Source organism: Silene latifolia, chromosome 10 (assembly GCF_048544455.1).
Source record: "Silene latifolia isolate original U9 population chromosome 10, ASM4854445v1, whole genome shotgun sequence".
Taxonomy (NCBI): domain Eukaryota; kingdom Viridiplantae; phylum Streptophyta; class Magnoliopsida; order Caryophyllales; family Caryophyllaceae; genus Silene; species Silene latifolia.
In genome coordinates, this window is record NC_133535.1 from 5,297,266 (window position 1) to 5,367,131 (window position 69,866).

Genomic DNA, 69,866 nt, shown 5'->3' on the forward strand with positions numbered 1-69,866 from the left:
ATTAATGGTTTAAATATATATTTTATTAAATATTAATGTACTTCTTGTTTAATAAATGATAATTATTGGTTTAAATATATATTTTATTAAATATTAATGTACTTCTTGTTTAATAAATAATGATCAAAGGGCCATTCTTCGTGTCGGGTCGTCCCAAGCCCGTCGTGCCTAATGCGTGCCGGGCTCCACCGTGCATGGGCCGTGCCGTGCCTAGGCACGGATTTCTGAAGAAAATCGCGTCGGAGCCCGTCTCAAGCCAAGTCGTGCCGTGCCCGTGCTTCCTCTATTTTCTTGCCGGGCCATGGGTCGTGCCTGGCCGTGGGTCGTGCCTGGCCGTGCCGCCCACCGGCCCGCGGCCTTTATGCCAACTCTAATACCGGCACCCCGAAATATCTTCCGTTGCTACTCAAATTTTGCGTGGCCGCTTTATCTAACCGAGGAACTTTCTATGTGATTTGCGGAGAATTTTGTTCCGTCACCCTGGAATCCCGAAAATCCGTGTATTATACACTTCAATTTGAGCCGTTCGGGAGGTCGTACCGGACCCAGTTTCTTTTTCTCCCGGTTTTTCAATCACGCGTCCGAGGTCATTTCAGGAGTTAACCTATTCGATTCAGCCTCAAATAACGAGCATTAAACGAGCATTAATCCATTTTTCACGATTATCCGAGGTTCGACGAATGCTGGTTTATGGCATACCGGCAACCCCAAATGTTTTTCATTGCTACTCCAATTTTGCGTGGCCGCTTTATCTGACCCGAGGAACTTTTTATGTGATTTCCGGAGAATTTTGTTCCGGGACCATGGAATCCCGAAAAACCGTGTATTATACACTTTAATTTGAGCCGTTCGGGAGGTCGTACCGGACCTAGTTTCTTTTTCTCCTGGTTTTTCAATCACGTCCGAGGTCATTTCAGGAGTTAACCTATTCGATTCAGCGTCAAATAACGAGCATTAATCCATTTTTCACGATTATCCGAGATTCGACGAATGCTGGTTTATGGCATACCGGCACCCCCAAATGTCTTCCGTTGGTACTCAAATTTTGCGTGGCCGCTTTATCTGACCCGAGGAACTTTCTATATGATTTTCGGGAATTTTGTTCCGTGACCCTGGAATCCCGAAAAACCGTGTATTATACACTTCAATTTGAGTCGTTCGGGAGGTCGTACCGGACCCAGTTTCTTTTTCTCCCGGTTTTTCAATCACGCGTCTGAGGTCATTTCAGGAGTTAACCTATTCGATTCAGCCTCAAATAACGAGCACTAAACGAGCATTAATCCATTTTTCACGATTATCCGAGGTTCGACGAATGCTGGTTTATGGCATACCGGCACCCCCAAATGTCTTTCATTGCTACTCCAATTTTGCGTGGCCGTTTTATCTGAGCCGAGGAACTTTCTATGTGATTTCCGGAAAATTTTGTTCTGGGACCCTTGAATCCCGAAAACCGTGTATTATACACTTCAATTTGAGCCGTTCGGGAGGTCGTACCGGACCTAGTTTCTTTTTCTCCTGGTTTTTTAATCACGTCCGAGGTCATTTCAGGAGTAAACCTATTCGATTCAGCCTCAAATAACGAGCATTAATCCATTTTTCACGATTATCCGAGATTCGACGAATGCTGGTTTATGGCATACCGACACCCTCAAATTTCTGCCGTTGCTACTCAAATTTTGTTTGGCCGCTTTATCTGACCCGAGGAACTTTCTATGTGATTTCCGGAGAATTTTGTTCCAGGACCCTGTAATCCCGAAAAACCGTGTATTATATACACTTCAATTGGAGCCGTTCGGGAGGTCGTACCGGACCCTGTTTCTTTTTCTCCCGGTTTTTCAATAACGCGTCCGAGGTCATTTCAGGAGTTAACCTATTCGATTCAGCCTCAAATAACGAGTATTAATCCATTTTTCACGATTATCCGAGGTTCGACGAATGCTGGTTTATGGCATACCGGCACCCCCAAATGTCTTCCGTTGCTACTCAACTTTTGCGTGGCCGCTTTATCTGACCTAGGGAATTTTCTATGCGATTTCCGGAGAATTTTGTTCCGGGACCCTGGAATCCCGAAAAACCGTGTAATTATACACTTAAATTTGAGCCGTTCGGGAGGTCGTACCGGACCAAGTTTCTTTTTCTCCCTGTTTTTCAACAACGCATCCGAGGTCAATTAAGGAGTTAACCTATTCGATTCAGTCTCAAATAACGAGCATTAAACAAGCATTAATCCATTTTTCACGATTATCCGAGGGTCGACGAATGCTGGTTTATGGCATACCGGCACCCCCAAATGTCTTCCATTGCTAATCAAATCTTGCGTGGCCGCTTTATCTGACCCGAGGAACTTTCTATGTGATTTCCGGAAAATTTTGTTCCAGGACCCTTGAATCCCGAAAAACCGTGTATTATTACACTTCAATTTGAGACGTTCGGGAGGTCGTACCGGATCTAGTTTCTTTTTCTCCCTGTTTTTCAAGCACGCGTCCGCGGTCATTTCAGGAGTTAACCTATTCGATTCAGCCTCAAATAACGAGCATTAAACAAGCATTAATCCAGTACGACCTAAGATAATCGTGAACAATGGTGAACAATGAATTCACATCATTATTTGGGCCTGAAATGGAATTTTTTATCTCCTATTAATGACCTCGGTCACGAGGTAAGAAAACTTGGAGAGAGAAAAACGCGGTCCAGTAAGACCTACCGAACGGCTCAAATTGAAGTGTATAATGCACGGTTTTCGAGATTGCAGGGTCCTAGAACAAAATTCTCCGGAAATCACACAGAAATTTCCTCGGATCATGTAAAGAAGCCAAACAAAATTAGAGGAGCAGCGGAGGACATTTGGGGTGCCGGTATGCGATAAACCAGCAATCGTTGAACCTTGGATAACCGTGAAAAATTGATTAATACTCGTTATTTGGGGCTAAAATCGAATAGGTTAACTCTTAAAATGACCTTGGACACGTGGAAGAGAAACCGGGAGAAAAAGAAACGTGGTCCGGTATGACCTCCTGAACGGCTCAAATTGATGTTTATAATACACGGTTTTCGAGATTATAGGGTCCCGACACAAAATTTTCCGGTAATAACGCAGAAAGTTCCTCGGATCATGTAAAGAGGCCACACAAAATTTGAGGAGCAGCGGAGGACATTTGGGGTGCCGGTATGCGATAAACCAACAATCGTTGAACCTTGGATAACCGTGAAAAATGGATTAATACTCGTTATTTGGGGCTAAAATCGAATAGGTTAACTCTTAAAATGACCTCGGACACGTGGTAGAGAAACCGGGAGAAAAAGAAACGTGGTCCGGCATGACCTCCCGAACGGCTTAAATTGAAGTGTATAATACACGGTATTCGACGTTATAGGGTCTCGGAACAAAATTCTCCGGAAATCACACAGAAAGTTCCTCGGATCATGTAAAGAGGCCACACAAAATTAGAGGTGGAACGAAAGACATTTGGGGGTGCCCGTATACGATAAACCAGTAATCGTCGAACCTTGGATAATCGTGAAAAATGGATTAATACTCGTTATTTGGGACTGAAATCGAATAGGTTAACTCCTAAAATGGCTTCGGGCACGTGGTAGAGAAACAGGGAGAAAAAGAAACGTGGTCCGGTATAACCTTCTGAACGACTCAAAATGAAGTTTATGATACACGGTTTTCGAGATTACAGGGTCCCGTGTAATACCCACTATGTTTAAGGACCCTTTTGACCGACCCTTTTGATCACGAAAGACCCTAAGAGGGGATAGGTGAGAGGATAAGTGAAGATAAGTGAATTATGCGGTTGGTTGCTCGACCTAGTAGAGACTTCTTGGCCGAGTAGTGAGAACACTCGACCGAGTAAGGCTTACTCGGCCGAGTATGAAAGTACTCGACCGAGTATAGCCGTTGTTGACGTGTCATTATAAAACGCAAGTTCGCAAGTCTTATTTCATTTTCGACGGTTCCATTTCACTCTAACCCTAATTTATCTCTCTCTCACCCATCACCCACATTTCCCTACACTCTCATCTAGCCTACACATTAACCATGGAAGGGGACAGGGTTACACATGAAGGATGCGTGTGAGGATGTCGTCGTTGTTATTGTCGGTCCGCGTCACTAGGTAAGTCACTGTTTTGTTATCGTTTTCAGTGGGCTTTTGGGGTAGTCTTATAATACAATAGGATATGGTTATCGTTTGTTGGACGCGTCTCGGAGTCTTGCTTGGCTAATTTTGGATGCATTTTCATGGTATGGCGATAAGGTAGGGTTTCCCTACTCAGTTCCTGTTTAATTGATTTGAGATTATGTTGTTTGCGTACGATTGTTCGTCTGTTGATCATTGTTGGAGTGTTGGTGTGGTGTTGGTATGGTGTTGTGATGATTGTGGTGGAGTCACTTGCGGGAGTGGCTTCACACCCTAGTTCGACCTTCATGGAACCCGCCACAGGAGGGGATGTGCACATTAAGGGACAGGGATATCGCTCGTTGATGAGCGGGGCTTAGGTGGGAATTGGCTGCGGTCCCCCACTGGCGGCGAGGATTACCTGTTGCGATGGGTAATCTGGCAGGGCTACACACTTCGGTGTGTAGTCGGTTACTGTCTGAGATCGGGAGACCGGAGGAGGATGATTATTATTGATTATCTTTTGTACTTGTCTTGCTTTGGTTATTCAGTAACTGACCCCGTGTTGTGTTTTCAAAACTATGATGATCCATTCGGGGATGCTGAGCAGTTGGTTTAGCAGCTACAGTTGTCTGTTTTCTAATGGGCTTGGAGGGGAATCGAGCCACCACGCTACCAGAGTTGATGTCCCGATGCATGAGCCTAGTAGTTGTCATAGTTATCACTTTGTATCTCGTTACGTTGTTTTGGGTTGTAAAGGCTTAAAGTATTATATCATAAATGTTCTTTTATTGTTTATTTGATCTACTACCTCGGGTAACCGACATGGTAACACCTTCATACACTGGGATCGCCCTTGGTAAGGCATCTTGGTGTACGGGGGTGTTACAAAGTGGTATCAGAGCGAAGATTTTGGAACCTGAACCAATGAAGCAAATGAACATAGGGTGTCAAATTAAAATGAACCTGGTGTATGTGTGTTGAGAGCCCCCTTATGTCGGTTTTGGGTGAGAAGGCGCCCTCATCTCAAAATCCCGTCCCCAATTATGCTTAAGCCAACCACTGTGGAGGGTAGGTAATAGGAGTAGTTCAATGAAGTGTGTGTGTCATATGTATTTGTTGGCTGAAACTTGTGTAGTAATGTATGTCTAATGCTTGTGATATGTCGAGTTGTGGCTGAATCGAATAGGATAACTCCTGAAATGACCTCGGACACGTGATTGAAAAACCGGGAGAAAAATAAACTTGGTCCGGTACGACCTCCTGAACGGCTCAAATTGAAGTGTATAATACACGGTTTTTCGGGATTCCAGGGTCCCGGAACAAAATTCTCCGGAAATCACATAGAAAGTTCCGCGGGTCAGATAAAGCGGCCACGTAAAATTTGAGTAGCAACGGAAGACATTTGGGGGTGCCGCTATACCATAAACGAGCATTCGTCGAAGCTCGGATAATCGTGAAAATGGATTAAAGCTCGTTTAATGCTCGTTATTTGAGGCTTAATCGAATAGGTAAACTCCTGAAATGACCTCGGGCGCGTGATTGAAAAACCGGGAGAAAAAGAAACTGGGTCCAGTACGACCTCCCGAACGGCTCAAATTGAAATGTATAATACACGGTTTTTCGGGATTCCAGGGTCCCGGAACAAAATTCTCCGGAAATCATATCGAAAGTTCCTCGGGTCAGATAATGCGGCCACGAAAATATGAGTAGCAACGGAAGACATTTGGGGGTGCCGGTATGCCATAAACCAGCATTCGTCGAACCTCGGATAATCATGAAAAATGGATTGATGCTCGTTATTTGTGGCTGAATCGAATAGGTTAACTCCTGTAATGACCTCGGACGCGTGATTGAAAAACCGGGAGAAAAATAAACTGAGTCCGGTACGACCTCCCGAACGGCTCAAATTGAAGTGTATAATACACGGTTTTTCGGGATTCCAGGGTCCCGGAACAAAATTCTCCGGAAATCACATAGAAAGTTCCTCGGGTCAGATAAAGCGGCCACGTAAAATTTGAGTAGCAACGGAAGACATTTGGGGGTGCCGATATGCCATAAATCAGCATTCGTCGAAGCTCGGATAATCGTGAAAAATGGATTAATGCTCGTTATTTGAGGCTGAATCGAATAGGTTAACTCCTGAAATTACCTCGGACGCGTGATTGAAAAACCGGGAGAAAAAGAAACTGGGTCCGGTACAACCTCCTGAACGGCTCAAATTGAAGTGTATAATACACGGTTTTTCGGGATTCCAGGGTCCTGGAACAAAATTCTCCGGAAATCACATAGAAAGTTCCTCGGGTCAGATAAAGCGGCCACGTAAAATTTGAGTAGCAACGGAAGACATTTGGGGGTGCCGCTATGCCATAAACGAGCATTCGTCGAAGCTCGGATAATCGTGAAAATGGATTAAAGCTCGTTTAATGCTCGTTATTTGAGGGTTAATCGAATAGGTAAACTCCTGAAATGACCTCGGGCGCGTGATTGAAAAACCGGGAGAAAAAGAAATTGGGTCCAGTACGACCTCCCGAACGGCTCAAATTGAAATGTATAATACACGGTTTTTCGGGATTCCAGGGTCCCGGAACAAAATTCTCCGGAAATCACATCGAAAGTTCCCCGGGTCAGATAATGCGGCCACGAAAATATGAGTAGCAACGGAAGACATTTGGGGGTACCGGTATGCCATAAACCAGCATTCGTCGAAACTCGGATAATTATGAAAAATGGATTAATGCTCGTTTAATACTCGTTATTTGAGGCTGAATCGAATAGGTTAACTCCTGAAATAACCTCAGACGCGTGATTGAAAAACCGGGAGAAAAAAAAACTGGGTCCGGTACGACCACCTGAACGGCTCAAATTTAAGTGTATAATCACTGTTTTTCGGGATTCCAGGGTCCCGGAACAAATATTTTCGGAAATCACATAGAAAGTTCCCCGGGTCAGATAACGCGGCCACGTAAAATTTGAGTAGCAACGGAAGACATTTGGGGGTGCCGGTTTGCCATAAACCAGCATTCGTCGAAGCTCGGATAATCGTGAAAATGGATTAATGCTCGTTTAATACTCGTTATTTGTGGCTGAATCGAATAGGTTAACTCCTTAAATGACCTCGGACGCGTGATTGAAAAACCGGGAGAAAAAGAAACTGGGTCCGGTACGACCTCCCGAACGACTCAAATTGAAGTGTATAATACACGGTTTTTCGGGATTCCAGCCTTCCAGGAACAAAATTCTCCGGAAATCACATAGAAAGTTCCTCGATCAGATAAAGCGGCCACGCAAAATTTGAGTAGCAACGGAAGAAATTTGGGGGTGCCGGTATGCTATAAACCAGCATTCGTCGAACCTCGGATAATCGTGAAAAATGGATTAATGCTCGTTATTTGAGGCTGAATCGAATAGGTTAACTCCTGAAATGATCTTGGAGGCGTGATTAAAAAAACCGGGAGAAAAAGAAACTAGGTCTGGTACGACCTCCCGAACGGCTCAAATTGAAGTATATAATACACGGTTTTTCGGGATTCCAGGGTCCCGCAACAAAATTCTCTGGAAATCACATAGAATGTTCCTCGGGTCAGATAAAGCGGCCACGTAAAATTTGAGTAGCAACGGAAGATATTTGGGGGTGTCGGTATGCCATAAACCAGCTTTCGTCGAACCTCGGATAATCGTGAAAAATAGATTAATGCTCGTTTAATGCTCGTTATTTGAGGCTGAATCGAATAGGTTAACTCCTGAAATTACCCTAGACGCGTGATTGAAAAACCAAGAGAAAAAAAACTTGGTCCGGTACGACCTCCTGAACGGCTCAAATTGAAGTGTATAATACACGGTTTTTCGGGATTCCAGGGTCCCGGAACAAAATTCTCCGGAAATCACATAGAAAGTTCCGCGGGTCAGATAAAGCGGCCACGTAAAATTTGAGTAGCAACGGAAGACATTTGGGGGTGCCGCTATACCATAAACGAGCATTCGTCGAAGCTCGGATAATCGTGAAAATGGATTAAAGCTCGTTTAATGCTCGTTATTTGAGGCTTAATCGAATAGGTAAACTCCTGAAATGACCTCGGGCGCGTGATTGAAAAACCGGGAGAAAAAGAAATTGGGTCTTGTACGACCTCCCAAACCGCTCAAATTGAAATGTATAATACACGGTTTTTCTGGATTCCAGGGTCCCGGAACAAAATTCTCCGGAAATCACATCGAAAGTTCCTCGGGTCAGATAATGCGGCCACGAAAATATGAGTAGCAACGGAAGACATTTGGGGGTGCCGGTATGCCATAAACCAGCATTCGTCGAAGCTCGGATAATCATGAAAAATGGATTAATGCTCGTTTAATACTCGTTATTTGAGGCTGAATCAAATAGGTTAACTCCTGAAATAACCTCAGACGCGTGATTGAAAAACCGGGAGAAAAAAAAACTGGGTCCGGTACGACCACCTGAACGGCTCAAATTGAAGTGTATAATCACGGTTTTTCGGGATTCCAGGGTCCCGGAACAAAATTTTTCGGAAATCACATAGAAAGTTCCTCGGGTCAGATAACGCGGCCACGTAAAATTTGAGTAGCAACGGAAGACATTTGAGGGTGCCGGTATGCCATAAACCAGCATTTGTCGAAGCTCGGATAATCGTGAAAATGGATTAATGCTCGTTTAATGCTCGTTATTTGAGGCTGAATCGAATAGGTTAACTCCTTAAATGACCTCGGACGCGTGATTGAAAAACCGGGAGAAAAAGAAACTGGGTCCGGTACGACCTCCCGAACGACTCAAATTGAAATGCATAATACACGGTTTTTCGGGATTCCAGCCTTTCAGGAACAAAATTCTCCGGAAATCACATAGAAAGTTCCTCGATCAGATAAAGCGGCCACGCAAAATTTGAGTAGCAACGGAAGAAATTTGGGGGTGCCGGTATGCTATAAACCAGCATTCGTCGAACCTCGGATAATCGTGAAAAATGGATTAATGCTCGTTATTTGAGGCTGAATCGAATAGGTTAACTCCTGAAATGACCTCGGAGGCGTGATTGAAAAACCGGGAGAAAAAGAAACTGGGTCCGGTACGACTTCCCGAACGGCTCAAATTGAAGTGTATAATACACGGTTTTTCGGGATTCCAGGGTCCCGCAACAAAATTCCCTGGAAATCACATAGAATGTTCCTCGGTTCAGATAAAGCGGCCACGTAAAATTTGAGTAGCAACTGAAGATATTTGGGGGTGTCGGTATGCCATAAACCAGCATTCGTCGAACCTCGGATAATCGTGAAAAATAGATTAATGCTCGTTTAATGCTCGTTATTTGAGGCTGAATCGAATAGGTTAACTCCTGAAATTACCCTAGACGCGTGATTGAAAAACCAAGAGAAAAAAAACTTGGTCCGGTACGACCTCCTGAACGGCTCAAATTGAAGTGTATAATACACGGTTTTTCGGGATTCCAGGGTCCCGGAAATCACATAGAAAGTTCCGCGGGTCAGATAAAGCGGCCACGTAAAATTTGAGTAGCAACGGAAGACATTTTGGGGTGCCGGTATGCCATAAACGAGCATTCGTCGAAGCTCGGATAATCGTGAAAATGGATTAATGCTCGTTTAATGCTCGTTATTTGAGGCTGAATCGAATAGGTTAACTCTTGAAATGACCTCGGACACGTGATTAAAAAACCGGGAGAAAAAAAACTGGGTCCAGTACGACCTCCCGAACGGCTCAAATACACGGTTTTTCAGGATTCCAGGGTCCTGGAACAAAATTCTCCGGAAATCACATAGAAAGTTCCTCGGATGAGATTAAGCGGCCACGCAAAATTTGAGTAGCAACAGAAGAAATTTGGGGGTGCCGGTATGCTATAAACCAGCATTCGTCGAACCTCGGATAATCGTGAAAAATGGATTAATGCTCGTTATTTGAGGCTGAATCGAATAGGTTAACTCCTGAAATGATCTTGGAGGCGTGATTGAAAAACCGGGAGAAAAAGAAACTAGGTCTGGTACGACCTCCCGAACGGCTCAAATTGAAGTGTATAATACACGGTTTTTCGGGATTCCGGGGTCCCGCAACAAAATTCTCTGGAAATCACATAGAATGTTCCTCGGGTCAGATAAAGCGGCCACGTAAAATTTGAGTAGCAACGGAAGATATTTGGGGGTGTCGGTATGCCATAAACCAGCATTCGTCGAACCTCGGATAATCGTGAAAAATAGATTAATGCTCGTTATTTGAGGCTGAATCGAATAGGTTAACTCCTGAAATTACCCTAGACGCGTGATTGAAAAACCAGGAGAAAAAAAAACTTGGTCCGGTACGACCTCCTGAACGGCTCAAATTGAAGTGTATAATACACGGTTTTTCGGGATTCCAGGGTCCCGGAACAAAATTCTCCGGAAATCACATAGAAAGTTCCGCGGGTCAGATAAAGCGGCCACGTAAAATTTGAGTAGCAACGGAAGACATTTGGGGGTGCCGCTATACCATAAACGAGCATTCGTCGAACCTCGGATAATCGTGAAAAATGGATTAATGCTCGTTATTTGAGGCTGAATCGAATAGGTTAACTCCTGAAATGACCTCGGAGGCGTGATTGAAAAACCGGGAGAAAAAGAAACTGGGTCCGGTGCGACTTCCCGAACGGCTCAAATTGAAGTGTATAATACACGGTTTTCGGGATTCCAGGGTCCCGCAACAAAATTCTCTGGAAATCACATAGAATGTTACTCGGTTCAGATAAAGCGGCCACGTAAAATTTGAGTAGCAACGGAAGATATTTGGGGGTGTCGGTATGCCATAAACCAGCATTCGTCGAACCTCGGATAATCGTGAAAAATAGATTAATGCTCGTTTAATGCTCGTTATTTGAGGCTGAATCGAATAGGTTAACTCCTGAAATTACCCTAGACGCGTGATTGAAAAACCAAGAGAAAAAAAACTTGGTCCGGTACGACCTCCTGAACGGCTCAAATTGAAGTGTATAATACACGGTTTTTCGGGATTCCAGGGTCCCGGAAATCACATAGAAAGTTCCGCGGGTCAGATAAAGCGGCCACGTAAAATTTGAGTAGCAACGGAAGACATTTGGGGGTGCCGGTATGCCATAAACGAGCATTCGTCGAAGCTCGGATAATCGTGAAAATGGATTAATGCTCGTTTAATGCTCGTTATTTGAGGCTGAATCGAATAGGTTAACTCTTGAAATGACCTCGGACACGTGATTAAAAAACCGGGAGAAAAAAAAAACTGGTCCAAGATTTACCTCCCGAACGGCTCAAATACACGGTTTTTCAGGATTCCAGGGTCCTGGAACAAAATTCTCCGGAAATCACATAGAAAGTTCCTCGGATGAGATTAAGCGGCCACGCAAAATTTGAGTAGCAACAGAAGAAATTTGGGGGTGCCGGTATGCCATAAACCAGCATTCGTCAAACCTCGGATAATCGTGAAAAATGGATTAATGCTCGTTATTTGAGGCTGAATTGAATAGGTTAACTCCTGAAATGACCTTGGACGCGTGATTGAAAAACCGGGAGAAAAACAAACTGGGTCCGGAACGACCTCCCGAACGGCTCAAATTGAAGTGTATAATACACGGTTTTTAGGGATTCCAGAGTCCCGGAACAAAATTCTCTGGAAATCACATAGAAAGTTCCTCGGGTCAGATAAAACGGCCACCCAAAATTTGATTAGTAATGGAAGACATTTGGGGGTGTCGGTATGTCATAAACCAGCATTCGTCGAACCTCGGATAATCGTGAAAAATGGATTAATGCTCGTTTAATGCTCGTTATTTGAAGCTGAATCGAATAGCTAAACTCCTGAAATGACCTCAGACGCGTGATTGAAAAACCGGGAGAAAAAGAAACAGGGTCCGGTACGACCTCCTGTACGGCTCAAACTGAAGTGTATAATACACGGTTTTTCGAGATTCCAGGGTCCCGAAACAAATTCTCCGGAAATCACATAGAAAGTTCCTCGGGTCAGATAAAGCGGCCACGAAAAATTTGATTAGCAACGGAAGACATTTGGGGTTGTCGGTATGCCACAAACCAGCATTCGTCGAACCTCGGATAATCGTGAAAAATGGATTAATGCTCGTTTAATGCTCGTTATTTGAGGCTGAAACAAATAGGTTAACTCCTGAAATGACCTCGGATGCGTGATTGTTTTACCGAGAGAAAAAGAAACTGGGTCCGGTACGACCTCCCGAACGGCTCAAATTGAAGTGTATAATACACGGTTTTTTGGGATTCCAGGGTACCGGAACAAAATTCTACGGAAGTCACGTAGAAAGCTCCTCGGGTCAGATAAAGCGGCCACGTAAAATTTGAGTAGCAACGGAAGACATTTGGAGGTGCCGGTATGCCATAAACCAGCATTCGTCGAACCTCGGATAATCGTGAAAAATGAATTAATGCTCGTTATTTGTGGCTGAATCGAATAGGTTAACTCCTGAAATGACCTCGGACGCATGATTGAAAAACCGGGAGAAAAATAAACTTGGTCAGGTACGACCTCCCGAACGGTCAAATTGAAGTGTATAATACACGGTTTTTCGGGATTCCAGGGTCCCGCAACAAAATTCTCCGCAAATCACATAGAAAGTTCCTCTGGTCAGATAAAACGGCCACGCAAAATTTGAGTAGCAACGGAAGACATTTGGAGGTACCGGTATGCCATAAACCAACATTCGTCGAAGCTCGGATAATCGTGAAAAATGGATTAATGCCCGTTTAATGCTCGATTTTGAGGCTCGATCGAATAGGTTAACTCCTGAAATGACCTTGGACGTCGATCCTCAGTAGCTGCACTTTTTTAAATTAATTTGCTTTTGTAATTAGTATAAAATAGGATTCGAACCTGGGTTAACTACCAATATACATGGTCGATTCTTACCACTAAGAAATGAATATGTGAATGCTACTTGAAGATGCAAACATATATTTATACCGTATGGAGAAGTCTTCCTTTTTTTTTTTTTTGCATCTAATTAGAATAAAATGTCTTTATTTTTTATAAGAAAAAAATCAAGTACTTTCTTAAAATTATATTATTTTTTTGTATAAATATAAAATATATCGCTAATAAGGGGCCTATTTCATGAATCTCGCACAGGGCCCCCGAAATCTCAGGGACGACCCTGATTGTTTTGTATTTAAGGAACTAAAAAAGGAAATAAATACTTAATATATGCATTAATTGCATTGATTCATACGTAATTTATTCTGTAATTTCTAAATTAATACCAAATTTGGAAGGGTATTAAATGCTTAAATACAACGTAATTAGGTTGTATTTATCATTTTCCATAAAAAAAAGTCGTTTTCATGTATTGCTTATTACATTATTTGAATATGCAATGTATTTGCATTAATCCACCTGTCCATTAGGGAGTGAGGTCCAGTCTTGTACGACCATTTCCAAGCAAGGTCAATTACTCGGTCATGAGTCTCATGACCTTGTTTGGTCATGGTTAATGACTTAATTAAGCTAATTAATTGGTGACTAAATGTATTAATTTGTGACCAAATACCATAAAAAGGTCAATTTGTGACCATATTTGAACAAAAATGACCACTTTTGTAACCTCTGTGTCCAAATTTTATTGGTGGAATAATTAAAAAATAATAAAATTCATATAAAAAGAAAATGTGGAAAATGATTGGGAATGTTGTAAAGTGGAAAATGATTGAGTTGATGACCTAGGTCGTGACCATCTGCTTGAGAGGTAAAAGTAGGTCAAGATAAATAAAGTGAGATTAATAGTAAAATCGGGTCCCGAACTAATTAGCGTGACCACTAACTACTTGGGGATGGTCTAAGGTGATCTGAGTGTGAGCGTGGCTCACTAATTATTTTTCGAGTGGTTTTGTTTTGACTTTGTTATTTCATCATGGTGAACTTCCCCTATTTATTGAAAAAGTAAATTAAGCTTGAAAATTTTCATGTTCAAATCACTCCTAACCCACAAAATGGGCTTAACATTTGAGAATTTTATATACAAATGTTGGGCCTAGTTTATTATTCCTATACAAATGATATTTCGTATTTGTTTTGCCATTTAAACTTGATTATAAAATAATATATTAATTAAATATTATACACAATATATTTACAATATATACAGAAAATATAATATTTTTTAAGCTACAAAATCTTAATCATATGTATAGAAAATACAAATTGATATTATCACTTACTAATAACAACTTTCCAAGTGTTGCATTTTGTTACGATTGCTCCGGTATAAATAACTTGTTAGACAATCTTATATTAAAGTAATATAATGTGCAATCATTTTATTTTTAATAAATATTCAAAATCCCCATTAAATATAATTCATAAATTAAATAAATCATTGATTATAAGTATGTGAATGAATGTAATGTTATAATAACATTATTTTTTAAAGTTACACGGTCTTTGACAATATATTTCAGTAAAATTAGCAATGTTATTCAATGCAAAAGGGTTGAACTTTATCTTTTTGACCTTTTAACACACATTATAATTTAATAATAGTAGATTTATAATTAAACTAAATATGTAGTTAAGTTGATTCAATCAAGAAAGTTGTGCACGTTATTCTTTAAAAAGGATAACATAAGAGAATTGTCATAAGAAATTGAGTCACTAAAACATCTGAGATATCTTGGCCTGTCGAACAATCCCATCAAGACAATGACAGATTCTTCTGGTATTTACCAACTAGAAACACTTGTACTTGGTGGATGTTGGGACTTGAAAATGCTATCGAAAGTAATTTACAGGTTGATCAACATGAGATACATCTGTACAATAATTAGGAAGTCTGCGTGTAAAGGATGACACAATTGATCCACCTGAAAAATTATTAGTCCTTGCTTTGAAGGCTAATAGAGAAGGATGGAGTATTGATGAGCTGGAAAAACTAGATCAACTTCGGGTAAGATTAATATCAACGGACTTGAGCATGTAAAAGAAGAAGAAAAACAAGAAAAGTTGGGCTTGTTGGGAAGCCAAAATTTACCATTGACCTTAATTTAGACAGAGGTAAGAGATGTTAATGTGGGTGTATCTGATGGAGACATTCTGATTGGACTTGAACCTCAGCCAAACATTACACACTTGTATTAAGACACTTTTACAGTAAAAAAATGTTCATCGCAGGTCTTGGCGATGGCTGCTCCAACTAATAAACAAAGAGGTAACAACAAGTTAAAATTTAACAATCTTACTATGGTTCATCTTGTAAACTGCAGAAGTTTTCGAACACTTTCTACAATAAGAAATCTACCTAACCTCTTAACTTTGAGTTTGGTTTGATTTGATGTAGATTGTATAGGCAAAGAGTTTTATGGTGATGAAGATTTTCTCGCAGCAAATGCGGTGTCATTTTCGTGTGTAAAACTTAATATTTCCAAGTTTAAGAGGCTCGCTAGTTACCACATGGATGGATCTTCTACAGAAACATTTATTGATCTTGTGTTACTACAAGTTGAAGAGTGTTAGGCTTGTAGAATCAATTCCAGTCAGTTTTTAATCCCCGGATGAATGAATTTGAGATTTTAGATTGCGCAAGCTTAAGAAAGATCACAAGCAGTGTAGAGGACTACACTTTCTTGGAGTCCTTCAAGATAAAAAAAAAGAGTATGGTACTTTATGAATTTCAGTCGGTTGTAACGTCTTAGGGAGTTGTCGGTCTTTATTCAACGAAGGATCTGAGATCCATGCTTCAATATATTCAACATATGCCCGACTTAATGTCTTTGAGAATTGGTAGATATAAAGACAAGGAAAAATGAGAGACTATTTATCGTACATAACTCCATATAACTGTCTCCAGTGTCTCACTGAGTTGACAATAATCGGTTGCCCAAATATGAAGACTCTCCTTGGACACTTGGACTCCCCACTCCTCTTTCGTATTGAATACTTGTGTCTTCAACAATTTGAGGACTTGGAAGAAATTCCAAATTGGTTTTGTAACCTATCCACTCTTAAAATTTTGATTGTAGAAAAGTGCAAATATTCAATAAAACATTCCTTTGGGGGGGGGGGGGGGGGGGGGGGGGGGGGGGATTTGGAAATCAAGGTTATTATAAGAGGTTATTAGAGTTTAATACAGTAAGTTAGTGATACTCTAGGTAGCACCAAACGGATACGGACAAAAAATTGACACGTGATATGGCATCTCATGATATAAAAGCACGGGATACATTTTTTAAATTTAATAAAATATATTTCCACCAGTATATTAGTAATATATGGCAACTCATTACAGTTTTTAAAATACTGAATGTCAAAATATCAAATTCTTGACCAAAAAATCAAATGAGGAGAAATTAAAAATTGGAGGAAGTATATTACATAGATATATATAAAAGTACAACTTTTTTTTTGTAAAAATATTCTATTTTAAACTTTAAATAAAAATTCAAATTATGTAATACTCGGTATATTGTTAATTGATTAAAATATAACGGGTATATTAAAAGTAACTCATATTTCATCGTATACAGAAAATAAGTCATGGATGCAAATATTATTCTGAGTCATCGAGTACGTGTCAAAGGGCGAGTGTCCAAACTTAAAAAATATTAATAAAAAATTAGACGCAGTTTAGTAAGTGTTCAACACGTTTTTCAAAGTTGCTAACTTGTTTATTTCTTGGTTAAACTATAACATAAATTCTCATTATAGACGGGAGATATCCGTCTATAGTTATAAACGGGTCAAATATCCACCCACTTTAAGCATAAGATAAGCAACAAGTTGTATGGTGGGGCCAAAAAATGTCACTACTTTAAGCATATTTGACATGTCTTTCAAATTAGACGAATATATCCATCTATAATGAAACTAATTGAAACTATAAAGCTATTACTTCTACACTCTGTTTAAAAAAATGATTTTGATAAGAAATAATGGTCACAGATTGAATTCCCCTCAAAAAAAAAAAAAAAAAAAACGACTTGGGTATCAGTGTAATGGCGACAAGCCAAAGCCAGGTCATCCCTTCTTTGCCCTAGTGATCTAAATGAGTTGATTGTGCTATTCAAATTCTCTTAATCGATTCAATCAAAACCGCTTAACAATAAGATGTTCAAACTTTCAATGTAATTTAATCTGTAATTTCATACATATTGTCCCATAGGTGTAGCTAGTATTATGTCCACTGGAACTTCAAGTGTTTCTCTCCCTTTTTTACCTTTAATTTTGGAATTTAACTACAAAGAGTCACCATCTTCTCTCTGTCGTTTAGCAACCCTCCAAATTTCAAAAATTGTTTTCCTGTCTACTTGGTATTTTGCTGCAAGGATATTCATTGAACCTCTTATTGGCTTGCCATCCTTACTATTCTCGAATAAATAGCATCCTATTATGTGTCTATCATCGTTTGATAGATTTGGACCACGCATATTTTGATTATTCTTGGTAAGTATTCACTGTTTTATGTAGCTATTTTTTGTTGTTGATATTATCTCTATAAACTTGTTACTAACAGTTTTATGAAGTGCAGTTCATTACGCAAACTGTTAGAGAAATTATGAAGGAAGAGATGAAGTTAGAAAAGAAGAATATGGAAGAGATAAAGTGTGAAGAGCAGACCAGGAAGTGAAGAAATGAGGAAGTGAATACTGATGTCTAAGCATATGCATGTAATATGTACTGTACTTTGGTTATGTAATCTAGGATTTTGGGGGGAACATTTATGACATTTTAAATTCCCCCCTCTTTTGTAATTTGGTGGAAAATTATAAATCTATGTAAGTTAATTAAGCAACCTAAGTAAACTCTTAATCAATTTGCTTCTCTGAGTAAGACAAGGCTCACTTGCTACTATTTCGTTACTTTTACATTGTTTAATCAATACCCTTAATTCTTGTGCAAATAGTTTTGGGTTGAACATAGAAAAATTGAGGAAGTATGATACTGTTTTAAGTGTAAGATGTTTTTATTATACAGATTTCAGTTATTCAGTATATGATACTCCCTCCATTCAACTCCAAATGGTAGTTATCTTTTTTGTACACTATTCACAAGTAAAAAGAATCTTCTCATTTCCTCCCTATATATAAGATAAAATATATTCATGTGGAATCTTATTTTATTCGTTTTTAGAAGTACATTTAAAATATCAAACTTTTATAATTTTTACAAATGTGTAACTAAAGATATTTACAAAGTAAAACTCGTGTTGACAAACATGAAAAAGTGATAAGTACCATTTAGAGTTGAATGGAGGGAGTACGTTCTTACAAAAACACCACATTGAATCCGAGTCCAGGTCCGGGTCAAACAAAATCAAAACCGGATGCACGATTTTTGACCCAGTTTGAGATTCAATAAAAGAAGGGATATTCTCTCGTGTACCTCTCAACTTTTTCATTTTCTATGATATACCCCTCTTTTTATGCAAAAAAAACTTTGATCGTCAATAATTCTTGGCTACAAGTTCAGAATACGATAAACTTTTTTTTCAAATTGACCGTCTTTAAGAGGTCTTCCGTTTGAAAAAAAAATCACCGATGTCTCAACTCGTAGTCGGGAATTATGGTCGGTCAAAGTTTATTCGTTAAAAAATGTTTGACCAACCATAACTACTGGCTAAGAGTTCAAAAAACGGTGAATTTTTTTTTCAAATTGAAGGCCTTGACGAGATAATTGGTTTGGAAAAAAAATTACCGTTTTCTAAACTCATAATAGAGAATTATTGTCGGTCAAAGTTTTTTTTGCGAAAAACGAGGAGCACACCATAGAAAGCGAAAAAGTTCAAGGGTACACGAGATAATATCCCATAAAAGAAAGAAAGAAAAAAAAAAAAAACTAATTAAACGCACCTCTCGGCTCTCACTCTCAAATCTCAATTAGAACAAACAGACCCAATTGGCAATTCCTAGTCTCCTATCATCCAACGCTATACAACAAACAGCGCCCAATTCCTGAAATCAACCCTAATTTTCAAACAACTCAGTAAATTTCGTCCTTCTATCAAGGTAATATCGTCTCTCTCATTCGTATTCTTCGTTTTCTTTTTGATTTTTGTAGTTGTTTAATTTTCAATTAAAGTTGTAAAATTGTTAACATCTGTCAAACTTGTTTAATTAAAATTATTGAAACTGAAATTATCATGTTCAGATTGTGATATTATAATGTTTAGTAATATGAAATTTCAATTTTAGATTATTTGCAATTTGTAATCATAGTGATAATATGTCCGTTGTTCTTGCTTAAGACCGTATGAATTTAATTCATACAATGTTAGTAGTATGAATTTAATTTAGATAATTTTTACTTTGTAATGATAGTGATAAACTGATAATATGTCCGTTGTTCTTGCTTAAGACCGTCTCTTATTTGCACCTCTATTTTATTCGGATGTGAGAGCCCTATTTAGTTAAGACGGTCTTAAACAAGAATTAGTGTTCTTATGTTGCTGGAAATAACTGCTTTTACAAAATTTGCATGAAAAGTTAGCATCTTGGTTGTTCCTTTTATATATATAAGGACTCCTAAAACTGAATTTTCCGAAGTTTATACTCTGACTTGACTGCGTAATTTCTATAGCTTGTTAGTAACTGCTCTAACAAATTGACGGTCTTAAACAAGAATTAGTGTTCATATGCAGCTGGGAATAACTGCTTTTACAAAATCCGCATGACAAGTCAGAATCTTGGTGTTCCTTTTATACATAAGGACTCGTAAAACTGAATTTTCCGGAGCTTATATAGCTGCGTAATTTTCTATAGCTTGTTAGTAACTGCTCTAACAAATTGATGGTTATTAGCATTGGCACTACTCGTGATTCCGGCTAGTGTTTTTGCCAATGGCGACACCTATGTTACTCTGACTATGTTGTATGTGTCTGACGCGACACATGATGTCCAGTGTTGGTCTAACAAGGAAGTCGTGAAAGGTCTTGCTTTGTCTGTGTTAGAACATGCTTCCATAGGCCGAGCCAGTTTTTTTCTCGTTGGTAGTGCTGATTGTATTATCTAACATTTGTAAGATCGGGAAATTGGTACCAGGTTATAGAAAACAGCAATCATGTCAGAGGCAGACTTGGAAAACATGTTGTTGGAGGCAGCAGGACGAACCGGTGCATCCACGAAAAATAAGAAACCGCATATATCGTCCAAAAGGGAACATCATGGCTCATACTCTGATGACGGAAGTGATTCTAAGGATGAAGACTCTGATGATGACCATCGACGTGCAGGCAAAAAGCCAAGCAAATCTCAAGTTCCTCTTAAAAAAAGATCCAAAAAAAGAGATGATCAGAGGAGTGGGGAAATCGACCACAAGGATGCCAGTTCTGGTCACGAGGGTTATAGTAGCGATGATTCCGATGTTGGAAGTGACCTCTATAAGGATGACAATGATAGGGAAGAACTTTCAAAGCTGACTGAACTCGAGAGAGAGATAATTCTGTCTGATAGGGCTACGAGAAAGGATGATAGGAAGCTGCACAAACAAATGAGATCAAGAATGATGTCTGAAAAAGTACATCAGTCTACTGCTGACATCTCCCCACTTGGTTCTTCTCGTGGCTTGCGCTCGTCGACTCGAAATGCTGACAAGATAGCGGCCAAGGCCGATGTCCTAAAAGAGTATAAAGCTAGACGGTTGAAGCGTGATCCAGACGTGAAGCAAAGATTGGGCAATGAACAATTTGATTCGATAGAGTACTCTCCGAAGAAGAGGAAAGGGGTTGCTCCTTTTGGTTCAGGTAGTTCTAGCGACAGTGATGATGAGTCAGGAGGTGGAGCGGACTACAGTGATGACGACAGAGACAAGACTGATTCCGACATCCCAACATATGAACAGATCAAAGGGATCACAATTAGGAGGTCAAAACTAGCAAAGTGGTTCATGGAACCCTTTTTTGAAGAATTGATAGTTGGCTGCTTTGTTAGGATTGGCATTGGGATGAAGGATGGCCGAAGTGTTTACCGGCTATGTATCGTTCAAAATGTCGACGCATCTGATCCTAATAAAAGATACCAACTTGAGAATAGGACGACCCATAAGTTTTTAAATTGTGTGTGGGGTCATGAGAATTCTGCTGCCAGGTGGCAGATGGCAAGGGTTTCTGATTCGCCACCTACTTTGGAAGAGTTTAATGAGTGGAGGAAAGAGGTGGACCGAACTGGGGGCCGGATGCCCCATAGAGTTGAAGTCGAGGAGAAGCGTGATGCTATTGAAAAAACAAATAGTTTCATTTATTCAGCCGAGACTGTGAAACAAATGTTGCAGGAAAAGAAATCGGTCTCAGCCAGGCCTCTTAATATAGCGGCCGAGAAAGAGAAGTTAAGGAGAGAGTTGGAATATGCACAGGAAAGGGAGGACGAGGCTGAGATAGAAAGGATCCAGGCCCGTTTGCATGAACTGCAGGCAGTTCGACAAGGCCAAGAACATGATACAAAGGCCCTCAAGCTTGCTGAAATGAACCGTAAAAATAGGGCGGAGAACTACCGGGTTTCATCAGTGAAAGCAGCAGACCGGGGCCTGAATCCGGGAGACGCCGGATACGATCCATTTTCTAGAAGGTGGACCCGATCAAAGAACTATTATTCCGCCAAGCAGGAAGGTGGGGCACCCACAACAGAAGGGACTGCCAATGTGGTTGCAGGCAGTAGCAAGAGCAGCAAGGCCGAGGCTGAGGCTGAGGCTAGCTCAGCCCAGGTTGCAGCAGCTGGGGCGGGTAAATTGGTGGATACGCTGGCCCCAGTTGATCATGGAACAGAATCAAACTCGCTGCACAATTTTGAGTTGCAGATTTCTTTGAACCGCCTGGAAAGGTATGGAGGTGCGTATGGAGCAGCAGCAGCTTTTCTGGATAGAAAACAGAGAATTGAGGCTAAGATTGGGTGCCGAGTTCCTGAGGACGATGGAAGGAGACATCCCCTGACCCTCTCAGTGGGCGATTACAAAAGGCGGAGAGGGTTACTTTAAAGCAGATGGTGCACAAGTTTAGTTTGCCCGAGTTTGGAATTTTTTCCGGTAATCCTAGATAGGTAGGTGTTAAGCCAGACTGTTTTATTGAGGATGTTGCAGGATTTTGTTGTCATAGACTCATAGTCGGCCTTAAGAAGTTAGTACTAGAACCTGTGGCGGTACCAGTCTGAGAAAATGTCATGTTTTTTTTCAGATGTATGTTGGTATTAGTTGAAGAATCTGCGAACCTTACTATGTTACTAATAGTTTGCAAAATGGCTATTCTGATCTGCATTTCACCGAAATTTTGTTTCTTAGCTGGAGAAGCAGGAGAACGCCGTTAGCTTGTTTATAATTATAAAGATATGACTTAACACTGTTTTTGTTTGAGAGATTTCATCTTGTTAGGAGCGGAAGCTAGGGTCTACGTTTTACGTGTGCCACTTTCACTCTCCTTCGGTTTCCAGAGTGAGGATTTGGTAAATGCTATGTGCAAGGAAAATACTCGATGAAGTACGGGAGCATCAAGTTTCTTTCTTTCGTCATTAAACAGAAACGCTGCAGTAAATTGTCGTTTTGTTGATCTGATACCATGCAGAGCCAACTCTTTCTCGCCTTAATGGTGCTCTGTATTTGTTTTAATTAAGAAATCCTGATTTGGGTATGGGTGTAAGGACAAACAGCCAACATCTTCATCCCATCTATACCTACGCCCTACAGAGGTAGATGAGCAGAATGTGCTCTTTGGGTCCTCGGAATCAGCTCAGTCAAAGCGGCTAGTGGCTGGTGATGTATGTTTGGTACTCTTCCCTTGCTTCCCACCTAATAGGAATAAGCCTTACAATCAGTCTTAAATATCAATATATGAAACGCAACCTTATCTACTGCTTCTTTTAAAACGGTCTTATCTTATGACCAGAAAATGTCAACATTTTTAAGGAAAAACCTTTTAATGATAAAATGTTATAACTACTAAAATTGTCACTTTTTAAAAAAAAAAAACTCACAGTAACATTTTATCAAAAAAATATTTACACATTTAATCGTAAAATGATTTACATTTCGTCCATTTTAATTTCAGACGTATTTTCCGTCTGAAACAAGAATGTGCCTATAATTATAACTCAAGTAGACTGTGTGTAACAGTGTAAGTGTATAGCTGCAGTCAACAATGTCGTGCAGTAACGAGCTTGCTAGTTAGCTAGAATAGGACATTTTTTTTCTTTAAAAAAAAAAAGAATAGGACATTTTTTAATAGAAATAAAGATTAAAGACGATCTTCTATTAAGATAATGCTTAGGGTATTTTCGACGTTGAGGTCTTCCTTTCATCACCCTTGTTAGTAAGACTGGCAATTTGGAGAGGGTTGATAATTATAAATCGACCAGTTTATGTAATATTGTAATAAATCCGAAATATTATCATAAAAAATGTACTGAGTATTATAAATCCATTATTGAAGATGTCCTAAGCTTTAAAAGGGGTCTAAGTAGTGAAAATAAGACAAAAGTAACATTAATAAGGAAAAATAATAGATTTGTCTAATGTCTCTTGTGCACAGTGCACAAGTGCACAACCGCACAATTAAGATATTTTTGACCCGTTTTAAATATTATTAAGATGTGTATATCTGTTTTAACTGAGACTCGGTAAAATGGATATATTCACCTACCATTTCCCCAAAACAACAAATACAGTGAAATACCTGCTGATTCTCTCTCTCTCTCCTCTAGTTCATCATCCCAAATACCCCAACTTTCAGCTTTTCATCATTATTGCAGATTGAGAGTTCTTTCCTGCTAAATCCCCAATTTAAACCCTAATCTCCCTAATCTAAATTCCCTGCCAATTCATGCTGATTAGGAGTAGCTGTGTCTGTGTGGGGGAGAGACGAAGAGTCACCGCAGTTGACACATCAAAAGATAGCAAGGACGTGTCTAGTTCGGTGGAAGCATTTGTGAAAATTAGGTCGTTGAGCAGTGGGTATGTTTATTGCAAATTAAATAATGTTTAATAAGTTTGTTATCCTTTTCCATATTGGGTGTCTCGTTTATTTGTTATCCTTTATATTTTAATAATAAACTTGATGAACAATTTGATAATCCACGCTCAATTTGGTCCACTTGTAATATAGTAACCAAAACCAAAGGACAACAATTGACTGGAATGGCGTGTACCATCCGATTTAGTTTGGTTACTAGCAGGGTAGGACTACTAGGGTAGTGATCCCTCCTGAGTTTTAACACCCCTACATTCCCAAACTCGAACAGACAACCCCTTATCAGTTGACCTAAGGCTGTCATTAAAAGTCGTCCTACCTTCCTTGAAAGTGGCCCATGGACGTAAAAGTCTACGACTAATCATGTCTTTTTCGCCATCTTATCAACTCATCCTACCTTCCTAGAAGGTGAGCCACTGATCTGACTAACCATGTCTTTTTCGTCGGTGTGAAGACGAGAAGTTTGATACAAATACTCCCTTTGTCCCGATCATTTATTGTCCTTTTCCATTTTGACGTATCCTAGTCAATTGTTATAATTTCTATTTTAAGAATAAAGTTAATGAGTAATTTGATCATTCACATTTAATTTAATTTGTTCCGTTTGTCATTTAATAATTGACTCCCTCCTCTTACCTAGGTCTTTGTGCCGAAACCAAAAGACAACAATTGACCGGGACGGAGGAAGTATATGCCTATTTTACATAACTTAGGATACAAGATAGTAGATACTTCCTCTGTCTCGCTTCATTCCTTACACACTGAAAGATGGCAGAAAGTGTATTAAGCGGTCTAGCTACTGAGGCTGTCAAGGCATTAGCACAAGTAGTGGCTGCTCGAGCGTCAGAGCAGATTGATCGTTCTCTGGGTTTCAAGGATCACCTTCGACAAATCAAGAGTAAATTGACGGACATTTTGGCCATTTTGGAGGATGTAAGCAAGCTAGACGATGCGCATAAGAGTGAATGGTTAAAGCGTTGGGTGCAAAGAGTCAAGGATGTGGCCTATGATTCCGAAGATGTCATGGATGAGTACGCCTTTGAAATCTTTAGAAGGAAGATGGAATTCAAGGATCAATGCTTTAACAAACTTCACGACTTCTTCACGCTTTCTAACCCCTTAGTGTTCCATTACCGGATGACCCAAAGGGTTCAGAAAATCCTTTCCTTGTTCAAAGAACTCGAGGAGGCCGCCATGGCAATTGGTCTCACCCGCCAGATTATTGCAACAATTCCAATGACAAGTTGTAACAGTTATGTTGACCTGAGGGAAACTCGAGAACGTGCAGCTGCAAATCCTTCTGATTTCGTAGGCAGGGTTGATGATATAGAGAAGTTACTCGAAAAGATCTGTGATCCGAGCATTGAACAACATCACATATTCACCCTTGCCATCATAGGAATGGGAGGTACTTCAATGTCTTACACCAGCAGAATTTAATATTTGCAACCCCTAATATATTGTCTTTGTAGTACTTTAATTTGTACTTTTTCCGTCTCAATAGTTTGTTTACCTTTGATTAAAATACATCTCACAAGGATGTAAACAAATGATTGAGACGGAGGGAGTAAATGATTTGTTTTCCAATTGTCGAAAACGTTGTCAGTTTATGGATAAGGTTGTCAACATAGTCACATACAACCTTCTTATATCCAAAAACACATTGAACTGAAAAAATAAATTACCCTCGACATATATTTTTTTTTTCTCAAAATGAAAGAATTAAATTCCTATGAACTACTCGTCCTAAATATCAGCAATTATGACTTCTCCAATGCGAAAATATGCTTTTTATCTCAAAATATATTTCCATTAGTTGAGAAAAGATTATCCAAGTATTGCATCCATACGACCATACTAAATACTCCGTAGTAAATACCATCACCTGTTAATACTATTACAAATATAATATGAATAGTTTCACAAATGTATAGTGAATTCAAAATTCAAACAACATTATTTTCTATGAATAGTATAGCTTGTTGGTTTTAAATAAAACACAAAGTTATAAGAGTAGTATAGGTAATAGCAAAAAGTTTGTGTTGTTATCATCACGGGGTTGTATTTGGATCCGTTTTACCATTAAAATGGATATTGTCATCTTAAGCAAGACTAGTTGTTAATATAATAAAAGCATCGCTTACAGCTTACAACAGCATTCTGACCTCTTATTGTAAAACCGTTCTCTATATTTTTGCCTATTGTGTAACATATGGGGAAAGACTGTCTTGACTCATGCTATAGCTGGTTTACTTTAATTGCTAATTTAATTTAATTTAATTTAATTTAATTCTTGTGTATGACCGTCCAACGTTGTATTATCTTCAGATCATTTTACTCAAGAAGCGTTCACTTATAACAGTTGGCATATGGCTTTCCTTAGAAGGGTATTTTTTTTTTTTTTTTTTTTTTTTTTTTGCTTTAAAATGAGTTGGTGTAGCCATAATCATACAGTATGTTCCTTTGATAAGAGTATAAGATTTTGTTTCCTTGGAAATAGGTGTTGGCAAAACGACACTCGCAAGATGCCTATACGATAATACAAAAATCAGCGATCATTTTTCTAAGAAGCTGTGGATATATGTGTCTCAGAAGTTCAGCATCAAACAAGTTCTGAATGACATGATTGAATCACTTACATCAAGCAATCCAGGCTTGAGTAATGAGGATGCAATCACAAGAGATCTTCAGCAAAACTTAAAGGGAAAAAAGTTCTTGCTTGTTCTTGATGATGTATGGAACACAAATCAAGAGTCATGGGATTCCTTAAGCGAGTCACTCCGTAGAATTGGTGGCCTTCAAGGAAGTGTGATTCTGATTACTACTCGTGAAAATGAAGTTGCTGGGGCTGCCAGAGCGCTATTTAGACACAAACTAAAACAGTTATCAGAAGAAGAGAGCTGGTCTCTATTTGAGCGGAAAGTTTTGATTGATAGAACTTCAATAAGTCGTTCTAAGAAGAAAATAGGAAAAAGGATCGTGGAGAAGTGTAGTGGTATTCCTTTAGCCATAAAAGTGATTGGCGGTTTACTGCAGTCAAAGAACCATTCACATGAATGGGAATCAATAGAGGAAAGTAACCTATGGGATCTACCGCAAGGTCAAGACCAAATCCTTCCATCACTAATGTTGAGTTTTACCCATTTGCCTACTCCGTCTCTGAAGCAATGTTTTGCCTATATGTCAATTTTCCCTAAGAACGAATATTTGTGTAAGAGCGAGTTAATTGGTGTTTGGTCGTCTCAGGGGTACCTGCGTGCGTATAACCAGCGCCATCGTACACCGATGGATATCGGTCAGGATTACTTAAATATGTTACTCAATAGTTCACTCTTACAAGAAAATGAGGAACAGAAACATGTGTATATGCACGACTTGGTGTATGATCTTGCAGTGTATATTTCTAGGGAGGGCTTGATCAAAGAGCCGAAGGACCATGAAGAAGGCAGTTGTCGGCATCTAATTTTTAACCGCGGAGAAGATGAAACCACATTGGACTTTCCTGCTAAAGAAGTTTTATTGAAGTTAAGAACAATCGGGTTAACGGGTAAAAATGTGCCTTGGGATAAGTTGATTCAAGCAAGATATTTACGCACACTATTCCTTAACAAAAGTAACATAACAGAATTGTCATCTGAAATTGGGTCATTGAAACATCTGAGATACTTTGACCTGTCGGACAATCCCATCGAGACATTGCCAGATTCTTTTGGTAAACTCTACCAACTAGAAACACTTGTGCTTAAGGAATGCATAGGCTTGAAAATGCTGCCGAACGTAATCTACAGGTTAGTCAACTTGCGATACATCTGGACAACAACTCCGCTGTATGCGTGTAAAGGACTTGCGCAATTGACCCACCTAGAAGCATTACCGTGCCTTGATTTGAAAGCTAATGGAGAAGGATGGACTATTGACGAGCTGGGAAAACTAGACAAACTTAGAGATGAGATTATTATCGGTGGTCTTGAGCATGTAAAAGACAAGGAAGAAGCAAGGAAAGCTTGGCTTATTGGGAAGCCAAAAGTTACCAAGTTAACCCTAACTTGGACAGAGGCAAGAGACTCTGATGGTGTATCTGATGAAGACATCTTAAATAGCCTCGAGCCTCACCCAAACATAACGTCACTCAAATTAGTAAACTTCTACGGTGAAAATCTCCCTTTATGGATCTTGACAATGGATGTTGTAAGTGATAGACAGAGAGATGATAAGATGCAACTTAGCAATCTTACCGAGCTCAAACTTGTAAATTGCAAGAGATGTCGAACACTTCCTGCACTAGGGCAGTTACCTCACCTCAAGGATTTGGTTTTGGATGGATTCGATGTGGATTGCATAGGGAAACAGTTTTATGGCGACGAAGATCTTACCTCACCTCAAGGATTTGGTTATGGCGACGAAGATCTTACATCGATTGAAGTGTTGAGATTTCCAATTTTCAGAGGCTTACCACATGGATGGATCCCCCACAAGAAGCCTTTACTCGTCTTGAGAGTCTTCGAATCAGTGGGTGTTGTCTTCTAGAATCAGTAGTGCCAGCATTACTTGTTAATTACCAGATGAGGAAATTCGAGATTTTTGATTGCGCGAGTTTAAAAAAGATCCCAAGTAGTCTAGAAGAATGCACGTCTTTGGAGACCCTCTTGATAAAGATGATTCCGATAATAGAGGGTCCTCCCATGCATTTCAGCAGGTTGCGACGTCTTTTCAGTTTGACGGTGTGCTGTTATTCAGCAGAGGATCTGAGGTCCATGCTTAAGTCTGTTCAACATCTGCCCGCATTAGAGATTTTGGGAATTGGTGGTTATAAAGACGAGGAAGAAATGAGCGAGTACTTCTCAGACATAACTCCATACAAGTATCTTCAGTCTCTCAAGTCTTTGTCACTGTTTGGTAGCCCAAATATCAAGACTCTCCCTCAACAACCTGGACTTCTCACTCAGATTGAATCCCTGTATATTTGGGATTTTGAGGACTTGGAAGAAATTCCGGATTCGATTTGCAACATCTCCTCTCTTGAGTATTTGAGTTTTGGAGGATGCAAAAATTTGAAATGCATACCTTCACGACAGATCTTGCAACGTCTGCCCAAGTTAAGTGTGCTGCAGATTATAAATTGTCCATTATTGGCGGAAAGATATGACAAGCACAAGGGCCCTGGATGGCACAACATCTCACATATCAAGTTTATTTTTATCGACGGTGAAGAAATTCACTAGCTTAATGGACATGAAGATGCGCCCCCATCACCTCTGCAACCACCGACTCTACTAACTTTGTGCCCCCCTTCTCGCTAACTTAATGGAGATGAAGATGCGCCCCCAACATCTCACAATCAGGTTAGAAATCTGATGGTTTTAACTTGATTACTTGTGTTTTTATATAGAGAACTTTAATGTTTAAGGAAAATATTAATTAACTTTTAGTTTACTACGGAGTAACTAGTAATTTTACCTTATAATATTTATTAGCTTTATTTTTATAAATTAGGATTAGGCTCAATTAATTTTTACAGCCTTATAAATATCAGTTTTCAAAAATTACTACCTTATAAAAAAAACTCCTAAAATTACTCCCTTACTACGCATTAGTGCATACAAATTGCTACCAATTTCCTTTTTCGGTGTGTTTTTATCTTAGCTGACGAAAATACCCCTTCAATTAAGTAGATTGTTTCTTTCTCAAGCTCAGTAAACACAATACACACTCCTCTTCACTTAAACTTTATCTCTCCTCTTTTAACCCACGCACTCCTCTTTCTAATTTCTCCATCTCCACCAAATAATCAAATTAAGGGCTGGATTTCTTCTATAATTTGCCGACGAAGTATGTATCCTTAATTTCTTGCTATTTAATCTTTTTTTGTGCAATTAAAAATTGAGAGTATGGTGGAAGAAAATAAACAAGGAGATGAAGAAGATGGGTAAAGTAAGAATAAGAAAGGAGAGAGATGGGTAAAAGAAATAGAAATAACGAGAGGGGTAATTTGGTCAGAATTTTTAAGTTTTGGAAGAAAATTTCAAATATTGACGGAATATTCTCATTCAAGTGATCGAAAAAGGAAATTGGTAGCAATTTGTATGCACTAATGGTTAGTAAGATAGTAATTTTAGGAGTTTTTTTTATAAGGTAGTAATTTTTGAAAACTAGTATTTATAAGGCTGTAAAAATTAATTGACCGATTATTAGTTCAATAACTAGGTGTTTGATAATTTAGTATTTTATTAAGTTAAAAACTCCCGACTTTGTGATGAATATGTGCAGAGGGATTATATGGAGTAGGAATGTCAATCATGGGAGAGCCGCATGGTCTCAACTGGATCAAGGATGAATAATATCGGGCATTGCTCTGATGGTTGAGGACTGAGGACGGAGGTCTAGCATGACTTAGGCCTGTCTTAGAGAACGATTAGTGTTGTTTTATAAACCGCTTTTAAGTTAGCCCCATCATTTTTTCACCTTGAAATTGATATCTTTTTGCTCTTCATTACGAGTTGTTTGGATGATGGGGAGAACCGTGAAGTGGAGAAACCGGAAGGGAAAGGGGGGTTCAAAAACATTGTCTGGATAATCGTCTGAGTGTATTTCCCCATATACTAGTCTCATTTGATATGGTGCAAGCGAGGTCATCTCTGACATATACTTTCTCATATTATACTCTAGCTTCGACTTTGTGAAAAATGTTAATATGAAAATAGTTGTTGGGAAAATCAAACTTATTCATTGTATATGTATATACACAAATTCTCATTTAATTTAATGTTTCTTAGCAACGAAAAGTCTTCGTTCTTCATTAAAATGTCGTTTGGTTGATCTGATACCATTGGCGCATTATGAGAGCTCATCTTAGCACGGACATTAGGACGCGCCCTTGTGATATGTTTGAGACTTACTACTAGTTAGGTTTGAGTTTTGTTTTGCTTTGTTACTCCCTTTGTTCTTGTGTATTCCTTAAGTATTCCATTTATGGGTATATGAGTTAATTCTTTACGTTTCTTTTTTAAGCATATTGTTAAGTGGACTAGATGGGTTGGAAAATCCCTCGCGTCTCTCCAATCCCTAAAATTGAGATGTTGCCCTGCATTAATATTTCTTCCGGATGATCTTTTCCGTGGCCTCTCTTCCCTTCTCGAATTTCAGATTCATGACTGCTCGGGATTAAGAACTATCCCATCTAGTCTAGAAGGATGCAGGTCACTGAAGTCGCTGACAATATTCAAATGTCCTCTGATCGCGAGTCCACCAACGAATTTCAGCATGTTGGGACGTCTTACAGCGTTGGTTATCAGTTATCATCCAGCAAAGCATCTAATTCCTCTGCTCAAGGCCGTTGAACATCTTCCTCAAGAACTGGAACGCCTCACTTAGGTACAAGGTCCGAGTATCATTGAGTGTGAGGACTTGGAAGAAATTCCGGATTGGATTTGCAATATTTCCGCCCTTCAGGGTTTGGACTTCGACGACTGTCAGAATTTCTCACGCCTGCCATCAAAAGAGGTTTTGCAGCGTTCCCCCAGACTAAAATATCTGAGAATGACGGATTGTCCACTGCTGGCGGAAAGATATGCTAAGGACGACGGCCCTGAATGGCACAACATTTCACAGCATCCTTTCTTAAGACAGTTAATGCAGCATGTCCAATGGAGCGTTCTGAGAGACGGTTTTAACATGTCCATTAAATAGCAAGGCTCCGCCCTGTCAGATGTTGTATTTGTAATCAGTCTTTTAAATGCATACAGTTCTTTCTTTATCAGGGATACTGATTTTTCATTATGCACATATATATTAGTGCTTTGTAGTTTGTACATTAATATTGAACCAAGTTTATTACATATTTTTCGCTCTTATAATTTCATTGGCATATAACATAATACACTAACACAAAGGGTGTTGCTAATGATCCAAGTGTTCTTGTTTCTCGCGTGAATGAAAAAGCTACTTCCTTTTGCCCTCGAGCTCAGAATGACTCAAATGACCATGAACCTTTCACCTTTTCAGCTCGTCCTGACACAATTTATCTACTTTCACAAAAAGTAGATCTCTCTTTCATAAACTTCTACGTCCTCGTGGCGTAAGTGTGTTTTGTTACAGGTACTCCTCCGAAGCTCAGTTGAAAAAGAAGAGAAAGGAAATGTTCGGGCAAGTTGATGCCCCTGATCATCCCGTTAAGAAATCTTGTTTGGTTGTTAACCCCATTTGTAGTTTAATTTCGTATTCTAATAATGTAATAATAAAACCCGACTCTCAGAGTCGGGTTTGTAGTGTGTAGGATACCTTTTTTTACAGCTGTCAAAAAAAAAAAAAAAAAAAAAAACATAATACACTCAAATTTACGGTGTTTATTTTTTAATAATCTTGTATCATTATATCGCTTAGAACGTAAACAATGATTAGAAAAATCGCTTCTGAAATCATATGTGAATTTCCGAACCCAGGGCGAGCATAAATTGAGGAATGCTGGGCCGCAAGAGTACATTGATGATTTGTTGAGCCGGAAGGGTAAGAAATGACCAATGAAAGTGGGTTGACAGTCGAAATGGATCATGGATGTAGACGGTCTAATGCTAATACAGCGTTATAAACTGAACAAAATTAAGGGTGTAAAGTGTAAACTATAAGAAGTTCCCAATTCATAGAAAAAAGGGAGATATACTCTGGCGCCTGATGGAACTAGCTTGTGGAGTACGGTGTACAATGAAAACGCTAATACTACAATGAACTATCGACAATTCAACATAAATCAGCTGCCCCGTTTCCCTTCTGATTGTCGATCTTCTTTGGGTCCCTTGGGATTCTTCCTTAAGAGTGATGAAGAACGAGACTTAAATAAGTTTCTTCTTCTGAAAATATCGCTTGAGATGCCATAATTGGAAGATTGAAGCCGAGATACCAATCCCGATGGACATAATACTAAGCCATGCAACTCTAGCATTGGTTTTTTCACTCACTTCCCTCATTTCCGCTTCCCTGTTCAAAACACTCAATAGTTCAACAACATTTTCCACAAAAAAGTGACATTATGATGGCCATCTTATTGCAACAGGAACAGTAATTGTATTCTTTTTTCGTCTTAATGGTAATTTATTTAATCGGGTCAGAGGCTATTTATTCATTTTAATTAGTCGACATGTTATGTCAGATGGACATAGTAGCATCACCAATGTAACTCACAATTGCCACCAGCAAGAACACAAGTGACTCAATGACGAGAACCAAAATAGATGGAGCGTAAAACTGCATTAGAAGCTAAAAGAGATAAAGACGTTAACCTGGTCTTCAAATAAAGTAAATTCTCGTGAATAGATTCCACTGCTCCTTCGAGTTTTCTTAGCTCAAGTTCAACACCCTACAAACACCAAAACAAATAATAGTGAAAACTGAAGGATCGTGACCTCTCCGACCAAACAGTGAAAAAGGGGGTAGATTATCAGAAGAAGCAACATCCATTAACAGGTAATAAATTACCTCAATTTTCTCTTTTTTCGCAACAGAGTCCCAGTCCTTGGCAGCAATACCAATTTTCCAGTCAATATTGAGTGTTGCAGATTGATGATTATTAGCCACCCAGAAGCAGGCCACATAGCTACCAATTTCATTTGTCGTAAACGCAAATTGGCCATGAGTTGTGTTCTCTTGGTGGAAGAGTGTGTTCCCATATGGAGACGTCACCTGCAAAGATGAAAACAATACACAAGAAGCTTATTTTTCTCAGTCAAAAAGGACTACCCCGCATCATTTTCCAAGTCACAAGAAAAGGAGCAAGAGATTAAGAGTGATAAGTGTATTTCTCCACAGAAAGTCCTATTGACATGAGACGTTTCTACGGTGCATATAAATTTATAGCAAGTGGATCAAAACTCAAGTTTAAAGTAGCATGAACATATTTCTAACCATGGTTACCGAATTCGCTCGGTAGTCGGTACCCTACGAATCGCGAATTGTTAAAAGCGAATTCTATCATGTTGCTTACTGAAAATACATATAACGCACATTCTTTAAGAGCGAATCGCGAATTGGTAAGGACGTATTCATAGAGAATCTGGTAACCATGTATCTAACACATGTTGCACGGTTCTGTGAACTGGTTCGATTTCGCAGAATGTTACTAATATTAAAATAGAAAGAACCCCGGTAACCTAGTTAAAACGGACTGCGTTTCAGCACAGACGATCAGTTTGAGATCTGTTGACCGAACAATGAACCATGCATCAGTCATGATTGTGTCTAATTCACAACTAACTTCAACTATATGAGATTGTGAACCATCTGAAATTCAAATATTACCATATACTCCTTAGTCAGTTATTATGAAACAAGGGAGAAAAAATGCATAAATTTTAAGTTGCCTATTTACTAATCTGTACTCTTAGAGTCTTAGTCTATGACCATGAACTACCGATAACATCAACATATTTTCCAAGCAGAAGCTGCACCTCAACAGAAGAGGAAAAATTTGGACTTGTGGAAACCATTATTGCCAACGGTGAGAACCCTATTAATCTAAACGCAATGGTCAATGAAGTCTTCTACCGGCATAGCTAAAAAGTCACAGGACTCAATTATCCACTACGGCCTTCTTTGGATGATAAAAGAAAGAAAGGGAGGCGAGAGAGAATGGAGGAGGAGAGTAGAGAGTTCTCCCTCCAAATCTCCCTTCCCTTCCTGTCCAAAGTTCCAAACAAGCCCTAAATATACCCCCACCTTACAAAAATCGAAACTTTCAGCATCTGACTTCGCAATAGCAAAGGGGGATAACAAAAAATACGAAATTTTTCAGTTTAAGTTTTTCGTTTTTTTGTATGTTTTTCTTCCACATTTCTAATTTACCTCTTGGAAATTTCAATATATACTTTAGCCAAACCCCCCACACACTCCAAGGCTCTAACAACTGATCCTAGTTCCAATACCGTATGTTTACATTCACCGTGGCATCAATAGCAAGCCTAACTTTTTTACACCTAATTCCTAATACATATTATCAGTTCATGACCATGAACAACCATTATCATCAACAGATTTTCTGATAAGAAAAACAACACACTAACAAGACAAGGATAGGTTTAGGCCTGTGCCGGACAATTATATCAACTGTGAGGATCCTGTTAATCTAAAGGTAAAGGAGTCATCTACAGGGATAGCTAAAAGCCACAAGACACGCTTATTCACTTAATAATTTAATATACGTTTGCCTTAAACAATCGAAATTTTCAGCAAACATCTTTGGCGCCATCCGCCATACTCGTACATTATAATGTTATGTCCTTCACACTTCACAGCACATGCACTCTCTTTCACAATGCTAATACAATCTGACCCAGCTAGAAAACTCACAACGCCGAAATTCACTAATCCCCCAACAATTGAATCAATTAACCCTACTGATCACTCAATATCAACCACCTGAAATTCACACAAACAATCCCGGATTACAGCTCACAGTTTTATAAGCTCAGTCTAACTTCTTTCGACCCACAATCTACTCAACACTCCAGACAATAGTTTTAAACATCGGCTGCAGCACTGACACACGGCCCTGATATAACAACATTACATAATTTCATGCAAAAGCATCAATTTTCCAATCAAACCCAAAAACCCAAAATCTCAAATCAAGCAAACAAACCCAAAAGATCGAAACTTTGAATCAAACAAATCAAAACTTTACAATTTTACATAATTTCAAGATAACAAATTCACAGAACTTCATGCAAAAACATCAAACTTCCAGCAAACCCAAAAACCCCAAATCACAAATCAAACAAACAATACCAAAAATTCAATCAAAAAATCACAAAAGATCAAAACTTTGAAACAAACAACCCAAAAAAGAAATCAAAACTTCACAATCTTACATAATTCCAAGTTAACAAATTCACATAATTTAATGTAAAAACATCAAATTTCCAACAAACCCTAAACCTCAAATCAATCAAGCAAACCCAAAAACCAATAAAAAAAATCAAAACTTTGAAATTAATCAATCTAAAAACTTCAAAAAAATCAAACCTTAGTAGAAACAGAAGGAACAGAATGACCTTGTTCATCAATAACAACATAATCACCAAGAACAACAACATTATTTTGGATCTCTTCAGATACACACTTTGTTGATCCATCAGCAGGTAGATTCATCCATATTGCTTCTGTTACAAGTAATCTACAACAACTAATCATAATTACAACAAATATACACCATACCCTTAATTTTTCTACCCCCATGTTTTTGGGTTTTTCCTAGATTTTCTCTGAATTTTTTCTCTTTTTTTTTCTGATTTTAAGGGAGTTTGAGTTTTATTATTATCAATTTTATTTATTTATTTAGTTGAGAGAAAAAGATTTAGGAGATTTGGGAGAGTGGAGTTTATGCGCGTGGGGTTGGTCGTGGGATTTAGTTGAGACACGTTAGTTTTGTCCTAGCTGGAGAGTAATGAACCAATTAGGTTTTGACATGTTGGTGTTTAAGTGGAAGTGATGTTTGTGTGTTGGATTGTTTCATGAGTTGGATTTGTTCATCGTGTGTGCTCACTCACTCCCGTCTAGATCCGGCGAAACTAACCCAACCCGGACAACGTAACCCAACCTAATCCGCACCCAAATAGAGAATTCGAATTTGACCCAAATCCAAAGCGATTCGAACTTATTCAACCCGACCGAATATTTATTATCGCATACTAAATGTTCACAAATTCTCATTATAGACGGACACTATCCGTCTATACGTATAGACGGATATCATTTTCCCTCACAAAATACCCATTTGTCATAAAGTGGGGAGCACATGGGGGTGCCCCACCTTGTCCCTCCTACCCATTTTATTAGAGGTCTTTACCCGTCTGTTCGCCCCACCCGTCTATACCAAGACCTATTGCTAAATGTTATCCCTAACTAACTTGATAACAATCGACCCAAGCTGACCCGACCCAAATTCTCGCAAACCCGAACAACTTTAACCCGAATTAACCGGACCTGATTGACCCATTTACCTAGTCTATAGTCTCATTGCCCGTTTTAAAATATTTTTACTCGCCCCCTTGTGGTCGGTCTCATAAATAGATCACAAATTGGATTATTTAACAAGAATAATCCAAAATGTGTGTGACGGTATATTAATGAGAAGGATCTCCGCAAACATGTGTACAACATTGTGCTCAACAGAGCTTCTTCCCTAACCAGCACCTAGATCAAACTCCGGCCCCATTCAGCAATCTGAGATATCATATTCTGGTTTTCATGTAGCCAATGTCACTTCCAAACTCCAGAAGTCATACTCATTACTCGGACCAATTACCGAGCATAATGCAATTTACCAACTGTAACATTAGCATAATCCAAAGGCCAGCGACATTAATTTAAATCATAAAAATAAAAAGTTCACTACTACAATCGCCATTCAAACAAGAAACATAAACCAATCAACCACCCTCTACTTCTAACGCTCGCTCACTAAGGCATGATCTAATTGAATCACTTGTTAACCTTTTTTCCTCCATTCGCCTTAAATAATTCCGCTCTAGGGCTAATTCAGTATGTTTATTTGACTGTATAGTACTTTATTTGACTCCAACCGATGCCATCAAGTCTTCATATTCAGGGTCTGACTCCTGTTTCCTTACCATTCCATTGTTGCCTCCTTGGGGCTGAGCAGGTGGTGCTGGCAGAGATGAAGGAAGAAAAGGATCATAAACTTGGGGTCTTCCAGATGGGCCTGAATGTTGGTTCCCACCAAACCCTCCATGCCGATTCTGATTTTGCTGAAATTGAGCTGTAGGCCCTGTTCTAGGTGGCGGAGGCCCGGTTGCATTCGTAAATTGAGGAACTGGACCATGGTTTCTTTGTCCCATGTAGGGGTTCAGATTTGGATTTCCGAATTCAACAGAGGATGGGCCCATCTGATTGCCTATCAATGGCCTTGGGAAGCTCTGTCTGACAGGCTGCTGAATTGTACTTTGCAAGGCTGGCCGGAATGATGGCATTTGGGGCGCAGGAGGCAACTGCACCTGGTTAGCTCTTTGAGATGGAAAGTGCACACTCGATCCAGGAAGAGACTGCGATGGAGGTCCTTGTCGTATGTGAGGATTGAAAGTGAAGTCATTGGCGCCTTGTAGAGGCGATACTGTGTGGTTTAACGGGGTGAAGCTTGGTTGATATGCATGGCCAGGGGTTGGCAACCCAGGCGATGGAGATGGTCGAGGGATGGGAAACTGAGATGACCTTGATGAATTTAGTTGAATCTGTGGTGTAAATGATTGGAATGGCCCAGCTGAGGAAGACCGAATTTGTGAAGGATCAAATGATGTTCCTGACGGTCTCCCTTGAGGTGAGGGATATTGTGAAGAACTTCCTGATAAAGCAGATGGAGGAGCAGGTGAAGACCATCCAAGAGGTCGTTCAGCTAGTTGTGGAGCTGTAATCCTTTGTGAATTCTGATTATTTGGCTGATGACCTCCTAATGGAGATGTAGGAGCAGAAAAATTCCTTGGAGCGCCAGTTTGGCCTACACGAGATTGCATGCCTTGCATATTTGGTGGTGGCGAATGCAATCTTGGGGGTATCATGGTGGTGCTTCGGGGAGACGAACCAAAATATGGACCAGGAGGCCCGGTCCCAAATGATGGGCGCTGGAATGAATGATTGAACAAGGGCCCAGAACTCGGAACGGGTGCACCTCCTGAAGGCAAGCCAGATTGACCTGCTGGAAACCATGAAATTGGGTATGGGTGGAACGCTCGGGGTCCTGTAAGAGGTTGTATGATTTCCTGGCTTGCCGAGGAAGTGTTGACTGTAGTAGCTGCTATGTCCTGACCATCTCCAGAGTCTGAAATTATTGCTTTGTGATCTGCAGGTTTTACCTACGAAGCCATATATAGCAAACTGAAGCGAAGATAATCTAAGCAATGCAACGCATAGGCAATGAATAAAAAAAAGTAACTGAAACCATTCAGAGGATAACAAACATGATCATGGGAGTAGAACCCACCAACACTGAGTTAAGAAGCAATTCAATTAAATCAGCTGCGGCATCAATTTTCTCATATGTGTCTGCGGAAATTCGGACATAAGCCTCCTCACAAACTCTAAGAGCGTCGCTCCCATCAGATGGTGTGATTTCCACCTGCATATCATTAATTTTACGAGAGAAAAATAGCACCATTATTTTATGTTACGTTTTTTGACAATGACGTGGCAGATTAAAAACAAGAGTAGAAAAGAAAGGTAGAGAGCCAGAAAAGAATGTTACCTTTTTTCCAGTCTCTCTTAATGTACCATAAACTTGTATTCTCGTTCCAGTCTCCTAGATTTAATCAAAATGTCAAAAAGAGCAGTTAGCGTATAAGACAAGCCAGGATATGTAACAAACAGATTCAATAAGAAGATTGACTCCCAAGGCATTCAAACGCCATCATGTAAACCTTTTCCATTCGTTTTTGAGTTTCACCATCGGAGCCATAAACTAGACCAAGAAAGTTATACTCAGGGTGCGCTTTCACCTACAGAGGCAGCAAAGAGTACAATTTCGTCAAGAACTTCTGTAATCGATAATTCGCATAAAAATATAAAATGGAAGAGTAGATCTTTGACAGAATGCTGGGTATTGCTGGCAGCAGAAGGGGTGGCTACATATTGCTTAATATGAGAGTTAAGAACCCTTTAACTTACTGGAAAAAGCAAACATTCATAGAGGCACTATTAGAATTTAGAGACCACAAACACGAAAAAGATAGACAAGAAAGCTTTAACTTACAGGAAGTGGAACTGTTGCCTCCCTAAGTACAGGCTCATAATCAGATGGAGTCTTGTAACCCGGATTTAGCTTCAGTATCTCCCCTGTATTATTTCAAACTTAGAAATCTTGAAAAGGAGTGGGGGTCAAACTGTAGAAGGGATGATATACACAAGAAGGATGACGGTGAATAAGAAAACGTACCAATAGCTTCCCGTCTTTCAAGCTCCAAACTTTGAAATTTCTATAGCAAAATGGTAGGTACGTTCTCTTAATAAAAAGTGACTGGTACAAATAAAAATTCATGGCCTCTAACAAGCATCGATCCTAGGGTGTTATAATATGTACCTCAAGCTTAATGTGTATAGTTGAGAGCTCACTGTCAGGAACATCTCTAGCAGAATTTGAGTTTTGATCATCACTTTTTGTCAGTCCCAACTTCAGCTGTTCTGTGATTTGATCCACTCGAGTCTGCTTAAAATTTATACCACCACACAGGCAGTAATATCACTTAATCACCTGGAATGTAATATTTTGCTGATTTAAAAAGACTCACTTTATGGACTGACTGTTAGTAAACATTATTTGAATGAAACGCAGACAAAGTAGGATTGCAAATTTACTGATGGTTGTCTTGTTAGTCTCAGTTAGGCCCGAGTAGACTATTTTAAAGGTATTCCAAATTTGAGCCGTTTATTACCACATTGTACCTACTGGAGTATTTATCAACATGGAATGGGAAGTTTCCATGCAAGCAGTCACGAGGAAGAGACGGACTTAACAACAAAAGGCATGAATAAAAATCTGAATGCATTGTTTCCAATTTTCCATACATGTCCATCTCTTGAAAAAGCTGACATTAAAATGCCTTGTACCCCATCTCAATATTTTGTAAAGAAATGTTGTTTATTAGAAACGAGACCAGTTCTTTAGAGCAGTTCACACAAACTGCACAAAACAAAAGAAAATTTGGAATACAGAAAGAAGCATAAGAATTATAGATGTTTGAATTTGAAATTGTTTTTGGAGTCTAATATCTAAAGCAGCAACTGTAGTAACCTGATAAGCTAGAAATGAAGAAAAGAGATGAATACCTGATAAGCTAGAGCTCGACCCCGTTTGACTGTAGTATCCTGCGTGAGATCAGCACCCCATCTAGTCTTCCTTTGATGGCGGTCCTTGTTAGTTTGTTGAGTAGCAGCATCGTTGTTGTCAGACTTTTTGAAGATGGGGACAAGTGAACCAGAAAACTTGTTTTTGGGTATAACAAAACCCACTTTCCCCTTCAACACAGACATCTTGCCCGAGTGACAGATTTGAACTTGAGTTAAACTTTGACTCTAAACTTTGAAAGTGAGTGTCGTCAAGATTCTACTAGTTGATCTGCACAGATTAAGAAGAGACTGGCATTGCGAATAACAAAGTGGTGTCTAGATTACACAAGTAACTAAGAGGATGACCAACCGAGATGAGTAAGACCATAGAATGAGTACATGTGTGTGTGTGTGTGTGTGTGTGTGTGTGAGCCTTGAATATCATAGGTTTGCATTCAAGCAAGAGGGATTCATCAATCCTCAAGTTGCAGTCAAATGGATACTGGATAAAGACTTATCCAACTAGTTAATGGCAGGTGAGCTTAGTGAAATGTGTCTCTGAGCTTTCGACGAATGCCTCAAACAAGTTGCTCAGGCGCGTGTTAAGAGATGAGATGAAGAAACATTGTTATTTTGTTTCTAACCCATCAAGTTAATATCCAAAAAGAGACACACCATGGCTTGTTGGCACTCTGATCGCTGTGTTATATTACCAGTTTTGAATTTGAGAAAGAAATGTAATTTATATACGCTAAATTAGTCCAAATTAAAAGATTGTGAATATATACAAGGAGAATAAGAGCATTTCAAATAACATAGATTCTCATGTAAGACTATTATACGATGCACAACAACTTTATAACTAGCATATGAGATTCTCATCTATTGGTATCACTCACTTACAAAAGTTTCATGGAGCAGTTGTATGCCGTAGAATGGTCCTATAAAAAAAACTGGCTCTTCCTAAAAGAGCCATCCTAAGGTAATAAATAAAGGAGAAAGGGTAGGAGGGGAATGTAGTAATGTACGTGTCAAACTAGAGCTTGGAATTAGCAGGGGGTATGCACAGTAAGAAATGAATGCAATGTCACGTAGGGAGAGTTAATGCCATGCAGTCATGCACCATGAATATAGTGTGCAATTTTAACTAGATCCTTTTACCTTAGTTTTTTTAGTTTCTACTAAAGCCTATTTTGTCCTTGTTTTCCAGACAGTTTTGTGAGACTCTTGAAATGTCACTATGTCACAGACTTAGATTGAAGTCTATAGTTTCAAAAACTGAGAAAAATGGAATGCTAAATTGCTAACTACACTGGTGCGCCACTTAATGCTTGTCTAAGGACTAGTGTGCATGGAACAAGGGTGATCAAGATGAAGTTTAACTCAACGGTGGAGTTGGTTCTTCAAGACACAAATTTGATGATAATGAGCTCTCACCCGTTTCACTTACATGGTCATAACCTGTTTGTCGTCGGGACTGGGGTTGGTAACTAAGGACTCGGCTATGTTTAACTTGGTTGATCCACCTTAGAGGAATACTGCTACTGTCCCTACTGCAGGTTGGATTGCTATCCGTTTTAGAGCGGATAATCCAATAATCCAAGAACTGCATGATTCAAAAACCCCTTACACAAAACTCTCCATGATCACGTTCAAGAAATAGTGGTGGTGCAACTTACAATATAATACTCCGTAAAAGTTATAACTATATCCGTTAAAATGCAATACTCGATTCCAACTTAAGGATAGTAACACGGATTGGTACTCCACGACGATTCATATAATTGTATACTCCCTCTGTCCCGGTCATTTGTTGTCCTATTCCATTTTGGGTGTCTCAGTCAATTGTTGTCCTTTCTTTTAAGAATGAACTTGATGAGCAATTTGATCATTCACGCTCAAATTTTAGGTCACTTGTCATTTAGTAATTGGTCCCCTCCTCTTTCCCGGACAACAATTAACCGGGACAGAGGGAGTACATTATTCAGGTGTATGGTTTTTTCACTGCCATTTGGAATTGAACACAGGATGAGCAATCAAAACAACATTTGTAGTTGAATTCGGACCGAACCTAGGATACTTCATACCGACTACCATTCTGCTTTAAACCTCCGCCTAAGGATCTTCCCAAATGCTAAGTTGAACTAATTTTGTGAAATGTAAAACATTTACAATCAACAATTCAATTAACCGATCGTACTTCCTAACATCAACACTTCAATTAATCGAAAATAACCATAAACCCTAACAAAATATAATTAATTGAAAACAAAGATAAACCCTAAAATTAACACTTTAATTAATTGAAACATTAAACCATACCACTTCAATTAATTAAAAATTACATACCTAATATTCAAATAATAGGAAGTCAGGTCCAATTACGTCGATTTCAAGCGTTTTCTGTCAATTTCCGGCGATGTCGTGTTCAGCGTAGTTCCGGGAAAGATCTGGTCGGGTCGAGAGAAGGAAGCTAGTAAGATAGCTAGTGTTTGTGGAAGTATGTCGTGTTATTTGTTTTAGCAGTTGGTGACGGAGGTGGCAATTGGGCCAGTTGGGTTAGGTTTGGGTCAGGTTAGGTAGGACCAGTCAATCAGTTATATTGGATTCAGGTCATATCGGGTCAGCCTATCCTTTCGAGACTAATCGGATTCCAGTCGAGTCATTTCGAGTCAAATGATATATTGAGTCGGGAGGAGTTTGGGTTGGGTCAAGTTTTATCGCATTACTTCAATTTTTCACCATTAAGTTTAGTTTTCAACTATTATTTGGTTTAATTACGTCATTATTAAGTCAAACCTATCAAACTAAACACTAATATCACACTTTCATTTTGATCAATATTAAACTTAATAATTGTCGGGTCATCTATTTAATCGGTTAATATCGAATCATGTTCATATCGGATCAGGTCGGGTTTGGATCACTGACCATCAGGTTGTGTCGGGTTACAGCTGGGGATCAGTTTCGGTTTGCAACATTATTGGGTTCTATCAGGTCGAGTTCAGTCATCACTCGGACCGGGTCAGGCTTACCAGCTATAATGAGGATATGTTCGTCTTAAATAGGAATTTGTATTTTTTGTGACCAGGTTTCACATGTTGATACATTTAACATTTGCGATATTGGCATATTGCTAGACCAAGACATCTTAGCCTAGCAATTAAGGATGGAGATATTATGGGCGTGACGTTTCAAGTTCGAATCTCATTCCCTAAATTGTAAATGTCCAAGAAAAAAACATGTGTACGCAGTAATCTTTTACTGTTTTGACCACGCGATGAAACTTGCACAAAAACGAAACAGAGCACTCTTGTCACATTTCAAGGAAAATAAGAACCTTGTATTATTACTAACCATGGTTCATCAAATAATAAGTATATCTCTGAACAACAACAATACATTTAGTCATTTAGAGGAGCAAAACCTCCTTTAAACCAAGTACTAATAATGGTACCAAAATTCGTCTAAACTAATCGATGCTGGCGGTAGTGAAGCATCTTGAAATCTGATATAGGTAATTTGTATTGATAGAGTATGAAATTCCACAAACAATAGTAGTATGGTACAACAATAGCTTCCTTGTAAATGCAGACACTCCTGCATTAAATCAGAATTTAGTTATTAACAAGTTATTCGGACGAGTCATCTTCGACTCACAAGTCACAACCTGGGAATTGGAACTCCGAGCAGCGTACAAGTATCATCATCATACTATACAAGAATCATGATATTTACTTATCAACAAACACTTGAATCTTTCATTTGGAAGACAAGAGTTTACGTGTATGTTGCTTGAATTTAACGGAATTTCAAGTGCCACCAAGGAACCAAGGTTCGCTATTATATTTTTTATAACCTTATTCCCACACTCGATAGAACTGTGGACCGGTAGGGGAACAACCAAACAAGTGATAGGTCATCAACTTAAACAAACTAAGAAAGACTAGTATCTCCGTCCATGAATAAACTTCAAGATCTAAATTTTGAGGGTGCCATAAATAAACATGAAAAGGGGGTCCGAAGAGTGTTTTTTCGTGCCTTGTGATGAATATGAAAACAGGATAGGGGAAGAACTCGAGTACTACGGCTTAAAGATTCATATCAATAATTACCTCAAACTATGACATGTCTGACTTACGAAGCTTATGGACGTCTAGGCAGCAACCTGAAGAAAGCAGTCAGTGAAAGTGAGGGCTCGAAAATTGCATTTAAAGAAACAAAAGTTTCAGTACATAAGCTGGAGAAAATGGAAAGCAACATGCCATGACAGTGGCCTGATTCAGTTTATGACCAAAAAATACCATTCCGTATTCAAACTAGAGGAAATCGCATACCTTCTCAAACGCGGCTTTCACATCCTCAAATACAGCATCTACAGGCTTTGCAGCATCAATCTAGGAATAGAAAAGAGAGTCAAGATTAAGAAAATAAGCTTTAAGTTAATATTACAGAAATAAAACAATGCCTGAGTGAAAAAAATAAAGGTAAAAGAAAGAGGGAAGTAAAAGGAGGCATAGATGAAAAGTTACCTTGCGCACTTTTCCTAGCTTGTTATAGTGCTCAATAACTGGGAGACTAGATTCAAGATACACCTTGAAACGCTTCCTTATGGTTTCAATATTGTCATCTTCACGCCCCTTCATCGCCATAAATGTAGTTAGAAATAAGAGAGACACTAGATAAAGCCACGGAGAAAGCAAATGCTAAAATAATCATGTAAGGAGAAGTAAATCAGCTAGTCTTTTGTGAGGTTGTCTCACATGCAAAATTGAGAGTCATATGATCAATATGCATTGAATTAAATGTATTCATGGACAATTAGTTCATTGATGGGATGGTATTGCAAAAAGTATTGCAGGGATTTTTCGTTCGAGAATTAGGGCATAAAGCAAGTCTTACTTGGTTTCTACTCAGCAGGCGCTTCTCCATTTCTTCCTCAGAACAATCGAAAAATAGAACAATTTCTGGAAATATGCCTGTCTGTAAAAATACAGAACCAGAATGAAATCAGACAATTATAAATGTCACAAGCATAGTACCAAACTACCAATGAATAAGAAGACAACACAATAGGGTTTATCTAGAAAGCTTACAATAGATTCAAATGCTGCACGGTTCTCCTCGTTACGAGGAAAGCCATCAATCAGAAACTTTTCATTGTCACTTTCCTGAATAGCTTTTTGGAGAAGCTTAATAGTTACCTCTGCTGGAACAATTTTCCCTTCCTTGATCATGTCCTGAATCATATTTCTGGAAACAAAACAATGTGTTAGCAATTTGAACCGAATGTGTCTGGAAGGAGAAGCTGGAGATCCTCAAACTGACGAAAATAAAGATAGTCTCCACAAACGCAACCATTAACATGTGAATATAAACAATCACGTTTGGGAAAAATATAACTTCCATGAGCGAAAGCAAACTCGAGCACTTAATTATATTAAGACCTATTACTACGTAAGCGGCAAGGAAGAGTGTGGTCGGTCTATCAAGTATGCCAATCTTAATATTTTTTAGCCTCAGCTCCAACTAGTACAGAAAATTAATACTTCGTATTGACATTTCATGAATAGAGCAATGTGCAATTTTTGTTAGAGCTTACCCATTCTCAGACCCAGATTTAATCTCTGCTCGTAAAAGATCACCAGCACTGAGATGTGTGTATCCAAAATTTTGGACGATGTTGGCACACTGGGTCCCTTTTCCACTGCCAGGGCCACCTGATCAGAGAAGTTCAATGCATTAGCCATTTTACTGCGCAACTAAATGTGCGCTAATTGGGATCCACCACAGGGTCTATGAAATTACTAGCAAACAATTAGCTTCCTAAAATTAAGGTATGGAAAGCAAACAGCAAAAGAATGAGAGAAAAAAAAACAGTGGGCCCGGCACATAATATTCAACACAATTAGTCAGCTAAACTGTTGAAATGTTGCATCAGAGATTCTTGTCAAAATTGATGACTGGCAAATGGTTACTCAAAGATTGTGGTGATTGTTAAAGGTAGACTTAGATATCTCATACTCCCACCAAGTTTTAATTTTCTTCCCATTTGACTTTTTGGTCAGGATTTTGATATTTTGACCTTCAATATCTTAAAAACTACTCCGTATAATGAATCAGTAGGTCTCATGAGAGGGAAACATAATAGGGAAAAAAGAAATTCAGTGAGTCCTTCACCCCATCATGTTTCCAATTTATTTACATTTACCATTTAAAATTCTCACAAATTTTCAACGACAAATTAACACATACAAATGCACCAGAAACATGGTCAAAGTAAAGCATTGAAAACCGTGAAAACAAACGGGAAGATAAAACAAAATTGGAGGGAGTATATTTGATTATAGACTTCTTTGTAATTTGGAGAGGTGGACATGATTAAAATACTCTTGAATTTCTCATTTCAAAAGAAATTCACCTCAAAATCTCAATCCAAATTCAGCTTCTCATTTTTAAAATTGACTGAACCCATTTCACTCCTAGACTGTGACCTGCGAATTCTAGCTAGTCATTTTCACCCTCAAAACACGCATTTTGCACTTAAAAATTACAAATTTAACCTCTTCAATGCAATTCAGACATGCAGTACATCTAATTTATCAGAATTACTTGTTCGGCATGAATGTAGAGAACTCACCCAAAACAAAAATGACTGTGACCTTCTTTCCGGCTTCCTGCTACATAAAGACACTTGTTACGAAAAAATACACAGCAGAAACATAATTATGCAACATCATTCCGATTAACAACACCTAAATTAACTTTTTTTTTTTGGTTCAAATGAGCGCACTATGTCGCTAGGTGAGAATCGAACCCCCAACTTCATGGCTGAGGTAAGAGAGCTCCTTGAGCTAACTCTAAATTAACTTGCGACAATCACATGAAAGCAACAACAAAACAAAACGAAAAAAAAAAAAACTCACTGTGGTCGGGGTTTCAGTAACAGATCCCATGTTCAAGTTTTACTGTATCAATAAAAAAAACATCAGATCTAATATCAGTCCCTCATACAAAGCGAAAAACGCAACATTAACAAGCAGATCTTCAATGCCTATGTATAATGTGATCATAATCCCTTACACAAAGCGAAAAACGCAACATTAACAAGCAGATCTTCAATGCCTATGTATAATGTGATCATAATCCCATATACAAAGGGAAATAACGCAACATTAACAAGCGGATCTTCAATGGTTTTGTACAATGTGATCATATTATTATTACTAAAATGTCACAATAATACAATAAATTCACATCGAAATTCGACATGATCATTCTTGTATAACACTAACCCATTCTAAATCCCACCAATGCCGGCTTCTAGGGAGCACAAAATACAGCATTTTTGGCATCCACCACATTATATGTGACGGAATTTTGAAAAACGTATACAATCAAATGAAACAGACGAAATATTAACTATCTTCTATGTGATCACAAACAATATAGCTAGTCCAAATAATTTTCCATGCAAATTATAAAAATCTCATATCTTTGATTTCACATTACACCAGAACAATGAAAATTAATCAGATCTATACAAAAAATGGTTAATTACACTCACAATAAACAGATCTAACATGTGATCAACAGAAATTCAATCACAAAACTTTGAACAATGAGCTTATTACAAAAAATAAATATATAAAAAAGAGGGATTTTTAATTAAAAAGAGGAGAAAATGGCGGGATAGATTACCGGCGAAGGAAATGGAAGTGTCGGCAGATGATTGAGGTGAAATTGAAGGAATTAAAGTTGACAATTTGACAAATAGAGAAGAGAATTGAATTGTAGAGGTTGTTTGTGATCAAAACAATTTATAGTTGGGTGGAAAGGGAACACATTGAATGCTTCTAATACCCGCTGATTTTTTTGTAACGTAGGACTTACTTTATTCGCAAATTCTTATTTTAAATGGACACTTTTTTTGTTGTAGGTTCAGACTTCAAACGGGTATATGTATTTTTTTCTTTTGTAAGGATGGGTCAAATTCTTTATCTCACATTCGTTTCCTATCGTTGTATCCTATTAAGCTATTGATTGACCTTTTGGGTTTATTTTATGTTAGTACTTAATTCCTAAAACAGAATATATAATTTATCGGTTGAGTTACATTATGAGTAGAGCTTTTTCCGGAAGTTTTTATTCTATAAATTGCCCTTGTCCAACTTTTGACAACGCATATTGAAGGCGAATGATTTCAAAGCGAACTCCCTCCTCATTAAGATAGAGAAGATCGTCATTTTTTTGTGATTTGTTGTTGAACTTATTCTAATTCCAAAATCTCGGGTATGTATATTAGTAACAACTCGAGATGTTGGAGTTCAATGACCATTCTCGATATTGTGCCTTGAAAAGTACTCAAACCTCCATAGTCTTTAGCACAAGATTTTGAGCCTCGTGGGTCTACCATTCCATCACCAAGGACTCTTTAAACGTGATATCTATCTAGTGTGAATGTGTGATGTATATATGGACATTAAATGACATTTGATAAGTGTTAGCAAATTTAGAGCTCCCTAACTTTATTGACTGAATCTAGTTGGTACCAAACCAATAAATTCTACGATGATTTCATATTAAGTTGAAGATGACCTAAATTAATTCAGTTAATGACGTGAAACTGACCTACAATATAATGTACCCAGGCTAAGAAACTCAACTATGATCAGAACTTGAACTGCCCAATATATGCAATCCAAATTTTGTTGAAAGACGTTCTACTCGAACTTGATGTGGATAAAATGTAGTTAAATTTACCTAAATTGAAGTTGGTTTTGTTTGTCCTGATTGAATATCTTGTTTGTAAGGTTTCGTGAAACTTATATAATCTCTCAATTTTTTTACTTTTTTTTAAGAAACTATATATAAGGTTGAAAATATGTGTATAAGTTGATACATCTAGTCTTGCTTGTGTCGGGCTAATCCAGTCACAAGCCTGTGACCTCTCACAAAAAGGGAGAGGGGACAAGGTGGGACACCCCCTATGTGCTTCTCACTCACCTTTCAATAAGCATTTTGTGAGAGGAAACGGTATCCGTCACAAGCTTGTGACGGATATCGCCCGTCTTCAATGAGATTTTGTGAAGTTGATAATTGATCCTCCACGATGAATAAGATTAAATGATTAATAGTCTTATATTGATTGTCGATCATAAGATGAATAAGACTAATAATATCTATATAGTACATAGTATAAAAGATGGGTTTTTTAAAGGATTTCTATTGGCTGGTACAAAAAAAAATTCTTTTTTTTACTTACGTGGGGACCGCCATGATCTTTACATAATTAATTACCTTCTTCTTTACCATCTTAATCTTATTTAATTACGATTACATTTACACAAAATCATACATTATACAATTAACATTAATAAATTACAATTACGAAAAATTAATAAAATTTTCAAATAATCGTCCTCCTACTTCTAACCTGGACAAATAAAATGTAAACAATGCATATTGATTAATCATCCGAAATTAGTAGTTAAATTCATTCTGTAAATCAAAAAAAAAAAATCAGTATGACTATTATATTTCAACATCACAAATACAAAGTATATTAGTTCTGAACATTTTAACAACAAAATATATTGATATGGCATTTTTTAAATTTTCGTAAACATAAACAATATAGTAGAGGCAGATCAAAAAAAATTCGCAGAAAATAGATTACTCCGTAAGAGAGTTTTTTTAAAAATTGAAAATATATAAATTTTAATATAAATGGAAGCAAATATAAAAAGAACTAAATATAACATAACCAGTATAATACAAGTAGATTTGAAAAAGTTACCGTTCCAAATCGAAAAAATATAAACTTTAAAATAAATGCGAAGAAATATAAAAAGGAGGAAATATAAGTTTCGGATCTATCATACTTACATGAAGTTCTTCCGATTATTCACTTTAATTAGCTTTAATGTTAAAAGTCAAATCCTTTAAATTTGCATGAGATGAGCATATGGAAAAATACTTAAAAAACAGAAATAATTAAAGACAACAATATTTAAATAACTTTTTAAAAAAAATGTCTGAAAGACATCATAATTATTCATAATAATTGAAGAATAGTAAAAAAAACGAAAAAAAAAAAGGAAAAGTAATGAAATACTGTTCAAAAAAGAAAATAACAATACTACATGGAAGAAAAAGAAATCAATTTTAAAGAAATCAATAGTCGAAAATACATAAAGATCGATCTTTTTGTATCATACATATAATTTCGATAATTGACTACAAATGTCGTCATATGAGGTGTGAAGTAAATTTTGAGGACATATTTGATGCGAGAGATTTTTCAATCGGAAATTGAAGGGATTAGAGAGAGGCCTCCAAGTGAGAATGAGGATATAAGATGAAATTGAGAGTAGAAGGTTTTTCATTTTTATTTAATATTTGAGGGGAGTTGGAGAGATGATGGAGGTGACGGTGGTAGTGAGTCAGGGAGATATTAGACTATTGAACTATGAGGGAGTCTAAGGAGGAGCTAGGGTTAACTTTAACATCATTGTGTGGAATTTATTTGATAAGTTATTAGATAAAATTGGGGTTCGATGAAAGCAAATGGGTTGAATTTGCCTCTATTAAAAAAAGAGTTTAAAACAATACAAGGTGTATATCATATATGTGGTTTTTAAATTGGGTTATATGAAAATGAGTTGGGTAAAAGTTTTATATATACATATACGGAGTAAGTCTCGTGTAAGGAAGTTTTACACTAATGAAATTGTAAAACCGGATGTAAATACAAACTTATTAGTGAGTAAAGGCGGTTTGATCATTTAATTTGCAGATAACAGTAACAATTCTAAATGTTCCGGGTGTAATTCCAGAGCAGTTATTTGTTACCACCCGTGCTTGTAGAATGACGTCCTTGGTTGAATCCTCCTCTCGGTCTCCTGAAACAACGAACAAACTAAGGGCTCGGCTTTGGACCGAGCGAACTCACTCCGACGCTCAAGTCAGTAAACTTAAAGAGATAAGTTGTTGTTACTTGGCGAAGTATATTTTGTAGAGAGATAAGGAAGATATTACCAGATGAATAGTGATTCTTAGGTTAAATTGTGGATCCTTTCCTCAATGAGAGTTGAGGAGTATTTATAGACTTTCACCCTTTGTCACGTAGTGGCCAAGTGGCCAAGTGGCTAGCAGGTGGAAAGACTGATCTACCCTCGGCCGAGGGACCCATGGCAGGTCGGCGGGCCCTGTTGACTCGCCGTCGAGGGGTCTTGGATAAGAGTTCGCGGATGTGTGCCCCGGCTGGCTAGTTGTCCTAGCCGAGGCACAAGAGACATGCCGACAGGCTGCGTCGGTTAGGCTGTCTAAGTCGTTGACTTGCTGTGGATATCTTTGACCTTGCTCAATATGTTGACTCGGTCAGCGGGTGCAGAATATGCCCCATCAATTTGCCCCCAGCGTAGTCTATGCCGTGGTATGGGCTCCGATGTGTGTTGAGCGTATATTCTGCGTAAGACAAAATTGTTCTGCCCCGGCTTCTTCTACCTCGGCTTGGTTCTGCTTAGGCCGTACCATATCCCCCCTTCACATGGATGTGTAAAGGGCATCCGATGTGGAAAAGAAAGTGACGCTGGCCGAGACCTGGGTTGATAGTGCCGGTTGTTTTTGATTGCCCCCGGCCGGTGCTACCTAGCTTGGTTGATCATGTGGCCGGCGGAGAACAGATACTTTAGGAATTTGTTGAGGAAGATGAATAGGCAGAGAGATATGAAGGGGCGTGTTGAAGACGCTTGGTCACTGTTGCATTGATTGACGTTCAACTGTTGCAACGATTGACATTCCGTGGTTGCATGCCTGACACGTGTCTGTTCGCTGATTGGCTGACGTTTCATGGGCTGTGCCCTGATTGGTCCTTCTTCATGGGCTTTCCCCTATAAATAGGGCAGTTAGGCCCTGAAATTGGCCACCAATTTCATTTTCTCTAAAATTTTCCTCTCTAAACTTTCAAGGGCTTCTCTCTTCTAATCTTCAGATTCGTTACTTCGGCTAGTGCTTTTCTTCAAGGTAAACAAACAAATTTTTCTCAATCTCATTTTGTTAAGTAATTGTCGCTACCATGTCTTCTGCTGATACCGGACCTAGTAACCGTGCGCCGGGGGGTTCCCCGTCGCGTCTTGATGAGGAGGAGATACTAGACGCCGTCCCGATAAGGTCTGGGGGCCCTATGTCTCCTTCTCCCGAAGTCGATCCAAAAGCTTTGGAGGATTGGGAGGATGATGATGATGACGGTGATGATGACGGTGATGATGCTGAAAGGGCTCATCCTAATGAGGGGAGGCAGTACGTCATGGATCACGGCGAGGCCTGCATGACTGGTCTTGATCGTACCTGGACCAATAAATTTGCTAGTTGTTCCGGTGGAACTCTTTTCGAGGGTCATTTCTCCTTCGGTGAGGGGTACAAAATTGTTATCCCTGAGGAGGGTCAGGCGGTCTGTTGCCCTCCCCCGGGTCATATCGGCGTATATATCAGGCACCTGGAGTATGGGCTCCGGTTTCCTTTGAATGAATACGTCACGGCCATTATCAAAGCTATGAACGTTGTTGTGGCTCAACTGCATCCGTTGGCCATTAGGACGATAGTTGGCTTCGTGTGGCTCTGTCTCTTTAAGGGGGAGGTCCCTACAGTTAACTTATTCCGCCGGCTTCATCATCTTCGGCCATCGACCCCCGGTAAAGTGGGGTGGTACAGCGTGCAGATGGAGTCGGGCTACATCTCCGTTGATAAGCTTTCTTCCTGCAAGGACTGGAAGGGGCGGTGGGTGTATGTCGAAGTGCCGGATGACTATCCGCTGCCCCGGTCCTTCCAGCACCAAGTTAATTTGCGGTGCGAGAGCGAGGCAGAGCGTGACAAATGGGTAACCCGGAGTAAGCTTAAGATGGACGCTCAAGTTCTATCTTAATGCGGATGAGAAGCGGGCGATCAAATTTGTTTGATCTTTGAGAAGGGATGGGTGCCCCCGACTCATATTATTCTTCAAGATGAGCTGCTTTGCCGCGTCGGCCTCATACCGGCCCTCAACCAGGGTGAGTAGGGTCGGTTTGAGGCCCATTTTTGCCTGTTATGCTCCTGTTTTTAGAGCTTTGTTTTACTTCTTTCATGTAACTCTTGTCTGGTTTCTTGCAGACCGGTTTGGCCAGGATCTGTCTGAGAGGACCTTGAAGAGGTTAGGGCTTGATAAGGACGGGGAGGTCTTTCAGCGGCATCCTCAGGCTGACGCGCGTGATCGTAGACTGGCTCCCAACGAACTCATGGACAAGCAAACAAGGCACTTTGGATCCGGCGGTGGCTCAAGCACGGGTTCTCGGAGGCGTGCCGAAGAGAAAACCAAAGGCAGCGTCCAGGTCGGCGACGGCGTCAACCCCAACTCCCTCTTCAACCCCAACGGTCCAGAAGGAGCATGTGGAGGTCGTCGATATCACCGAGGAGGTGGTGACCGTTGTGAAGGGCCCTCCTCCTTCAAAGAAGAGAAAAGAGCCACTGCCGGCTTCTACCGTTGCTTAGGGAAAAGAATGATTCACCCGGTCCTTTATCTAAGAAGGTCCAGACTGTACGGACCTAACTCGTGGTTCGATTTAGCTGGTTCATTATGCATTCCCGATGACGACTCTCGATGTGTCAATGAATGTTGACATGGATGCGCTTGTATGAATTTTTGTAGATCCGCCATCGGCACCGTCGTTCTTCTTGAACGGCAATTAGAGAAGCAGACTGAGAAGGCGGGTGATAGAAATGTCACCGTTGACTCCTTACTCCGGAAGGTTTCCCCGCCGAGCTTGTGGCGGAGGGTACGAGAATATACAAGAGGTCATGGCGAAGTGGACTCAACTAGCCGCTCTCACATTATGGAGCAAGAAAAGGTCATGGCCCAGCCGGGCCATTGATCGAACGGCTTAAGCTTGATCTTTCCGCTGCAAAGGGGGAAGCCGGAAGGCTAAGCTTGACCTCCTTCTTGCACGAAAGCGTGTGGAGGAAGCCGAGAAGCGCTATTGGCGAGAGGGCCAAAGTTGAGGCTGTTGATGCCACCGCCGCCAAGCCTTTGGAGGAGGAGCGGGACAGGTATAAGGGCGGTTACGACGCCGTTGTTGCCAAGAGGGAAGAATGGAAGGATATGTATTTGGCTCAATCGGAGGTACATAGGGACACAAGGGCTATCCTTGACCAAAGGGAGAAAGATATTGAGATGCTTCAAACTGAGATCATTCCTAAAATGTGCGCCCAATTCCGGATCGGCCGAGGAAGCGACCAGGAGGCAATCAAGAAGCTCATTCTGAAGGCTCCTTCCCGTGGCAAGAATTTGAGCACTGGATGAGATGGCCGATCTTTGCGGAAAAAGCGGCTGCGGAGGAGGCGGAGGCGCGAAGGCGGCTCGGATAGGCGAGGCCAAGGCGGCCTACGATGCAAAGGTGAAGGAGGCCAAAGAGGAGGCCGAGAGGCTAAAGGCACGTGAAAATGACGAGCTTTCCTCTGGGCGGCCACCGAAGATGATGTTGTTCTTTGCCGATGGAGGGCAGCAACAAGCATAGGGAGACGGGCGGTCGTCACCAGACTCACCCGACATCTCGGATAGCTTTAGCTGTTCAGGGGCCAACTATTGAGGCTTTCCTCCCTGCCATCTTTTGACGCTTCAAATGTCATGTCTGTAACCTTTTGCTTTTCTTTTCCTTGTTTTTGTAAAACTTTGGTAGGTTGCGTTTTGGCTCATCCTTATGGGGACGGCCGTCGTCTGTATTCTTCTCATTTGTAACCTGTTATCGTTTTTAATAAGAGTTTGCTTATTTTGCCTCTGGCTTGGCCGAGGTCTTCTCTTGTCTTCTTGCGTTATTAATTGAGCGCTTTTTTCATTTTTACCTTCGGCTTGGCCGAGGCAGCTAGAATGCGTATCTCAACTGCGTTTAACGTCTTTTTCTTGAACATGTTAGCATGCTGGTCGCTTCCTCTTTCACTCTCGGTCTAGCCGAGGCGTCGGAATTGCGCTTCCCAACCGCCGTTGTGAACATGTTAGCGTATCGACCGTTGTGTCCTCTGCCAGGCCTTCGGTTGGCCGAGGCGACTAGAGGTTACGGCGCGACAGCGTATGTTAGCGTATCGACCGTTGTGTCCCCTGCCAGGCCTTCGGCGGGCCGAGGCGACTAGGGGTTACGGCGCGACAACGTTCGTTAGCGTATCGACCGTTGTGTCCCCTGCCAGGCCTTCGGCGGGCCGAGGCGACTAGGGGTTACGGCGCGACAGCGTTCGTTAGCGTATCGACCGTTGTGTCCCCTGTCAGGCCTTCGGCGGGCCCAGGCGACTAGGGGTTACGGCGCGACAGCGTTCGTTAGTGTATCGACCGTTGTGTCCTCTGCCTGGCCTTCGGCGGGCCGAGGCGACTAGGGGTTACGGCGCGACAGCGTTCGTATCTGTCAACTGCGCTGGTAGTGACTGCCGTGGCGCCTACTTCCTGGTAGTGACTGCCGTGGCGTCTACTTCTTGGTAGTGACTATGGGGGGAAATGAACACTTTGATGGAAAACTTGGACGATTCTTCATTAGATGTAAACATGCGTCGGGGTGCCCACAGTTGTCTTGGGCACCTCCGCCGCTATACAAAGTATTTCCTGAGATTGTCAGTGTTCCAATGGCTCATCAAAGGCACACCCTCCATGTCTGTCAGCCGGTATGTACCCGGCCTCATTTCTTCAACCACTTTGTAGAGACCTTCCCAGTTAGCCGTCAGTTTACCATGAATGTTCCATTTGTTGGTGGCGGCTGACTTTCTTAGGACTAGATCTCCTACTTTTAGGTCCCTTTTGTGGACTCTTCGGTTGTATGCTCTTCTCATTCGGTTTTGGTATACTGCCAAGTTGAGGCGCGCTGTATCTCGGCTTTCCTCAACCAGGTCTAGGGAGGCTCTTAGACCTTCCTCATTTTCAACCGGGTTAAAGGTGGCCGTTCTGAATGTCGGCACCGTTGCCTCAATTGGCGGGGATCGCGCGGATCCGTAGACTAAGTGGAATGGACTGCACCCGTTGCTTCTTTCTCCGTGGTCCGAGGGACCACAGACGCCGGGTAGTTCATCGGCCCATCTTCCCTTTAGGTCTTCAACTGTCTTCTTCAAACCGTTGAGGATTGTTTTATTGGCTGCCTCCGCCTGTCCGTTGCTCTGTGGGTGGCAGACGGAGGAGTATGCAAATTTGATGCCAAGTTCTTCCAACCATTTCATTATTGTGTCACTCCAAAACTCTCGGCCGTGGTCGAATACCATGACTTGGGGTAACCCAAAACGAGTTATGACATTTTCCCAGATTACCTTTCTTACGGCCGTCGTGGTCTTGGCAGGTACCGCTACAGCTTCAACCCATTTGGTGAAGTAGTCAACGGCGACGATCAAGTACTTTCTTCCTCCTCAGCCGTTGGAAATGGCCCTAGTAGATCCATCCCCCACTGTGCAAAAGGAAGGGGATTAAGTACCGGCTGCAGGTCTCGGGAAGGTGCATGTATCACCGGAGCATGCATTTGACAGTTGTTGCACTTTTTGGTTTTGGCTCTGGAATCTTCAAGCATGGTGGGCCAGAAGTAGCCGGCTCGGAGAGCTTTGTGGGCTAGTGTTCTTGCCCCCATGTGATGGCCACAGATGCCTTCGTGAATCTCTGTCAGTATTAGCTCCGCGTCGGCTGGGCCGACACATTTCAAGAGTGGCCTTATCACGGACCTCCTGTATAATTCTCCTTCAAACACCAAGTACCTTGCTGCGATCCTCTTTATCTTCAGTGAGAGACTGCGGTCCCCCGGTAATTCATTCATTAGTTTGTACTTCATTATCGGAGTCATCCACGTCGTCTCGGCCTCTATGTCGCCCACCATGCCGACGGTCTCAGTAATGCTTTTGGCATTCCTGATGTCCACCAGCACGGTTCGACTGACATTCTTGATGGTTGAACTGGCAAGCTTTGAGAGAGCGTCGGCTCGGTTGTTCTCAGACCTGGGAATGCATTGTATCTGAAAAGATTTCAATTTTGAAGTGTCAGCTTTTACCCTTTCCAGGTATCTTACCATCCCGTCGTCTCGAGTCTCGTACTCTCCTCTGATTTGATTAGCCACTAAAAGTGAATCTGTCTTTAAAATGATGTGCTCTGCCCCGGCGGCCCTAGCTAGCTCGACTCCGGTTATCACCGCCTCGTATTCAGATTCGTTGTTTGAGGCCGAGAAGGTAAATTTCAAGGCGTACTCAAACGCGTCCCCGTTTGGGCTGATGATAAGTATCTGGCTCTGAGCTACATTTGCCGTGGAGGACCCATCGGTGTATACTTCCCATACTCCGGGGTTTTGCTCTTCTTGGTATGTGCACTCGGCCAGGAAATCTGCAAGTGCCTGCCCCTTTATCGAGGGCCTCGGCTTGTATTGAATGCCGAAGCCGGATAGCTCTACTGCCTATTTGATGAGCCTGCCGGATTGCTCAAATTTTTCCAATGCTTTCTCCAATGGCTGGTCGGTTAAGACCGTCACGGGATGTGCGTCGAAGTAGGGTTTTAGTTTCCTTGCGGCGACGACGACAGCAAAGGCTACTTTTTCAATTAGCGGGTAATTTCTCTCGGCGGGCAACAACGTATGGCTGACAAAGTAGATCGGGTGCTGCTGCTTGTCCTCTTCTCTGACGATCACGGCACTGACCGTGGCCGAGGTAACTATTATGTACAGATATAGCGTCTCCCCCAGCATCGGCCTGGACAGGGTTGGGAGAGTCTGAAGATGAGCTTTCAGTTGCTTGAAAGCTGTGCTCTGCTCCTCCCCCCAGCTGAAGTCTTTATTCCCCTTCAACACCTTGAAGAATGGGGTGCTCTTGTCGGCTGACCGAGAGATGAAACGGGCTAGAGCCGCCATCCTCCCGGTCAGCATCATAACCTCTTTTCGATTCCTCGGCTCCGGCAGGTCTAGGATTGCTTGGACTTTGTCTGGATTGGCATCAATTCCCCTGGCGCTGACAAGTACGCCGAGGAACTTACCTGCCCGGACACCGAAGTTGCATTTCATTGGGTTGAGCTTCATCTTGTATTTCCCTAGTGAACAAAATGTCTCGTGTAAATCGGCTAAGTGCTCGCTGTCAGACTTGCTTTTTACAATAGCATCGTCACGTAAGCCTCAATGTTTCGCCCTTTTTTATTTTGGAACACTTTGTCCACAAGCCTTGTGTAAGTTGCGCCGGCGTTCTTCAAACCAAACGGCATCATTTTATACATGTATGTGCCGTTAGCGGTGATGAATGCGCATTTAGGCATGTCTTCCTCGGCCATGAATACCTGATGATACCCCGAGAAGACGTCCGTAGGGCTCAAGGATAGTGTAGCCTGCCGTCGCGTCAATTAAACTATCTATTCGAGGCAAGGGATAGCAATCTTTGGGGCATGCTTTATTAAGATTGGTAAAATCTACACACATCCTCCACGCCCCCGACGACTTCCTCACCATTACAACATTAGCTAACCACTCAGGATAAGTACAAGGCATGATAAAGCCCGCCGCCAGTAATTTATCTACCTCGGCTTTGATGGCCTCATCCTTCTCGGCTGAGGAGTTCCTCATCCTTTGCTTGACAGGGCGAGCGGTGGGGAGTACGTTCAGCTTGTGAACAATTACCTCCCGGCTCACGCCTGGCATCTCGGCCGCTGAGTAGGCGAAGACGTCTTTGTTCTTCCTCAGCAGGTCTAGGAGAGCGGCCCTGAATTTTGGCTCCAGGTTGACACCGATAGTCACGGTGCGCCCTGGGTCAATTTCCACCTCTTCAGTCTCGGCTCCTTCGACCATGCCGACAGTTGAATCCATGAGGTCGCCCTCTTGTTGTAAGGATGGGCTCTTCCCCTTCTCTGACTTCTTTGCCACTTTGAGGGATTGCATGTTGCATCCTCTGGCAGATATCTGGACGTTGACCACCTCGTCCTTCTCGTCCTTGGAGACGAGCTTATGCGCTTCCCCCCGGTCCGAGACATACATCAGTGTCAGGGCCCGGATGGACATTACTGCATCGGCCTCGCTCAGAGTGACTCGGCCTATGAGAACGTTGTAGGCGGACGAGCCGTCAATGACCACGAACTCAGCTAGGACATTCTTAGCCGCATTCCCCTCGCCGAACATCACTGGCAGTCTGATTGACCCCAGGGGTACCAGTGCCCCCGAAAAGGCTGTACAGTGGATTAGTGCAGGGGCTCAAGTCCTCGACTTTCAGACCGAGGTTGAGAAAGCACTCCCTGAACATGATGTTCGTGTAGGCGCCTGTGTCAATCAGGCACCTCTTGACCAGGTGGTTGGATATGTCCAGGTGGACTACGAGTGGGTCGCTGTGAGGGGCGATGACTCCCTCGTAGTCCTTCCTTCCAATAGTCATATCGGGGATGTTGGAAGCGGGGATCGTTGTTTTGGGCACAAAGTTGATGGCCTGATACAGCTCGTTCAGGTGCCGTTTGTGCCCATGAGCGGACCCACCGTTCTCGTTGCCCCCGATGACAACATGGATTACTCCTATCCGTTCGAAGACGGATTTTTTATTCGAGCCGCTGGCATCAGTCTTTTGGCCTTTGGCGACATATTTGCCGAGGCTCCCCTTCCGGATCGCTCTCTTCGATAGCATTCTTCGATGCGGCGGTTGTCGATTAAGTGACCGGTGTGGCCATGGTACTCACGATCGGCTCGTGTCACCGTCACTCCTCGGCCGGGGGGCCTTTCCCACTTCTGACCCTCGTTCTTGCTCAGGGCGAAGACCTCGGCGGCAGACACGACCAGGGGGGTGTGATCATTGTACCGCTTCTGGTAGTACGTTTCCGAACTTCCCCCGGCGCCCACCGAGTTCTGTTTCCTGGCGGACCTGTCAGACCGTGACCTATTATTGTCACGACGTCTTTCATCCGGGTTGTCCTCCCGGCGCTCTCTTCTCGGAGTGCCCGGCCTCGCTGGGCCCACCCGTTTTGTGGTAGTCCTCCACCTTAATGGCTTGATCGGCCATCTTCCCGGCGAGTCTAGGTTCGAGCCGCCGCACTTGATGAGCTCATTTTTAAGTCTCTTCTCGGGAGGCCTTTCATCGGTGAAGGCCGTCGGTTCATTGCTTCACTCACGAATCTTCTGAACCTTGGCGTCGAACCTCTTCACATAACTTCGGAGAGACTCGCCTCCCTCCTGCCTGATAGTCAGGAGGTCCGATGTCTCGACGACCCTCCTCTTGTTGCAAGAATATTGGGCTAAAAATATGTCCCTTAGGTCGGCGTAACAGTATACCGACCCGTCGGGTAGCCCCTTGTACCAACTTTGTGCCATCCCATGCAGTGTCGTTGGGAAGACTCGGCACCAAACCTCATCGGGTTGCTCCCATACCGGCATGTAAGACTCGAAAGCCTCGGCGTGGTCGGTTGGGTCGCCTTCTCCACGTGTCGAACGACACGCGGCGATCGGCTCCTCGCATCCCTAGTCCGGCTCCTCTCCCCGTGGCGGGAAGGGCTTCTTCTCCGACTCTGGTGAGTCGGGCTTCTTCTCCGACTCTGGTGAGTCGGACTTCTTTCACTCCTCTGGGGCATGCCTCGTCGGTGCTGCGGCGACACCGTCCTCCCGCGAGTGCGGGAAGGACTCAGGTCTACCACTAGCACTCTGGGCTCCCCCGGCGTCTTGACAGGGCCAGCTTCTTCCAGTGCTCCGTTGAAGTCTTTTGGAGTCACATTCTGGGCCCTGGTCTCCTGGACGGATTTCGCCGCTCTTGTCGGTGTGACAGTGTGAGCCGGCGTACTACCAATTAGGTCCAGGAGTAGCTTCAGTTTTGCTGCATCAACCACATGTCCCATGATGGTGACTGGTCGGCGGCAATGGCGTATCTGTATTATTGGCATCCCGTACTCCGGTTGAATTACCCGGCCGGTGGAGGGCTGCACAACTCCAGAATTGTGGACGGTATCATCTTGGTAGAATTCGGTTTCGTCAGTCACGAATACCTCTTGTTGTTTTGACATCTTCTTAGCTTTTTGGGTGGGTTTTTGTTTGTGTTTTTTTTTTTGTTTGGGAATGAATGTGACTAGCTTCTAGTATCCGTCCCCACAGACGGCGCCAATTGTTCCGGGTGTAATTCCAGAGCAGTTATTTGTTACCACCCGTGCTTGTATAATGACGTCCTTGGTTGAATCCTCCTCTCGGTCTCCTGAAACAACGAACAAACTGAGGGCTCGGCTTTGGACCGAGCGAACTCACTCCGACGCTCAAGTCAGTAAATTTAAAGAGATAAGTTGTTGTTACTTGGCGAAGTATATTTTGTAGAGAGATAAGGAAGATATTACCAGATGAATAGTGATTCTTAGGTTAAATTGTGGATCCTTTCCTCAATGAGAGTTGAGGAGTATTTATAGACTTTCACCCTTTGTCACGTAGTGGCCAAGTGGCCAAGTGGCTAGCAGGTGGAAAGACTGATCTACCCTCGGCCGAGGGACCCATGGCAGGCCGGCGGGCCCTGTTGACTCGCCGTCGAGGGGTCTTGGATAAGAGTTCGCGGATGTGTGCCCCGGCTGGCTAGTTGTCCTAGCCGAGGCACAAGAGACATGCCGACAGGCTGCGTCGGTTAGGCTGTGTAAGTCGTTGACTTGCTGTGGATATCTTTGACCTTGCTCAATATGTTGACTCGGTCAGCGGGTGCAGAATATGCCCCATCACTAAACTTAGAGGGGAGTTGTTGTTGGGGAACCTAATCGATAATTATAGCAAAGTTTAAGTGCCCCAAATTATATTAGTAACGACCAACTATCAACTAATTAGATATATACTACGTATATACTCTCATGCTTTGGAAAAACACATTTTGAAAAAAAAAAAAAAAATACTCACATATACAACTTACGTGCATTGTCCCCGAGCCCCAACCAGGGTGATATCCTCGTGATAGTGGTTCGAAGCAGCGACTGATAGATTGAATCGATTATTTTATTTACATTAATGATGAAAACCATTATCGTAGATGAAAACTGATTTTTCTTTAAATTATACGTACGCTATATGTAGGTTAGTTACGTTAATGATGAAAAACTGTATTATGTCATCAGAATGAAGACCGTTATTGAAATTATGAAATCATATTACGTCAAATCTTGAATTATGGGCTTATTTATAATGTTACGACATTGCACATTTAATAATACTCATGTATATGATCATGTATCAATAACACCTGTTATTCCGATCCGTGCATTTTTTGCACGGGTTTAAAACTAGTATCGTTTGATTCTCCATGACAATTTGCAATGTAGAATTAACTTTTTGCATAAACTCCTATTTCAAATGAAGTATTCAAATGTGTCTGATTATAAACATGAAACAGAGTTACACGTACTAAAAGTCACACTTTCCCTTTAGGAGTGCTAAGTATGCTACTTCTTTCTTCAGGTTTGAAGGAATTAGAATTAGGGAATCTTATGCTTTTTGTCCAACACAAATTCTCATTGAAGACATGACATATCCGTCACAAGCTGAAGACGGATACCATTTTACCTCACAATGTACCCACTTTTTCTCTCTCTGCAACACTATTCATGTGGTCCCCTTTCTCCACTAACCCATTTTGTTACCATTTTATCTCACAAAATATCCGTCACAAATGGTAACCCGTCACAAGGGAGACCAATTGTTTGTCCAACACAAGACATCACATAAATATGGCCCATGAATAAGCAAACGATCTCATAATCTTACAACTTCGATTCCATAAGAGCAATTGAAATGAAAAAACTTTATATAAATTTCTTTCTATGCTATGTCATTTTTCGCGACCTTCAAGTTTGTAAACTTGTTGCCCCAATGGAAGATCTTTTAATATTGTTCTTAATTAGGACCACTATTAATCTTCGTTTCTCCATCAAGCTATTTTATTTTCTTGAAATAATCAAAGAGCTTGGTTCTTAAATAAGAACCTAGTTCTTATTTTGACGAACTCAATACTATTGACAGTGTTAAAACTAAGAACTACCATTGCACCTGTTTTAAAAAAATCAATACGAAGTAAGTGCTTGTTTGGTTACCCACTCAATTCATGGGAGTTCTAAAATCCCATGAATTGAGTTTTTTCAAACTTGTTTGGTTGCCTTAAATATGGCAAAATGTAGGAATTTACAACTTCCTGGAGTTTCCAACTCCTATATGATGTAGGAGTTTAATTACCTAACCCCCTCTAGGTAATTGCAAACTCCCCCATCTTATCCCTCTAAATTTACCCATTTACCCTTAATAAAAATGTGAGGCTAGTAATATTATTGAGGGATATATTGGTATTTAGATATTAAAATCGGGTGAATTACATAATTTAACCAAACAAACCATTGGAGTTTAATTCATGGGAAAAACAAATTCCTCCAAGGCAACCAAACAAGTTTTTGCCATTTCATGTGAATTGCATATGGAATTGAAATCCGGTGAATTGTAAACTACCACAGGAGTTCAATTTCTATATGAACCAAACGAGCACTAAGTATTATAAGGAGTTGTTTGGTTGCATGTTGGAACTTGTATTGCCTATGAACTAAAACACATGGTTTTAGAATTCATGTTCATGTGAATTAGAAAATATTGTTTGGTTGTTAGGAAGGAAGTGCAATTCAAGTAGAGATTTCCACTTATCTAGGGGGACCTAGGTAAGCAATTTCCTCCATTTTAGAGAAAGTAGAATTCATGTGAATTGAGGTAGTCAAACAATATACCACTTATCGCTAGATTTATTTAAGCCTAAATTATATTCATTAAATAAATTTAGTTGAAATTAATTTAATTCAACTCAGTTCGATTGCTTGGAAGGACTTTCTTTTAAGTTGTCTGCCACATCAGTCGCTCAAGAGCTTTGGTCTCTACCCGGATCCAATGGAAAATGACCCTTTCACAAACAGCCGAGTCCTTAAATAGGGCATTAGTCGGAACTTGGAAGGTACGTCATAAAACGGTCTTACAATAAAACAATTTGAAGCCCAAGACCTTTCAAACGAAGTTAAGCCCAACTCCACATCATCGATTTTCACACCGACCCAACTCACAAAACAAACCTGTAAAGCCCAGAGTGCAACACTCAAATGATCAACTTAACTCAAAGTTCTACCCCTTCTTTTCATTTCGCGCTCAAGAAAACCGCCATTAAAACTGCAACAATTCCCTCTTTTCCGATGATTGTGCGACGGATAATTCACCGTCTGCGATGAAACAGCGACGAGGATTTCAGAGGTATAATTTGATTTGGTTTAATGTATAATTTCGTTGCTAATTCTTCAATTATTTATGTGAATTACGTGTGTATGAATTCCGGTATTGTTATTGATGAAATTAGTGTTTCGTTGCTATTGATTGACTGATCGATTGATTTAGGAGTGATTTTAGGGTTTAAGAGGTGCAATTTGTTTTCGTTTATGTATGATTAGCTGCTAATTCTTCAATAATTTATGTTAATTATGTGTTTATGAATGCCGGTGTTGTTGTCGATGACTTTAGTGTTTCGTTTCTATTGATTGATTGATCGATTGATTTTGGAGCATATTTAGGGTTTCGAGAGGTAAATTTTGTTTTCCGACGACGCGCGATAAGGATGTACGATGATTACGCAGCTCAGAACTCGCGGTGTACGGTGAAACAGCGACTGCATTTTCAGAGGTACAATTTGATTCGTTTTATGTATGATTAGTTGCTAATTTGGAAGAATTTATGTTAATTGTATGTTTTATGAATGCCTGTATCGTTACTAATAATGCTTTATAATTTGGTTTATGTATGATTAGGTGCTCATTCTCAAGTTATTTATGTTAATTATGTGTTTTATGAATGTCGGTTTTGTTTTTGATGACATTAGTGTTTCCTTCTCATTGATTGATTGTTCCATTGATTTAGGAGCAATTTTAGGGTTTTGAGAGGTAAAATTTGTTATCTAATTACGCGCGCCCAGGGCCGTCTGGGAGATTATGGTGGCCCTGTACGAAATTAAAAACGGGGCCCTATACCGAATACAAGTATTAAAAAAAAAATCTTAAGGTTAAGGTTAAAACGGGTCAAATATTTTAAATGAGATGAAAGTGAAATACCCAGGAATAATAAGATGTTTGTGTTATCTATACAAGTGAGTTAGTATTTAACGCGCGGAGGATGTACGATGATTGTGAGGCGGAGAATTTGCCGTGTACAACGAAGTATCTGCGTGGTTTTGAGAGGTACAATTTGATTTGGTCTATGTATGATTATTTGCTAATTCTCAAGTTATTTACGTTAATTATGAGTTTATGAATGACAGTAGTATATATTGTTGCTGATAACATTAGTGTTTCCTTGTTATCATTGATTGATTGAATTTTTCTTATGAGTAATTATGCCTTGTGATTTGGAACAAATTAGGTTATGTTTGATGATGATGTGCAATTGAATGCGTACTTTGAACTTTGAAGTACAAGCCCTAGTATCAGTAGCATGATCTCGAAACTTGTAGTTGTGCTATTATGAGGTGTTTAATCAGTAAGGATGTTTCGTTGTAAGATTTGTAATTTATAATAGGGTTTTTTGAATGTAGCGTGATTGAGAAGTTGTTTTATTATGCATATCACAGTTGATAAAGTGAAGTTATGCATGTGAAAGTTAAATGAGATTATGAGATTAGAGAAGTTGGATGCCATCTTCTGAGGTTCAAAACTCGGATTGTGAATTGATGTGTGATGCAAATTGGTTGATATACAGTTATACACACTCTAGACGGCTTCCCATACTTGTTGCCAAAATGATGAATATTACTGAAATTGTCTGGAATCATACAAGGGATGTGAATAGGCTCTTGGGTTAGAAATTGATCCCAGTTTGATTGATAAAGTGGAACTACGTGTCTTATTTGGCATCACCGGGTAGACTAGGTGACCAAACAAGATACTCATGTTGACAAAATAGTCTACGAGGTCATGGTTGCCTGAAATGGTAACTGAGAGCTAAATCTGAAGGTTACACTCTATATGACTTCCCACTGTACAATTATATAACTTGGTAAAGAGAATCATGCTAAGAGTGCACATTGGTTGAAAATATAGTTGTGTACCAGGCCTTATCTGTAAACCCCCCGTCCTGGTGGGTTTTAGGGTTTACGATGCGTGACAATACCAAGTAATTATGACACAGTCTCCTGAGATGGTACAAAATTATCAATCAGGGTACAACGTTTAGAATGATTGAAAATTGGGGAAACCATACTTGGGGATTTGGGGTAGACGTTGCTATAATGTTGGCAATGATCCCATGCTGGACAGTAAAGACTAAAGAGGTGTACCATGTCATTTTTGATATCTTGCTTGTTAAGGACACTGTCATTCAAAACTTGAGGGTTACAAGAGGTATCCATTTTCACAAAATTAGTCTTAAGATGCCACTAAGTTGTTTTCAACCACTACATGGTCTGAAATAGCCGCTTGAGATTTTTAGCGGATAGCCAAATTTGAACGTTTAAGTCGTGTTATTGGTGTAACACAATCGATGCATTTTTCCGCTTTCCCTTCTATAGGGACACACTAGGCCAAAACATTTCTGTACGACTAAATTGGGCCCTTGTGTGGCAATAGGTAATCCTGATGAGCGTTTGTGAGTTGGTGTTGAACTGTTGATGATTTTAAATCATTTTGGCATAGTCGTTCGAGATGTTAACACCAAATTTGAAGGTTATAACACACCTATTTAGCTATTGGAGATTTGGAGTGTGGCATAAAAGTGATCCTAGTACGTTTGTGACTCTGTTATAACACTTTACTTATTCTGATATCTCTGGCTGAGATGGTAACAGATAGCATCAACAGAATCTGACTTGTTTAGTAATTGTTTATTTTCATGGGTTTGCCGTTTTAGAGTTCAGTCTGTTTGCTTGCGTATATCTATCATCAATAGACAAGAGTAGTAGAAGGCATATACTTAAGTACATATGATGGTACTAACTTCAGAAGAGGTAAGAGAAGGGTTATATACTAAGGCCTTTTCATAATGGAGTAGCTGCAATTATGAATGATACCTAACTAACAATTTTCATAATTGTTATCCATAAGTTGGCCATTATGCATATTCTCATTACCTAGCGTTTCTGGTTGCCATCTAAATAAGAGTAGTAGCTACTACTTAATGACACTAAAGCTTTCTTATGCTGGTATTTTATTGATTGGCAAATACTACGAATCTTTGATGGCCAACAATGTTTATCAGTAATTCAGTTTACATAATAGCGCAATCCTGGTTTCCTGGAAAACCAACTTTCAGACTTCAGTCTGAGATAATGGGTTGATTTTGGGGTGACTGAAGGATTCTAGCGATTACTACTGTTTAGTTTCTCTGGGAAGGGTATAACTACATAGGGAAAGTCATTTAACCCTCTGTACATCTCCGTGGGTTGCATAGGAGTTAAGATAGCTCTTACAATGTCCTTTTATTTTCATTTTGTCGAAGTACTACAAGATAAGCACACTTAACTCCTCAACTGACTGTATATTAAATTGTGTCCAGATTGTTGAGAAAGAATCAAACGGAGATTTATTGGGGTCGTCCACTGATGACCTCTACTGATGGTACCAGTCCATTGTGGTCTGTTTGCTGTGAAAGAACTGAAATTATCACAGCAGCTGGAGGAAAATTATCATGGTGGTCTGTTCGCTGTGAAATTATAACTCCCAAGTCAGAGGCGAGATTTGCGGTCAAATGCTCCAGTCTTGCATCATGACCGTATTAAGGTCTGATATCCCCAGAACACATTCTATGTCACCATCCTCCTCTTTTTTTGTGCCTTGTTTATGATATCTGATAACCAGTTTCCCTTGCTGTTTCTGCAGGTCATTATTTCTATAGGGAAATAAGGTGTATGAATCTATAACAACCTTCGTCGATATGGTATGGGTGACGATGGAACTATATTTGGATTCAGCATGGTCATGCAAGATTTCCACATTGGACTGCACCATCTTACCTACATTGTAAATTTCCTACTTAAATCTATATCACTTGCCATCAATATATCATTCAATTTCTTTTTACTGCATTGAATTTAATACAATAATGGATATTACTTTTCTGATATTACTTTTCTAATGCCTCCTCTTTGGGATATTTTACCCTAGAAATACTTATGTCCTCCGGGAGGATGTCCTCCTTACACTCAAAGGAGGAGGACCATCTTCCTCATTTCCATTTTGGCCCTCCTCCTTTGAGTGTAAGGAGGTCGTCCTCCCTGAGGACCCAAGTATTTTCCATTTTACCCTTGTTCTTCAATAATGTGGAATTCCTACTTACGTCATGACTTTTGTTGTACCAAACAAAGTACTACTCCGTATAAGCTACAATGTCTTTACTATACCAAGTTTAAATGTTTTAACTGAGGAGATGAACATTCTGCTCTTCTTGTAACTATTTCAGAATGTGGTTTTGCTTAAAAAAAGATTGGCATTTTATCTCTTCTTTTTTTGGCTGCGCCTTTGTGTTCAAAGTATCAGAACTCCAAGTAATGTGTTGTTTCATGCATGGCAATCGGAATATGCCTGAATTTTGACCAAGTTAATAATGGACGCATGGTATTAAATCAAAGCAGCTACACCTAAACATGACCTTTGTTTTGAAAAGCTTTTAAAGGTCACTGTGATTCTGTGAATGTGCTTACTGTATTTTGAAGCAATATTTCCCATATTAAGCAAAATTAGGCTGCAATGGCCGATATTGCGACTATGATGGAAATTGGAAACTGAGATTTAATACTATGATTGGAAGGTTATGCAAGTAACACACAAAATCCCTTTTAGGAATCATACATTAATAATGTGTTGTTTCGAATTTGCTGAAAATTTAATTCCGATATAGAACATTATGTCCCCTTTTTTTCAGAAGATTTGATTGAAACATTTCACATATATGATTATTTATTACTTCTCTTGTTACTGTTGATCTTCAGGTACTCCCTTGGGCCTTGGCAGTTGGCACCTGCCATGTGTTTCATTGCTACATAGTCCACAGTTGAC

The 69,866-nt window shown here is 40.3% G+C and overlaps 7 protein-coding genes and 1 long non-coding RNA gene across 18 annotated transcripts in view; 5 read left to right on the forward strand and 3 right to left on the reverse strand.

Annotated features, from left to right (window-relative positions):
- Positions 1-17,435: 17,435 nt before the first annotated feature.
- LOC141607042 (uncharacterized) lies at positions 17,436-17,893 on the forward strand. The gene is made up of 2 exons (XR_012526870.1): positions 17,436-17,544; positions 17,630-17,893. It is a non-coding gene; the product is annotated as an uncharacterized LOC141607042 (long non-coding RNA).
- A 1,053-nt stretch (positions 17,894-18,946) lies between these two features.
- LOC141604838 (protein RTF1 homolog) lies at positions 18,947-22,346 on the forward strand. Of its 2 annotated transcripts, none has more exons than XM_074423372.1 (2): positions 18,947-19,106; positions 20,139-22,346. In XM_074423372.1, the coding sequence occupies exon 2, from the start codon at positions 20,158-20,160 to the stop codon at positions 22,063-22,065; it is 1,908 nt and encodes a 635-aa protein (XP_074279473.1). In that variant the 5' UTR covers positions 18,947-19,106; positions 20,139-20,157; the 3' UTR covers positions 22,066-22,346. The 2 variants fall into 2 exon arrangements, with proteins under 2 accessions (XP_074279473.1, XP_074279474.1); XM_074423373.1 differs by having other exon boundaries at positions 18,963-19,269; positions 19,376-22,346.
- Positions 22,347-23,689: 1,343 nt separating this feature from the next.
- Positions 23,690-31,896, forward strand: LOC141604839 (putative disease resistance protein RGA3). 8 transcript variants are annotated; one of them, XM_074423374.1, is made up of 4 exons: positions 23,690-24,030; positions 24,687-25,454; positions 26,547-29,388; positions 30,314-31,896. In XM_074423374.1, the coding sequence occupies exons 2-3, from the start codon at positions 24,815-24,817 to the stop codon at positions 28,571-28,573; spliced, it is 2,667 nt and encodes an 888-aa protein (XP_074279475.1). In that variant the 5' UTR covers positions 23,690-24,030; positions 24,687-24,814; the 3' UTR covers positions 28,574-29,388; positions 30,314-31,896. The 8 variants fall into 8 exon arrangements, with proteins under 8 accessions (XP_074279475.1, XP_074279476.1, XP_074279478.1 ...); XM_074423375.1 differs by having other exon boundaries at positions 23,737-24,030; positions 26,547-29,639; positions 30,179-31,896; XM_074423377.1 differs by having other exon boundaries at positions 23,737-24,030; positions 26,547-29,421; positions 31,190-31,896.
- LOC141606971 (protein VARIATION IN COMPOUND TRIGGERED ROOT growth response-like) lies at positions 28,609-29,268 on the forward strand. The gene has a single exon (XM_074426350.1). It carries the CDS (start codon positions 28,609-28,611, stop codon positions 29,266-29,268), a length of 660 nt encoding a protein of 219 aa, XP_074282451.1.
- A 677-nt stretch (positions 31,897-32,573) lies between the features above and the next one.
- Positions 32,574-36,430, reverse strand: LOC141604841 (transmembrane emp24 domain-containing protein p24delta5-like). Its single transcript, XM_074423382.1, has 4 exons — positions 36,056-36,430; positions 33,515-33,718; positions 33,319-33,395; positions 32,574-33,016 (listed from the first exon to the last, which is right to left on the reverse strand). The coding sequence occupies exons 1-4, from the start codon at positions 36,266-36,268 to the stop codon at positions 32,872-32,874; spliced, it is 639 nt and encodes a 212-aa protein (XP_074279483.1). The 5' UTR covers positions 36,269-36,430; the 3' UTR covers positions 32,574-32,871.
- Positions 36,431-37,314: 884 nt separating this feature from the next.
- On the reverse strand, positions 37,315-43,399 carry LOC141604842 (uncharacterized). Of its 2 annotated transcripts, XM_074423385.1 has the most exons (10): positions 42,870-43,388; positions 42,090-42,682; positions 40,865-42,045; positions 40,119-40,241; positions 39,975-40,014; positions 39,792-39,874; positions 39,460-39,537; positions 39,288-39,341; positions 39,027-39,161; positions 37,315-38,898 (listed from the first exon to the last, which is right to left on the reverse strand). In XM_074423385.1, exons 3-10 carry the CDS (start codon positions 41,066-41,068, stop codon positions 37,600-37,602), a joined length of 2,016 nt encoding a protein of 671 aa, XP_074279486.1. In that variant the 5' UTR covers positions 41,069-42,045; positions 42,090-42,682; positions 42,870-43,388; the 3' UTR covers positions 37,315-37,599. The 2 variants fall into 2 exon arrangements, with proteins under 2 accessions (XP_074279486.1, XP_074279485.1); XM_074423384.1 differs by lacking the exon at positions 42,090-42,682 and having other exon boundaries at positions 40,865-41,153; positions 43,214-43,399.
- A 792-nt stretch (positions 43,400-44,191) lies between these two features.
- Positions 44,192-48,764, reverse strand: LOC141604843 (UMP-CMP kinase 3-like). Of its 2 annotated transcripts, none has more exons than XM_074423387.1 (10): positions 48,566-48,764; positions 47,791-47,832; positions 47,505-47,541; positions 46,467-46,584; positions 45,961-46,117; positions 45,767-45,847; positions 45,397-45,504; positions 45,202-45,261; positions 44,980-45,032; positions 44,192-44,464 (listed from the first exon to the last, which is right to left on the reverse strand). In XM_074423387.1, exons 2-9 carry the CDS (start codon positions 47,818-47,820, stop codon positions 45,021-45,023), a joined length of 603 nt encoding a protein of 200 aa, XP_074279488.1. In that variant the 5' UTR covers positions 47,821-47,832; positions 48,566-48,764; the 3' UTR covers positions 44,192-44,464; positions 44,980-45,020. The 2 variants fall into 2 exon arrangements, with proteins under 2 accessions (XP_074279488.1, XP_074279487.1); XM_074423386.1 differs by having other exon boundaries at positions 47,505-47,544.
- A 16,161-nt stretch (positions 48,765-64,925) lies between these two features.
- LOC141604845 (uncharacterized) overlaps positions 64,926-69,866 on the forward strand; it is a 22,126-nt gene continuing 17,185 nt past the window's right edge. Inside the window, exons 1-6 of the mRNA XM_074423389.1 lie at positions 64,926-65,085; positions 65,400-65,508; positions 65,970-66,059; positions 68,368-68,591; positions 68,691-68,831; positions 69,800-69,866. The exon at positions 69,800-69,866 is cut by the window's right edge and continues 36 nt beyond it. Coding sequence (XP_074279490.1) covers positions 65,444-65,508; positions 65,970-66,059; positions 68,368-68,581 — 369 coding nt within the window. The 5' untranslated portion in view covers positions 64,926-65,085; positions 65,400-65,443 and the 3' untranslated portion in view covers positions 68,582-68,591; positions 68,691-68,831; positions 69,800-69,866. The remainder of the gene's footprint in view (positions 65,086-65,399; positions 65,509-65,969; positions 66,060-68,367; positions 68,592-68,690; positions 68,832-69,799) is intronic.

Bases quoted from the DNA above. Each gene is read 5' to 3' on its own strand.
- LOC141604838 (XM_074423372.1), top strand. From the start codon at position 20,158: ATGTCAGAGGCAGACTTGGAAAACATGTTGTTGGAGGCAGCAGGACGA.
- LOC141604839 (XM_074423374.1), top strand. From the start codon at position 24,815: ATGGCAGAAAGTGTATTAAGCGGTCTAGCTACTGAGGCTGTCAAGGCA. The intron at 25,455-26,546 runs GTACTTCAATGT...CCTTGGAAATAG, and splicing joins TGCCATCATAGGAATGGGAG to GTGTTGGCAAAACGACACTC.
- LOC141606971 (XM_074426350.1), top strand. From the start codon at position 28,609: ATGAGGAAATTCGAGATTTTTGATTGCGCGAGTTTAAAAAAGATCCCA.
- LOC141604841 (XM_074423382.1), bottom strand. From the start codon at position 36,268: ATGGGGGTAGAAAAATTAAGGGTATGGTGTATATTTGTTGTAATTATG. The intron at 33,719-36,055 runs GTTTGATTTTTT...TCATCTTTGCAG, and splicing joins TTCCTTCTGTTTCTACTAAG to GTGACGTCTCCATATGGGAA. The intron at 33,396-33,514 runs GTAATTTATTAC...TGGTGTTTGTAG, and splicing joins CGAAAAAAGAGAAAATTGAG to GGTGTTGAACTTGAGCTAAG.
- LOC141604842 (XM_074423384.1), bottom strand. From the start codon at position 41,068: ATGTCTGTGTTGAAGGGGAAAGTGGGTTTTGTTATACCCAAAAACAAG. The intron at 40,242-40,864 runs GTATTCATCTCT...AATTTTAAGCAG, and splicing joins GTCGAGCTCTAGCTTATCAG to ACTCGAGTGGATCAAATCAC. The intron at 38,899-39,026 runs GTGGGTTCTACT...ATGGCTTCGTAG, and splicing joins TGCTTCTTAACTCAGTGTTG to GTAAAACCTGCAGATCACAA.
- LOC141604843 (XM_074423386.1), bottom strand. From the start codon at position 47,820: ATGGGATCTGTTACTGAAACCCCGACCACA. The intron at 46,118-46,466 runs GTAAGCTCTAAC...TTTTGTTTCCAG, and splicing joins AAATCTGGGTCTGAGAATGG to AAATATGATTCAGGACATGA. The intron at 45,848-45,960 runs GTAAGCTTTCTA...GTATTTTTACAG, and splicing joins GTGCAGCATTTGAATCTATT to ACAGGCATATTTCCAGAAAT.